Here is a 64,087-nt window from a genome sequence, read left to right as displayed (position 1 = left end):
CCCTCTAGAATAGGTATGATGATAATTAGACAATACCAAATGTCATCAAGAACACAGAGAAACTGGAACCCTCGTACACAGCATGTGAAATGGTACAACCACTCTGGAAAAGTTTGGTAGTTTTTAAAAAAATAAACACTAACTTCCGATATGACCCAACAATTCCATCTAAGACTCTACCCAAGAAAAATGAAAGTCATGTTCACATGAAGACTGGAGAGTGAATATTCGCAGCAGCCCTGCAGTTCACAAGAGCCGAAATGTGGAAGAAAATGGAATGTCCACCAACGAGGCGTGTAAAAGCAAAATGTGGGATAGCCATACAGTAGGACGTTACCTGAAAATAAAAAGGAATGGGACTCTGACACAGGCCACCACTTGGGCAAACCTCAAAAACGTGAAAAGTATTGACGAAAGAACCTGATACACAAGTCTATAGGCGGACGCCCTCGACTCACAGCGGGCGGCTCCTGACAGACCCAGCCTAAGAGGATCCTATGGTAAGCTGCAAGTACATTTAACATAACTGACCTGCCAAAAGCATAGCTTAGCCTAGCCTAACATGCACGTGCTCAGAACAAGTACGGAGCAAAATCATCTAACAGAGAGTCTATGCTATAAGTAAGTGTTGAGTGTTGGCTTGGCGCCTGTAGCTCAAACAGCTAAGGCTCAAGCAGCTAAGGCGCCAGCCACATACACCTGAGCTGGCAGGTTCAAATCCAGCCAGGGCCACCAAACAACAAAGAGGGCTGCAACCAAAAAATAGCAGGGCGTTGTGGCAGGCGCCTGTAGTCCCAGCTACGTGGGAGGCAGAGGCAGGAGAATTGCTTGAGCCCAGGAGTTGGAGGTTGCTATGAGCTATGATGCTACGGCACTCTACCCAGGGCAACAGCTTGAGGCTCTGTCTCAAAAAAAAAGTGTTGAGTGTCTTGTAATTTATTGAATACTGCACTGGGGAAAAACCGTGGTTGTTTGGCTACTTAAACTGAAGGCACATCATTTTTTGGACCATCAAAGTCAAAAACTACTAAGTCCAACCAGCATTAAGTTGGGGACAGTCTGTATTGATATGAAGTTTCCAGGAAAGGCAATTAATAGGGACAGGAAGCTGATTGGCCACTGCCTGGGGCTGAGGGTGGGAGCAGAGATTAACTTCAGGCCCATGTCAGCCCTCACGCTCATACTTCCCACGTGAATTTTACTGTATGATAATTACATCTCAAGACAGGTGCACTTAGAACTGCCTTTAGATTATTAAAAAAATAAAAAGGCAGCTGGGTGCAGTGGCTCACACCTGTAATCCCAGAACTCTGGGAGGCCAAGATAGGCAGATTGCTTGAGCTCAGGAGTTTGAGACCAGCCTAAGCAAGAGTGAGACCCCATCTCTACTAAAAATAGAAGAATTAGCCGGGTGCTGTGGCAGGTGCCAGTATTCCCAGCTACTTGGGAGGCTAAGGCAGGAAGATTGCTCAAACCCAGGAGTCTGAGGTTGCTAAGAGCTATGATGATGCCACTGCACTCTAACTTGGGCAACAGAGTGAGACAAGAAGAAAGGACAGAAGGAAAGAGAGAAAGAAAAAAAAGGAAAAGAAAAGACCATTGGCAGTCAGGGCAGGGGAGACAGGGGTCAGCTGTGGCTCTGTGCAGAAGGGAAGCTTCGCTGTCGGAAAAGGTGAACAGCCCAAAACGGAGAAGTGAGAGGTCAAAACAATTCACAAACTGGACAGTACGTCCTGGGATAGTTCAGACCCAGCCACATATCTGCCCACTTCACTTTTTCCTGCACGCAAGTTAAGTTTCCAGACCAAATAAGGCCGCAGCTTTTGCCATGCTCCTGGCAAAGAACCCAATTCCTTTTGAAGTGCCAAGGTTGTAACGTAAGCCTAAAACCACCCACAGCAGCGTGTGCCCACCCTGGTGATCCCCAGGGCCCTGCTCCAGGGTAGCGCTCTGTCCAAAGCGGCTGAAGTAAATATGCAGCAGTCGCTGTCCTGGGTGCATCCGGCAGGGGGCAGGGGCGAGCTTGTGAGGAGTTGAGCTCACCCACGCTGGGGAGCACCAACGTCCCGGCAGGTGACTGGCTCAGGGTCCCAAGGCCCTGGGCACTCTCACCCCTGTCTAGAGCAAGAAGGGCCTCCACTGCAGGCTATGCTTGCCCTTCACAGAAGCTTTGCAAGATGATGATGATGATGACAGCAGTGAGGTGGCAGGCACTGTTCCCACGGCCTCTTCACACGACCCTGTGAGAGAGGGGCCTGTCAGTTCCCCATTTTACAGAGGAGAAAACTGAGGCACAAAGCCAACAGCACATCAGCAGTAAGCCCAGGAACAAACGCCAGGGCTGACGGGGCTTCGGCTGCACTGTGCTGCCACTGCCGCCCACCACGGAAAGGTACCTCGAGCAGGGCTTCCCCCATGGCACCTCCAGAGTCCAGCAAGCAGTTCCCCCTGAAAGGGAATACTCACCTTCTGGCTATTCCAGCTTCTGGAAGGGCCACGGACCGCAGCCACCCCAGTAAGACTGTCCTTACTTGCTGGCAAGGGAAACACTGGCTTGGGATATGTTTTTCCTTTTTTGGAACTATGCTTCCTGGGTAACAGAAGGACATTTTTCAAGCAACCAGCTACAAACATTTTCCTAACAAGGCCTCCCTGGGAGGAGAAATGAAAACTTATGTTGCAAACTTCCACTCTGACATTTTAATGAGGCTTTGAGCAAAGCTTGAGCAAGATCATCAGTGAAAGGGAGAATGCTCCATGAGGGGCCGGGGCCAGGGGTGGCAGCCCGAGACAGACGCTGCCAGGCACGGCTGTGGAGACCTCTAACCCAGACCCAGGCCTTGCGAGGGCATGATGCTCACACTATCCCTTTCCACAGCGTCTCAGCACAGCTGGCATGGTGGTGACTGTCCACATCCTGCTTTACAGATGAGCACACAGGCTCAGAGGCGTGTGGCTTCTACACATGGTGCTGGCATTGAGATGCAGGTTCCTCTGATCCTGGAGGCTTCCCACCATTCCTGCCACTTCCAGCTCTTCCTGGTGGGATGGCCCACAGGAGCTGCACCTGGGTGAAGATACAGGGCTTGGATTCCAGCCCTGCTCTTCTCCTCTAATGGGGGGAGGACACTGATTCCGCACCGCCCCTGCTGGGAGTGGGTACACCCCGTATGGTAGGCAGACGTAGGCAAGACTGATCAGCAAGGATCCTTTGGCAGCAAGTGGCTAAAATCTGAGCAGTCTTTCTTCAGCTAAAGAAGGGGGCTTACTACTTCAAGATGGTGGGAAGAGTGGGGTGGGGTCAGATGTGGCTAGATCCAGGTGCTCAGACAATGTCATCAGGCCAGTCCCCCACCACCTGATTGGACATTTCTTTTTAGCACACTCTTCTGCAGACAGGCTTCCCCTAGGAGCCAGAAAAGTGACTGCAGGCCCCCCCCAGTGGAAGAGCCAAATTCTTTCTTTCAGCGTTTGTGTCAACTCCAGGACAGAACTCCGAACCTGCTTGGATTCTGCTCCCTCCCTGAACCTGGCTTGCTGTGGCCAGAAGGGTGAAATCCTCTGACCCAGTGGAGGGCACAGCTCCCACATGGCCAGGGGACTGAAGCTTATAATTGAGTGGTCAGGGAGATGAAGCCCAGGTGCTTGGCCGACAACACTCTTCCCACCGCACCATGTTGCCTGCAGAACAGCCATTCTGCTTCTCTCTAGCCACAAGGTCCCAAAGGGCATGAAACTGCAGCCGCCCATCAGCGTGACGCTCAGTGCCACTCTGCATGGCAGCACTGTCTGTGCTCACAGAAGTAACTGGATGAACTCTGTGTAGCACTTAACTATGAACTGCAGCGTCAGACCTGCCCCTGCCCCAACACTGTCCCAAAGCCACTTGATGGGAGAGAGAGGGAAAGGGGGGGCCTGGTGGCCCAGCGTGGGGTGTCAGACCAGGCAGGGAGGGGGCGAGGGTGGCCCAGCACTGGGAAGGGCAGAGTGGACAAGGCGTGTGGGCCTAGCATTTTGTGCAGGTGTGTCCTGCAGGACCCTCTCAATACAGATGTGATAAATGGCATCAGGGGACAGCCCCCTGGGTGCAGGTCAGGGAGGCTGCTTGCACTCTGAAGGCCGCCACGTCCATAACATCCATAAATGTCAATAAATGGGGCATAAGTGGGATTTAGGGAGAGTGGGCAACAGTCTGTGCCAGGAATGTCTGCCATGGGGAGGGGCGGGACACTCTGGAATGTTCACTTGAAACACACAGCAAACATACTGTGGACAGTGTGCATACATTTTTATTTAATTTTTATTTTTTTATTTCTTTTTTTGAGACAGAGCCTTAAGCTGTCGCCCCTGGGTAGAGTGCTGTAGCATCACAGCTCACAGCAACCTCCAATTCCTGGGCTTAAGCGATTCTCTTGCCTCAGCTTCCCAAGTAACTGGGACTACAGGCGCCCGCCACAACGCCCGGCTATTTTTTGGTTGTAGTTGTCCTTGTTGTTTGGCAGGCCTGGGCTGGATTTGAACCTGCCAGCTCTGGTGTATGTGGCTGGCACCTTTTAGCCACTTGAGCTACAGGCGCCAAGCCTTTATTTAATTTTTAAATAATTTATATCCCTTTGGCAGAAAACAAAAACCTGGGGCAAAAATATATCCATCTGAAGTTCTCTTAAACAGAACGGCTGGCAGAGAGCCCTAGACAAGTTTCGAGGGCTGTGGGGCAGCTCTTTCCCAGGACGGTCACTTGGTCCCCAAACTGAGCACGGAGGAAGAGCTAGCAGAGGGCAGGGGCCCCTAGACTCAGGAGAAGCAGAACAATGAGAGCTGCACGTGCCACCCTGGCCAGGGTGGGTGTCACTGCAGGCACCTGGGAACAGAAGGAAAAGGGCCTCGGGCAGCTGGAGACACTCACTTCTCACGGCTCGGGACCCATCTCCGAGCCCACGTTACCAGGGCCTGAGTTCCCTGGTTTGTATGGCACCCTTGTCGTAAGGGGCTGAAAGCTGGCCAGCACGTGTCCAAGGAAGCAGAACCTTCGCCAGGGCCCAGAAGCTGGCGGTGAAGGGAGGGGCTGGGAAGCAGAGCCTGGTGGGAGTGGGAGGACTGTCTCCTGCACGCACCCACCCACAAAGCGGGACAGCCACTGGGCAGTGCACCACTGCCCCAGGGCCTCTCTACCCGCTGTGGGCCTCCGGAGGCAGAGTGTGGGCTTGGTGCAGCCCGGCCTCTCCCCAAGCTATGCTCACTCTAGGGTCCTGTGCGAGGACAAGAACAGGCGCTCAGGTTCCCTTCTCCTTCCTCTTGCTCGCCCTCTGGCTGCTGAGATCACCCAGCTTCTTATCCAGTCTTCTCTGGAGCTGGGCCCTCTTGGCTGGGTCCAGGGACCTGTCCTTGGTCCCACTGCCAGCGTGGAGGACCCCTTCCCGGCTGATTCTCTGTCGGGCATGGATGTGAGCCCTCTCACCACAGCCGTGGATCTGGGGAGGACACATGAGTCAGTGCTGGGCTGCACAGGGCAGGGAGAGACCCTGCAGTTCTGCCCATCAGAGAGCTAGAGAGCTCAGCAACCCAGCGTGAGACCATGGAGAGGACCCCACCGTGCTCCTTCCCCCTGCAGGCTGCTGGGTGGGTGTGGGACTCTGTTCCCTGGCAGGGCTGGTGGCTGGGGCACCCAGAGCGTGTACACAGGAAATGGCACCACCCTGACTAACCACACAGTCCCTGGGCCACTATGCACTGCCTCCTGGCCTCCACCTCCTCCATGCTGCAGCTACGTTGGGAGACATCACAGCCCTTCTGACCCCAGGGCCCCTGCCCCCTCCAGGTCAGGTCTGACTCTTCTGGGCAGCTCCCAGGGCCCAGCTTTGACTCTCCCATCCTTTGCACACCCTCCCTTTGTGGGCCTGTGGTCACGTCCACCCCCTGCTTAGATCCCCCCCTCCATCCAGCCCCAGTGTTTCTTCCTCCAGGAAGCCCACTCTGACTGCTACATCTGGTGGGTGCCCCAGAGGCCACCTTGGCCCCTGAGTTTCTTTCCTGGGAGCACTGTGAGCTGGTTCCCTACCCAGGCCCAGCAGGGCAGAGACAAGGCCTGCTGCAGCCCCAGCACCACACAGATACCCACGCTTAGCCTAGAGGACTGTCATCCCCACGTGCTGTAGGAAGGGACAACAAAACAGCCCCAGTCTGAACAGACCCAGTGAGCCCAAGGACACGGCAGAATCCCACCAACATGGCGTAATTCAGCAGATATGACATTTTACTTACTCTTGCTCAGCAAATCACAAGTTATTGTCTATCTGTTTTTTTTTTTTATGGAACCACCCTCAAAACATTCAGAGGTGTCTAGAGCAAGTCTGCCCAGGACCCACCCCTGGAGACAAAGCTCCTGCCACCCTTCCCTATTGTCCGATCCCCAGGAGAGAAGCAGTTGTACCTCGGGCAGGTGGTGGCTGAAGCAGTAGCGGCGACCACAGAGCTGGCAGAACTGGCCGAGGGTCGCAACACTGGCTGTGCACTTCGCAAAGCCACAGGTGTTATCAGCCTTCATGGCAGCAGAAATCAGGGCATCAAAGTCCTCTGTGGGCAGATCTGTGGCTGTGTGTCCTAAGAGAAGAGCAGTGTCACTCAAGCACATACAAAAAGCACAGTGACTAGGAGCTGGGCACCCCTACAGGGTGCGGGGGACACAGCGGCAGCAGCCCCCTTTCACCCACCACCTCCTGTGTCCTCTCAGTTAGATTTGGTGTCCGTCCAGGCTGTGAGAGGTCCCCTTGGGCTTCCCCTTGTTTTTCACTGAGCTAGTAACCTGAAAACATCTCCCTAAAGACAACCCTATGGTCACTGGTGGGAGGTGTGGGAACAAAAACTCCACAGAGAGGCTAACAGTGTACACAGAATGTCTGAAAAGTTCACCCTCTGTAATCTACAAAAACAGTCAAGTACGAGGTGTTCCTTATGACGTCAACTATAAAAACAAAACCCCAAACAAAATAAAAGTCCAACACCAGAGAAACAGTCTACACATTGGGAGACCCTTAGCATTTTTAATCAGATGCACGAAATACTTTTTAGTTAGAAGAAAATGCTCATAGGTGGAACAGAGACAAAGTTATACATGGTGGTAATTATGTAAAATACACGTGATAGAAACATGCAAATATTACTTGGGAGGCTGAGGCAAGAGAATCGCCTATGCTCAAGAGCTGGAGGTTGCTGTGAGCTGTGACACTACAGCACTCTACTGAGGGCAACAAAGTGAGACTCTATCTCTAAAAAAATAATAATAAAAGAAAATAAAAGAAATGAAACATGCAAATACAAACATAAAATTGCACAGAAAGCAAAGGGAAGGAACGTGGGCAGCTGGTGTCAGGGTACTCTGGGGTATGGGGCGCAGGGAACCTGCTTCTGTCCCAGTTTCCCTGTGTGGCTCTTTGCACTGGACATGCCACAGAAGCCAGATGCTCTGTGGTCAGAGTGGTCAGCCTCAGAGGTGGGGAGCAAGGAGAAGGCCACAGTGCCAGCCTAGTGTCTGCCAGGAGCCCTGCCTCATAGGTAGGCGCTGTGGCTATCATAGCTCTGCAAACATGGGGTGCACCCTCTGCCCACGTCCCCTCAGGCAGGGCTGCCTGCAGGGTCAGCTCCACATAAGACCCAGAGGCCACTGGGGTCAGGCAGGGAGAAAGGCACTGGGGCTACACAGCCAGAAGCACCACCAAGAACCCTGAAGAAGGCCAAGCCGACCATGGCACCCCGCACTCTCAGCCTCCTCCATGGAACAAGAGTCCTTAGAAAATGGACGAGACCTGGAGATCAGGCAGAGCGTGTGCAAACTCCAGTGGGGAGCAAGGAGAAGACGTCGAAAACACAAGGGCAGCCTGTCCCCATCACTATACCCAACACCTCGGCCTCCAGCAAGAGGCTCACCTGACCCTGCCACGCTACTGCTGTGTCTACAGGCAGCCACACCACCCAGAGCAGGCCCTGTGCACATGCCCACCCCACTGTTGGTCCCTGCTTCTCAGCTGCCAACTAGGACACTGGCACAGAGGTTGTAACCAGCAAGACAGATCACATTCAGAGCTGGAATGGCAAACAGACTCTGAAGGCGGCTGCCTAAAAGAGCACTTCAAATGTGGTGCCAGGATCCTGGGACTGGGTGAGACTGTCCCAGGACACTCAGTTCTAAAGTGACCACAAGGCACAGCCAGCACACACTGCTCCTTCCAGGGGAGGCCAGGCCCCGCAGTCACACAGGTGACCCTCCCCTTCAGTGCATCATTATATTCTCAAAAGCAGATGTGTCTCCCTCTGCCTCGCTGTCCAGGCCGGGGGGAGAGTTGGTAGCAGACCTGTTCTCCCGCCCAAGCCTGGCACACAGCAGCTTCTCGGTTAATATCTGAGCGATGTCTGTACCAGGGGCCTCAGGTACTGAAGGCTAGTTTCAAAAACCTCAAATTAAGCTCGTGCAGCTCTGCCTGCAGTAATTAAATGGATAAACAGAGTGACCACTCCTCTGTGCTCTTACGAAGAGGGAAACGGCCATCGTGGAACTCACAGCCCATCTGCAAGAGTGGCTTTGCACTCGGGGTGCCCCCGCTCAGAGCACTCCATCCTAGGCAGCTTCCTATCAGAGCCCTATTGCTGCACAAGAGCATGGCCCTCCAGAGCCGCCTGCAGCGCAGGAGCCCGTGATCACACTCATCCACAGATGCGCTCCAGCAAGCCACCCACACCTGCTCTTCTAGGCCCTTCTACCCAGTAAGCATACTTTGAGCGCCTCCTTTGTGCCAGCCCTGCACACGGCTCAGGGACAAGGTGACCATAACCCAATCACTGCCCTAGAACAAGCCAGGAGACACAAGTCACAAGACAAAAAGTAAAGTGCAAAATGACACAGGCAGAGGAAGTCCTCGATTATTTTCCAGGGTGGTAGGTGGGTTTCAAGTGGGGCCGAGGCAGTGAGAGACCACCACACCTATGCTCTCACATGATTTACCTTTTACTTCTCTTTTCTTTTTCTTTTCTGGAAGCTTCTGTGGCCCCGAGCTTGTGGCCTGCTGTCCCTTCCTGGCTGGCTGTCCCTGACCAGCCTGCTCCCTCTGCAGCCTTTCCAGGTGTAGCGCCTTCAGGTCTAGCTGGCCCTGGCCCTGCTGCCCCCTGGGGGGGCTCTGTGTCTGCACAGGGCTGGAGGGCACTGGCTGGAGAGGAGCTTGGCCACTGGCCCCTGCAGCGGGTGGTGAGGGAACTGTGGAAGCCGGGAGAGCTGAGGGAGCTGCGGAAGCCGAGAGAGCCAGAGGAGCTGTGGAAGCTGTGGGAGCCGGGGAAGCCAGGGGAGCCAGGGGAGCAGGGGGAGCTGGGGCCCTCTTGCTCACGGTGATGAATCTCTGTTTCCCTTCTCCGGCACTGTCATGCTTCAGCCCGTACTCCTCAGCTATCTGGTGGACCCGGAGCCTGTCATGGGAATTCAGGGAAGCAGGAAACTCCAATTGCATCTTCTCACTGGCCAGGAACTCCACTATCATGGCCCTGAAGTGGTCCACACTGCCCCTGTTCTCTGCTCTCTCTAAGCTGCCCTTGTTGAGGCTGGGTTGCGAATGGGCTTCTGAGCCTGAAGGCTTCCCACATGGCTTCTTCCGGTCATGCCGAGCAGCTTCTCTGGCCTCCCAGGCTCCCTCCTGTCGCTGGCTTCCAGGAGGGCTCTTCGCAGATGCAGCAGGAAGCTGGGACCTCATAGCAGCCTGGCTGTGGCCCTGGGAACGCTTGTGGGAGTAGTTTTCAGGGACGATGTCATCAAGATACTCAAAGGCTGTGCGCACTTCCCCATGCTGTGAGAAATACTCCACTAGTGTCTTCAAAAACGTGTGGTTGCTGACGGTGTGGGAATCGCAGATGACTGCCACGTGGCGCCGGGCACGGGTAACAGCCACGTTGATCCTCCGGTCCTCAGCAAGAAAACCAACTTCACCTAAAAAAGGGCCAGAGGGAAGGAAGGACCCAACCTAAGAGTAAGAAACAGAAGCCATCCCACTGCACCACAACTGGCCCTGTGCATGGCCGGCTGGACGCCACACCTGCCCCAGCTCCTGGTTTACCTCGCTGGCCACATGGTGCTTGGTTTGGGTTTCGACGGCTCGCAGACTCTTGTTCATCTCCAAGTCAGAACCAACTCCCCACTAAGCCCAGGCCAAGAGGGCTGCCTGGGGACGTGGCTACGGCTGACGCTCCAGGGAAACCAGAAGGGACCTCCCAGTGCCTGACTTTCTTTTTCCAACCACAGCCCGTCCCACTTCCTTATCTGCTGTCACCCTCCCCCTGAAACAATGCACAAAACCCGTTAACTGCACTGCATGTCTGGGCACCAATTTCTTACTGGACAGGGTACCCAGAAAACAGAAAAACCACACACTGAGGCCCAGGACACAGAGGCTGAAAGACACACTCTGCGCTGGAAGGGGTCCACCTCCTCGGAGTCCAGGCCATTTCTGCTCCTGCCCACCAATTGCCTGCCCCTCGCTGTGCCTCAGCCTGTCAGCCTCCGTGACCCGCTCCCTCTAAAACCCTCCCACACTTGCCAAGCTCCCTCATGTATCACCTCCCAGGACCACCTGCTGCCCCCAGCCCCCAACCCCGGCTGGGCTGGACTCCTGTCCTACTAAAACCCTCATTGCACCATAGCCAATGGTCTCTCTGCTGGGCAGTGATGTGCGCCATGGCCCCATGGCCAGCCACCAGCTTGGCACCTAGCAGACATGCGGTGTGACCTCAGAATCAACACGCACACCCTGTGCTGTCCCCAGGGGCTCAGACGAGGACTGTGTACCTTTCCTGTTGGACCTGACGAAGGACAGTATCACTGCCTCCTTCTCTCGACCTTGGAAGCCATCAACAGACTTAATTTCCAGCTGGGGGTGCCGACACGCAAGGCTCTGCCTGAGCAGGTCCACCTAAAACATGCAAAGAGAGCTGTGGCCTCAGCCACCGCCAAGCCAGGGCGGCTCTGAGACCCCATGCTTCTCACAGGCACGCAAATGAACAGCTGGACAGCACATCAAAGAGGACACGTCCATCACTGGCATTCTGTCATTTCCTTCAGCTTATGTGTCTCAGACAGCCCTGTGATGATGCCTGTGCCCCAGGAAAGACAACCACCTCCACGGACCCACAAAACCCAGGCAGGTATGTTCTGCTATACAAGACAGGCTTGAGGACATGACCTGAGCCAGACCAGTAAGACTAAAGGCTGAGACTCTTCTGGGAAATACCATTAGAAGACAGGCGGTTCCACAGGGCTTCCAAGAGGGGACAGTGTCAGCCTGAGGTTGTCGGAGCCACCAGGGAAAGCTGGCCTGAACACCAGGCCAACACTGGAGGAGCAGGCTGAGAGACAAGGATAGGGCAGGGGCGTGGCAGGTAAGATTGGGGGGACAGACAGAGGAGCTCTTGCCCTTATCATTTGGGCCATGGATCCAGTTATGATGAGGTCAACCTACCCTTTGACTTATGGGTCACATGGCTAATACATTATCCTTTCTCTTTGGGCCTCTAGGTAGGTTGAGTCCCAACTGATGTGTAGAGAGACAAAATAGAGGTCCCTCCACACCTGAAGGTTGTACGGCGTGATGACAGCGATGTCACTTGCTTGGACACCAGCATCCACCAGAGCCCGGACGTGCAAAGTAACGAGACGGACTTCACCTGGAGAGGAATTAAGATGGGTTTTCAGTGCCAGGGGCACACTGAGCTGACACCCACATTTGTACTCTTTTCTGTCAGTGGTGGCTAATCCTGCACGTGCCTGTGGAGGTAGCATGGAGGCAGCCAGGGCCGGCAGCGCCCGGCTAACTGGGCCTGCACACAGTGGGTACCTTCTCAGTGTCTGCGGCACGGAGGTAGCCAGGGCCACAGTGCCCGGCTAACTGGGCCTGCACACAGTGGGCACCTTCTCGGTGTCTGCGGCACGGAGGCAGCCAGGGCCGGCAGCGCCCGGCTAACTGGGCCTGCACACAGTGGGCACCTTCTCAATGTCTGCGGCACAGGAGGCAGCCAGGGCCGGCAGCGCCCGGCTAATTGGGCCTGCACACAGTGGGCACCTTCTCAGTGTCTGCGGCACGGAGGCAGCCAGGGCCCACAGTGGGCACCTTCTCGGTGTCTGCGGCACGGAGGCAGCCAGGGCCGGCAGCGCCCAGCCAACTGGGCCTGCACACAGTGGGCACCTTCTCGGTGTCTGCAGCACGGGAGGCAGCCAGGGCTGGCAGCGCCCGGCTAACTGGGCCTGCACACAGTGGGCACCTTCTCAGTGTCTGCGGCACGGGAGGCAGCCAGGGCCGGCAGCGCCCGGCTAACTGAGCTTGCACACAGTGGGCACCTTCTCAATGTCTGCAGCACGGGACACAGCCAGGGCCAGCAGCACCCGGCTAACTGGGCCTGCACACAGTGGGCACCGTCTCGGTGTCTGTGGCATGGAGGCAGCCAGGGCCAGCAGCGCCCGGCTAACTGAGCCTGCACATGGTGGGCACCTTCTCAATGTCTGCAGCACGGAAGGCAGCCAGGGCCAGCAGCGCCCAGCTAACTGAGCCTGCACACAGTGGGCACCTTCTCGGTGTCTGCGGCATGGAGGCAGCCAGGGCCGGCAGTGCCTAGCTAACTGAGCCTGCAGACACAGTGGGCATCTTCTTGGTGTCTGCATGGCCTGCAGCCTGTGCAACTGGGGACCAGGGAGGCAGAGGTGTGGCTGAGCATGGATTCTCTCGGCAAGACCAAGCAGGCCACGCTAGGCCGCCATGTTTCAATAAAGACCATGGTGCTGCCTGGCCGTCACATCCTGAAGGTCAATGTTGCCTAACTTTTGGAGGGTCTAGCTTCAGACCTTTTATACCTCATCAATAACTTGCTTTTACCTGTAAATCAGCCCCTGCCTAAATTAGGCAATTTAAAGTAACTTTTGTTTTGGGCGGCGCCTGTGGCTCAAAGGGGTAGGACGCTGGTCCCATATGCTGGAGGTGGCGGGTTCAATCCCAGCCCTGGCCATAAAAAAAAAAAAAAAAAAAGTAACTTTTGTTTTTAAAAAGTGGACCCATCCCCAGCAGGCTCACCAGGGTTGCCCCTCGACTGGTCGTCCTCCTCTTCCAGCTCGAACAGCCCGCAGCCAGCAGTGTCCACCAGGAGCAGAGGCATGCTTGTCTCCTCTGTGGCTGCCACGCCTGGGAGGTCCCTGGCACACAGGCAGAGAGGGAGCACATTAAGGCCTGGCCAGACATTAACCCTGAAACCTCTACCATAGAACTGGCCCTTCCCTTCCAGGGGGACTGTCCCAGGGAGCAGGACAGGCTCAGACAACACAGACTGGAACAACCAGGCCCAGCTCCCCAGGGCAAGACCATGCTGCCTTCCAGAATCAGTCTCGGGGTTGACTTCTTAACAGAACATGCCAGGCAAGGTGGCTCAACCTGTAATCCTAGCACTCTGGGACGCTGAGGCAGGTAGATTGCTTGAGCTCTCAAGTTTGAGACCCAGCCTGAGCCAGAGCAAGACCCTGTCTCTACTAAAAATACAAAAAACTGAGGCAACAGGATTGTTTGAGCCCAGGAGTTGGAGGTTGCTGTGAGTTATGATTTCACTATGGCATTCTACCCAGGGCAACAGCTTGGGACTCTGTCTCAAAAAAATAAAGAAAAAAAAATTTAACAGAACACACCTTAACACGCCTCACTTGAGCTTGCTTAGAAATAGATGACACTGGACTCGGTGCCCATAGCTCCGTGGGTAGGGCGCTGGTCACATACACCAAGGCTAGCAGGTTTGAACCTGGCCTGGGCCTCCTAAACAACAATGACAACTACAACAAAAAAAATAGCCGGGCGTTGTGGCAGGTGCCTGTAGTCCCAGCTACTTGGGAGGCTGAGGTAAGAAAATCGCTTAAGCCCAAGAGTTTGAGATTGCTGTGAGCTGTGATGCCACAGCACTCTACCGAGGGTGACATAGTAAAACTCTGTCTCAAAAAAAAAAAAAAAAGAAAAGAAATAGGTGAGAAGCAGAAGGATAAGGGGCAAGTGGGGCAGGTCCAGGCCACTCACCTCAGGAGGTGCTCTGCCACAGAGGGGTGGGCCATGAGCTGCCCGTGGTACATGGCCTCAGAGGCCCAGCGCATGATGGCCTGGTGCATGCGGTACTGCACGGTTAGCATCCGCACCACACTTGCGCCATGCTCCTCAGCCAGGCGCTCCATGAGGCTGCGGGACAGCCCTGCCAGCGCAGCCCTGGAAGGAGAGGGAGGACAGCGCAGATGGGTCTGAGTCCCATGTGAGCCCACAGGGAGCCAGGAAAGCAGTCCTCAAACTTCAAGACACAACTTGCCCAACCTACAAGTAACCGCAGGGATGGAGTTGGCTGCAGTGCAGCCCCAAAGACACCCACAGCCTAGTCACCAGGAGTATGTCCTTCCATGACAGCAAGGACTTTGCAGATGGGATGTGGAGCAGGCCCTGGATGTCCAGATGACGACAAGGGCCTTACAAGAGGCAGGCGGAGGGTCAACGTGAGAGCAGCCATGCGGCCAAAGGTGTGATGATGCCGCACTGCTGGCTTCAAAGACAGAAGAAAAGGCCAGTCAAGTTTAGCTGGCCTCGAGAGGCTGGGAAAAGCACAGAAACTGGTTCTCCCTGGAGTCCCTGGGAGAACCGACCCCACTGATACCTGGACTATCAGCCTGACCAAAATCACTGAGACCAACTCTGGACACCTCAAGTCCAGAACTACAAGATCTGAAATCTGTATTGTTTTAAGCCACTAGGACTGTGGCAATTTGTTATAGCAATAATAGGAAACTAACACATATAAGTGTTAAAAAGAATTATCTCATGCTGTAGCCACCAGCAGTTTACCACTACTAGTAAAAGGTCATATTTGCTGAGCACTTCCAGGTGCCAGGCACTGTGTGTAACATACAATAATGAGTTAACTCCCTTACGAGGCAGTCACTGTTACGATTCCCACCTTACCTATAAGGACAGTGAGACAAGGAGAGGTCAAGTTACCAGCCCGGGCCCCCCCGGTCAGCCTGGCCCCAGAGCCACCCTGGGTAGCAGAATGGTACTGTGTCCCTCTCCAAGTTGACAGCCACCAAAACTATAGGAAAAGTACCCAATTCCACTTCAGAGATCCTTCCTCAGGAGTGTACAAGACCCCTGCAATTAACCTATTTTCACCAACAATCTCTACGAAAAAGAACCAACACCAAAACAGCGAGGGTGTGAGTGACTCTCAGTGCCAAGTGCAGACCCACACACATGCCATGCGGTCCACCCCGTGTCCCCAAACTGCTCTGCTTTGTCCAAGGGCACGGCGGGATCCCCACAGAGGCTTTCTGGAGGATACGGCCCTCTTTTAAGGACACCTTCAGAACCTCTCCCTAGGAGCCAGACGGAAGTACACCCTACTGACACTCTCCTTCCCTGGGGAGTTTCTAGTCCAGATCCTGCACTTCTTCTACTAGGACTCCCTTTCAAAATGCATTTTCCCCAGCACCCCCATTCATGCTACCCCTAACATCTTCCCCGCACATCCTCACTCTGAAGTGCCCTTTGTGACGCCCCCCTCCCCAAGCTGAACAGCACTGGTGTCCTGGGCCATCCACGCCCCTCCCTGATGCTCAGAAAACAAAAGGAGCTCCAAGTTCAGTGGTGACCTGTCCAGACCTGTGGGGAGGCAGAGCACTGTCCAACAGCAAGAGAACTCGGAAGGGAAGTGACAGGGGCCACGTGGCAGGTGTCCTGCAACCTCACTCCCCATGGACTTGGTCAGAGACATGCTAAGTGATGGGCACTGTTCACAGGCCTCTGTAACCCACATGCTGGTGGGAAGAGCAGCAAATGAACGGAGGCAATATGAGCAAAGAACAACAGAGGGAGCCACAGTAAGGGCTCGAGGTGACGGGGACCCTGTCCAGACAAGGCACCCACAAGAGGATCCATCTGAAGGGAGGTGTGACTACCCAGCATCCAGGAAGTACTAGTCAGGCAGAGGGACGTGAGGCCCTTGAGGCCAGAGCAGTGAGGGAGGGGCCATGTGTGGAAGAGGCGAGGCAGGGACTGGGAGGCCGACTTCTTCCCGCCAAGACGGTCTGTGCTAGGCCCTGGTGCTAGGAAACACCACATCTCTGTCCAGTGTGCTCCACCTGGGGACAGGCCTGCAGATTGAGGACTAAAGGGTCCACATCGGGCTGGGAGCTAATCCACCAGAGGCTGTCAGCCCAGCCCATGGAGCCCCTCTCACCAACAACAGCACCACCAAACGGCTTGACTCAATGGAGTTATTCAACTTGACAGACACTGACTGGGTGCTGGAAAATGCCAGGTCCTGCACCTGGTTCTAGGGCTACCAGGTTCTGGATACAAGCCGGCCCTGAAGAAGCGTGTGGCCAGATGGCCAGATGTCTGGGCAAGTAGGTACCATAAGCTGGGCACTGTAGCTGGGACACACACCAGGGAGCAGGACTTCTGCCTGCATCAGGAAGGACAGCATAAAGGGGTGCGGGCGAGCAGCAGGGAAGGCGCCTCCGGAAGGACAGCATAAAGGGGTGCCGGGCGAGCAGCAGGGAAGGCGCCTCGGGAAGGACAGCATAAAGGGGTGCCGGGCGAGCAGCAGGGAAGGCGCCTCCGGAAGGACAGCATAAAGGGGTGCCGGGCGAGCAGCAGGGAAGGCGCCTCCGGAAGGACAGCATAAAGGGGTGCGGGCGAGCAGCAGGGAAGGCGCCTCCGGAAGGACAGCATAAAGGGGTGCGGGCGAGCAGCAGGGAAGGCGCCTCCGGAAGGACAGCATAAAGGGGTGCGGGCGAGCAGCAGGGAAGGCGCCTCCGGAAGGACAGCATAAAGGGGTGCGGGCGAGCAGCAGGGAAGGCGCCTCCAGAAGGACAGCATAAAGGGGTGCGGGCGAGCAGCAGGGAAGGCGCCTCCGGAAGGACAGCATAAAGGGGTGCGGGCGAGCAGAAGGGAAGGCGCCTCCGGAAGGACAGCATAAAGGGGTGCGGGCGAGCAGAAGGGAAGGCGCCTCCGGAAGGACAGCATAAAGGGGTGCGGGCGAGCAGAAGGGAAGGCGCCTCCGGAAGGACAGCATAAAGGGGTGCGGGCGAGCAGCAGGGAAGGCGCCTCGGGAAGGACAGCATAAAGGGGTGCGGGCGAGCAGCAGGGAAGGCGCCTCCGGAAGGACAGCATAAAGGGGTGTGGGCGAGCAGAAGGGAAGGCGCCTCCGGAAGGACAGCATAAAGGGGTGCGGGCGAGCAGCAGGGAAGGCGCCTCCGGAAGGACAGCATAAAGGGGTGCGGGCGAGCAGCAGGGAAGGCGCCTCCGGAAGGACAGCATAAAGGGGTGCGGGTGAGCAGCAGGGAAGGCGCCTCCGGAAGGACAGCATAAAGGGGTGCGGGCGAGCAGCAGGGAAGGCACCTTGGCAAAGGGGTCTTACTTGTGCGAGATGGTGGTGGGGGGCAGCTGCTGGTGGTCTCCAGCCAGGATGCACTTTCTGGCCTTCAGCAGAGGGATCCAGCAGCTCGCCTCAAGGGCCTGGGCACACTCGTCGATAACCACCACATCGAAGTAGCTCTCAGGCAGCAGCTTCAGAGGGCCGTCGGAAGATGCACCTGATCAAACAGGGAGCTGTGAGTCTCTACGGGCATCTGCTGCCTCTTAGCAACTGCAGTCACATCAGAAGAGACACAACGGGCTTGGGTCTGTATTTCCATAATCAAGTCTTGTGTTAAAACTGTATAGGGTAAATCAGCTCTTAGAATAAAAGCTTGGGAAAAACGTTAGAAAACTCATGGGTCCAACTCACCCACATTAAAGTACAAGGCAAAGCAAAGTAAAGGTGGCTTCTGGCCCCACCTCTAATCACCAAAATTAATCATGGGGCTGCGACCACAAGCCCACAGAATGTTGCCTTACTTCTAAAGATTATATCTCTACTGTTTGCTTTTCTTTTCTTTCTTTTTTTTTTTTTTTCCTGAAACAGAGCCTCACCCTGTTGCCCCAGGCTAGAATACATTGATGTCACAGCTCACAGCAACCTGGGACCCTGGGCTCAAGTGATTCTCTTGCTTCAGCCTCCGGAGTAACTGGAAGTACAGGTGCCCACCACAATGCCCAGCTATTTTTTCTATCTTTAGTAGAGATGGGATCTCATTTTGTCCTGAGCTCAAACAATCCACCTGCCTCCCAGAGGGCTGGAATTATAACCTTGAGCCACAGTGCCTGGCCACATCTCTATCATTTTCTGAATTTAGAATTTAATTAACTCTCCTCCAAGGTTTTTTTTCTTGGACATACAGAATTATTAATTGCTGAGGATTCATCCAGGAAAAAACTTCCATGTATTTGACAGCACCGAACCATACACCCATTTCTCCTGCCTGGAATTCAGAGCAGCACAGAAGAAAGAGTTCAGCTGTGAGCAAGACCTGGGGCCCCACACTGACTCCAGCAAACAGCTGGGGCCTCGAGCAAACCTCCTTCCCCCAAGTCTGTTTCCTCAACTACAAACCCAACCAACACCCGCATCTCATGCAACTGTCTGGAGGACACCTCAGCAATCGCATATGTAAAGTGCCTGGCCCAAGAAGGTAGATTCTAATTAAGTGCTATAAACATCAGTTCTACCATTTTGGCCTCACCTGAGTGATCTATGCTAAAAGTATACACATACATTATGTTCTGATGAAGCTATATACCTTAAGAAATTCCAGACATGCCTGGGGACATACCCAAGGAGACAGAACTTGGACTGGGCTTTGGATAATTAAAAGACACATTTAGGGGTGGCGCCTGTGGCTCAGTTGGTGGGGCGCCGGCCCCATATACGGAGGGTGGCGGGTTCAAACCCGGCCCTGGCTGAACTGCAACCAAAAAATAGCTGGGTGTTGTGGCGGGCACCTGTAGTCCCAGCTACTTGGGAGGCTGAGGCAAGAGAATTGCTTAAGCCCAGGAGTTGGAAGTTGCTGTGAGCTGTGTGATGCCACAGCACTCTACCGAGGGCCATAAAGTGAGACTCTGTCTCTACAAAAAAAAAAAAAAAGACGCATTTAGATCATGGATGTGACTTCATGTGACTGCACAGAGCAGAAAGAAAGCAGACTTCATAACAGGGCAGCACTCCCAGGAGCTTATTCTCACTTTCAACCAACCAGGAGGGACCAAAAAGCCCACAAGCTGACCTTGTGAAGGGTCTTTCGATTTGCAGTGAGTGGGACATTTAAAGTCAGAGAAGATGTCACAAAGACAGCAGTGTGGTGACCTTTGAAAATTCTCTCCTCCACGGAATCAAGCACACTGGCTACATGGGCAGAATAGTCAGAATCAACTTTCCAGAACTCTAGAACACCCAGGCTTTCAGCAACCCAGGCAGTTTGTATTCAAGAAAAACAGCTCCATCTCTGTATCACCGTGAGCTCTGATAACCCACCTCTTCTCAGTCCTCCCTCTCCCATTCTAGGGTAGCCATGAAGCCAGTGAAAACCAGCGGCCAGCAGTGCCTGAACAGAATGTGCTTGGTGCTCCTACGAAGCCTATTCCCAGAGACCATGAGGATCTACTCTGGCCAGTAGCTCTCCAAAGGACCTCACTCCAAGTCTGTCTGTACTTGACCTGACACAGAGCAAATGGCCTTCTCCCTGGTGGTGTTTGTCGAAGACAATCGCAGGCCACCGTGGAACATCACAACTCTCTGAGGCAGAGGTGAACACTGGAGCAAGCGACAGGATAACCACAGAGCTAAAAAGAAAAGCTCGGGAATGAGATGTCCACGGGGCTCTGAGACACTCTGCCATATCCCTGGAAGTGCAGACCGCTGCCACGTGCACAGGGCTGTGCACTTCCCCGGGGGCCCTAAGCTCTCGCCTCTGGCTCACTGTGAGATGCTGCACTGATGGAAAGTGAAGGGCCAGCCTGGTGAACAGCCCAGAGGGGCACTCACTGGCCCCAGGAGTCCAAAGGAAAAAGTCCAATCAGTAGCTGGCTGCTAAGTTGTACTAGAGACTTCAGTGGCCACAGAAGACAAAAAAATACAGACTTTATAGACTTAGTCTGAAAAGTCACAAGACTAACAAGTCACAGCAGCAACACACTCTGGGGAGGGAAGAGAATCTGATTTCCAGGGTTGCCACATTACATTATTTAAATGTTCTGTTTTTTTTTGGCTCGGCGCCCGTAGCAGAGTGATTACAGCGCCAGCCGCATACACTGAGGCTGATAGGTTCGATCCCAGCCTGGACCAGCTAAACAACGACGACAACTACAACAAAAAAATACCTGGGTGCTGCTGGTGAGCACCTGTAGTCTCAGCTACTTGGGAGGCTGAGGCAAGAGGATAGCTTGAGCCCAAGAGTTTGAGGTTTCTGTGCGCCGTGATCCCACAACACTCTAGCCTGGGGCCACAGAGTGAGATTCTATCTCAAAAAAAAGACAAGAAGTATCTTGACAAGGTTAGCAAAACTGAGCTATATTCAAAATACTTGAATTGAACAAACCAATATTTTTAACACATGTGCAGAAGTCCCATTCAAGATAATTTTGCTCAGGCAGTGCCTGTGGTTCGGTGAATAGGGCACCGGCCCCATATACCGAGGGTGGAGGGTTCAAACCTGGCCCCGGCCAAACTGCAATAAAAAAATAGTCAAGAGTTGTGGTGGGCACCTGTAGTCCCAGCTACTTGGGAGGCTGAGGCAAGAGAGGGCAACAAAGTGACACTGTCTCTTTAAAAAAAAAAAGAAAGAAAAATAATTTTGCTCTTCTCAAGCTAATAGAGGAATTAATTAAAAACAAATAAAGGGCTCGGGGCCCATAGCTCAGCAGTTAGGGCGCTGGCCATATACACCAAGGCTGGCACGTTCAAACCCAGCTCGGGCCTGCTAAATAATAATAACAACTAAAAAAAAAACCAGCAGCAGGCGTTGTGGCAGGCACCTGTAGTCCCAGCTACTTGGGAGGCTGAGGCAAGAGAATTGCTTGAGCCCAAGAATTTGAGGTTGCTGTGAGCTGTGATGCCCAAGGGTGACAAAGTAAGACTCTGTCTCAAATAAGTAAATGAATAAATAAATAGATAAGTAAATAAATAAATATAAAAAAATTCACCTGGCATGGTGGCGTACACCTATAGTCTCAGCTACTCAGGAGCCAACACAGGAGGATCAGTTGAGCCCAAGAGTTCAAAGTTACAGTGAGATAGGATTACACCACTGTACTTCAGCTTGGGGGACAGAGTAAGACTCTTGTCTCTATATTTTATTTATTTATGTTTTGTTTTGTTTTTGAGACACAGTCTCACTTTGCTATACTTAGTAGAATGCCATGGCATCATAGTTCACAGCAACCTCAAACTCCTGGGCTTAAGCAATTCTCTACAGTAGCTGGGACTACAGGTGACCGCCACAACACCCAGCTATTTTTAGAGACAAGGTCTCGCTCTGGCTCAGGCTGGTCTTGAACCTGTGAGCTCAAATAATCCACCCGCCTCGGCCTCCCAAGCCCTGGGATTATAGGCATGAGCCACCTCCCACAGTGACTCTTGTCTCTTAGAAAAAAAATAAAAAAGACAAGACAACCTGCACAGCCCTGTATCTATTACAAAAATTGAATCTTCAATTAAAGAAACTGAATTTCTGGGGCAGCACCTGTGGCTCAGTGGGTAGGGCGCCAGCCCCATGTACCGAGGTTGGCGGGTTCCAAGCCAGCACTGACCACACTGCAACAAAAAATAGCCAGGCCTGGGTGGCGCCTGTGGCTCAGTGAGCAGGGCGCCGGCCCCATATGCTGAAGGAGGTGGGTTCAAACCCAGCCCCAGCCAAACTGCAACAAAAAAATAGCCGGGCGTTGTGGTGGGCACCTGTAGTCCCAGCTGCTCGGGAGGCTGAGGCAAGAGAATCGCGTAAGCCCAAGAGTTAGAGGGTGCTGTGAGCTGTGTGACGCCACGGCACTCTACTGAGGGCGGTACAGTGAGACTCTGTCTCTACAACAACAACAACAACAAAAAAAAATAGCCAGGCCTATGGTTCCAGCTACTCAGGAGGCTGAAGCAAGAGAATTGCCTAAGCTCAGGAGTTGGAGGTCGCCATGGCACTCTACCGAGGGCGACTTACTCAAGCAGCTATGCTCAAGCGGCTAAGGTATGCTGAGCTGGCGGGTTTGAATCCAGCCCAGGCCCGCCAAACCACAATGACGGCTGCAACCAAAAAATAGCCTGGCATTGTGGCAGGCACCTATAATCCCAGCTACTTGGGAGGTGGAGGCAGGAGAATCGCTTGAGCCCAGGAGTTGGAGGCTGCTGTGAGCTGTGATGCTATGGCACTCTACCCAGGGTGACAGCTTGAGGCTCTGTCTCAAAAATAAAAAAATAAAAAAACTTAATTTGCTTAAAAATCTAAAGAAGAAAACATCCAAGTCCAGAAGGCTTCACTGGTAAACTCTACCCAACATTTAAGGGGGAAATAGTATCAATCCTATATCAAGTCTTCCAGAAATCTGAAGCAGGAATAACCCCCACTCCCTCCAGGCCACCCAGCAGGAAGGAGACGCCATGCTCACCGGTGTTTGTCGCAAGGACCACCTTTGCTGACACGAGGCTTTCCAGCATTGCTGCTTCTTCCCTCTCCTTCAGTTCTTTTCTTAATAGCTTAATTTCATCTCGAAAATTACCTTTTTCTCTCTTATCCTGGGTCTTTTTGTTTTTCACCTACAAAGAAAAGTAAAAAATATATAATTATTCTGACGTGACTTTGCACATCTTTAACTTTATAAAGTGCTTTCCTTTACAACCAGTTGGTCCAGTTCAAAAGCTCCTTAAAAATTACTCAAAAGCCGGGGCGGCGCCTGTGGCTCAAGGAGTAGGGCGCTGGTCCCATATGCCGGAGGTGGCAGGTTCAAACCCAGCCCCGGCCAAAAACCACACAAAAAAAAAATTACTCAAAAGCCAAAAATCTGTCCTGAAGGAGTCACAGGTATACATAGTGACTAAGCACCTTATAACACCTTCCAGCATCTGGGCAGGGAGAGCTAGAAAGGAAACATTTTAAGTCTTGGAAGAGGACGGTGTTAGCTGCAAATTCAGATGAGGCCACAGAGTGGACCAGCCCTGCCCTGCACAGAGTCATCCGGCATGTTCTAGGAAAGAAAAAGCTCCTGCTTGTCTCAGGTTTGGGCTATAGGTACTGAAAACGGAAAGGCTGAGCTTCATAACTATTGCTCATTTTTCAAGAGATTAAAAAATGTGTTTCAAGCCATAAAATGCTACTGACACCCCAATTTACTTTAATACCTCCAAGAGATAAAGCACCTTCCTCATTTGTGATTTCCGCTTTGAAGGATGGAGTTTTGACAGGGATAATAAGGGTGTTTATTGTGCAGAGAAAGAAAATCCCAAGAAGCACAGATTTAACCAGAAATAAGAAAATGATGGGCGGCGCCTGTGGCTCAGTGAGTAGGGCGCCCATATGCCGAGGGTGGCGGGTTCAAACCCAGCCCCGGCCAAACTGCAACCAAAAAATAGTCGGGCGTTGTGGCGGGCGCCTGTAGTCCCAGCTGCTTGGGAGGCTGAGGCAAGAGAATCGCGTTAGCCCAAGAGTTAGAGGTTGCTGTGAGCCGTGTGACACCATGGCACTCTACCCGAGGGCGGTACAGTGAGACTCTGTCTCTACAAAAAAAAAAGAAAGAAAATGAAATCATCCACCTCTATACATCCTTCGGCCGCCATTAACCAGTGTCTACCCTTGTTCCACCTCCCGAGCAGGCTGCACACCTCTGTGCCAGAAGCAACAGACCCCACACTCACGACACTCCCTGCATGCTGCCATCAGCCTTCAGAAGCCAGGACACCAAGGAGTACAAATGCTGCAAGTGAGGCAATGCAGGATGGGGCGCGTGAGTCAGGACGTCAGAGGAGACACACATACTGGAGAGGCAAAGGGCTCAAAAGGGTGGGCTGAGAGAAGAATGGCATCTCAGACTGGACCTGCACCTGCCTAGTTCCCCAGGTGACTGTGTCCTCCATCACGGGGTAAAATGGACAGGAAGGGTTTGGGAGGATGCCTAATTTTTGAATTTTTATTTTCAGACTGCTTTTTTCTTTCCCTGGCCACTCTTAGCTAGACAACATGACCAAATGTAGGGAGACACTTAAAGAAAATGTTTTCTGGGCAGCACCTGTGGCTCAGTCAGTAGGGCGCCGGCCCCATATACCGAGGGTGGCGGGTTCAGACCCGGCCCCAGCTGAACTGCAACCAAAAAACAGCCAGGCGTTGTGGCGGGCGCCTGTAGTCCCAGCTACTGGGGAGGCTGAGGCAAGAGAATCGCTTAAGCCCAAGAGTTGGAGGTTGCTTGCTGTGAGCTGTATGGCACTCTACCAAGGGCCATAAAGTGAAACTCTGTCTCTACAAAAAAAAAAAAAGAAAATGTTTTCTTTGGGCAGTGCCTGTGGCTCAGTGAGTAGGATGCCGCCCCATATACCAAGAGTGGTGAGTTCAAACCTGGCCCCAGCCAAACTGCAACAAAAAAATAGCCGGGTGTTGTGGTGGGCAACGGTAGTTCCAGCTACTTGGGAGGCTGAGGCAAGAGAATCGCTTAAGCCCAAGAGTTGAGGTCGATGTGAGCTGTGAAGCCATGGCACTCTACTAAGGGCAATATAGTGAGACTCTGTCTCAAAAAAAAAAAGTTAGCTGGACCTGGTGTTGGGCCCCTTTAATTCCAGCTATTTGGGAGGCTGAGGCAGAAGATCACTTCAGCCCAGGAGTTTGAGGTTGCTATGAGCTAGGCTAACACCAAGACACTCAGCCTGGAACAACTGAGCAAGACTTTGGGGAAAAAAAGCAAAGTTCAATTTTTTAAATTATTAAATAGAGACAAGAACAGAAGAGTAATGCAGACAGATCCAATTCACTCCTCTAAAAGACTGCAGATCAGAAAACTGCGCGCCAAATGGCCAGAGGCCAAGACACATACAAAGACCTGATCGATGTCCTTCCTGATCTCTGCGACAATCTGGGCGCTGTCACTCCGTGCTAAAACTGCATCCAGGGAATACTGCTGAATGGACTCCAGGATCCGGGAGGGGTGCCCAAGGCGTAGAATCCGCTGCTTACACTGAGCCAGGCGCTCGACCAAGTTGTCCACTGCGATGTTAGAGGGAGCGCAGCACAGGACCTGGGTAACACCGGGCTCACATGAGGGCTGCTCATTTCTTTTTTAATCAGGCCACTTAAGTTTACACTAAAATAATAGGAAGCTTAAACGTAAAGAAAGGGGGCTACAGCGTACGCATGTCACAGGTTCAGCCAAGAGGCACTCATGTGGATGGGCACGGCCTAAAGGACACTGCCACTGCAAGCTGATGCTCTCTGGACAACTAGAGCCTACAAATGGCCCTCAAAGTGTATTAGCCACCAAAGCATGTTACATGACTTTCAACTGAAAGGAAAAAGACTCAAAACATTAAAGTGTGCCCTGAAATAATCAGGGCCTGCGCATCCATCTCATCGCCAACCAAACCCCTTTGTCAGCTGACAAAGTCAAACAGGGAGACGCTCTCTGAATGGGCCACTCTTGCTTCTGGAACTACAGTTTCATTATGAGAAGTACATGGCAGCTGGCAGAAGGGACAGAGGGGAAAGTCCCTATATATACCTCCATCCCCAAGACCAAACGGAGTCTAGGAAGGAGGCCTCAGACCACCCCCCACCCCCTGCCAAATGCCTGCTACCACTGCCCCCCAACCACTGACAGGTCCAAAAAGCACATCAGGGCTTGGCACCTGTAGCCCAGTGGTTACAGCACCAGCCACATACACAGAGGCTGGCAAGTTTGAACTCAGCCCAGGCCAGCTAAACAAAAAGCAATCTGCATACAAGTGTCAACACAGGTGCATCCCATATCATGCCATTTACTAAGACAGAAGGTACCCAATTAAAAACACTAATATGCTTCCTGCCAGTAAGTCATCCTTTCTTTTTTTTTTTTTTTTGAGACAGAGCCTCAAGCTGTTGCCCTGGGTAGAGTTCTGTGGCATCACAGCTCACAGCAACCTCCAACTCCTGGGCTTAAGCGATTCTCTTGCCTCAGCCTCCCAAGTAGCTGGGACTACAGGCACCCGCCACAATGCCCGGCTATTTTTTGGTTGCAGTCATCATTGCTGTTTGGCGGGCCCGGGCTGGATTCGAAGCTGCCAACGTTGGTGTATGTGGCTGGTGCCTTAGGCGCTTGCACTACAAGCGCTGAACCTAAGTCATCTTTTCTTATCAGTTTTAAAACATCTACAAATAAATTCATTTGTAGAAAACCAATGTTTTTAGCTGAGTAACAGGTCCCTGCCCTCTGAACAGAAGCAGCTCTGCCCAAGTTCCATCCCTGGCTCTTCTGCTCTCTGCTGAGTGCTGGGCCCTCGACTTTCTCAGTTTCCTTGTTTACAAACTGGGGTCACCAGCCAACCTCAGAACACAGGGTTTCTATAGGATTCAATAAGCAAATACATGAAAGGTCCTTAGAAAGGTGCTTGGCTCATCAGCAGTACCCAGTCAATGTTGACCTACAAACCCTGACCATCATTATTACAATTCTCATCAAGAATTTTTTTTCATTTGAGACACAGTCTTATTTTGTCACCCTCGGTAGAGTGCCCTGGCATCATAGCTCAGAGAAACCTCCAACTCCTGGGCTCAAGTGATCCTCTTGCCTCAGCCTCCTAAGTAGCTGGGACTACAGGCACCTGCCATAACGCCTGGCTAGTTTCTTTTTTTTTGTTGTTTGTTTGTTTAAGAGACAAGGTCTCACTCTTGCTCAGGCTGGTCTCAAACTCCTGACCTCCAGCAATCCATCCATCTCTGCCTCCCAGAGCGCTAGAATTACAGGCATGAGCCACAGTGCCTGGCCCCCCATCAAGATTTTTTAAAAAGCTTTCCATGTGCTCAGATCTGTAAGACTCAAGCTGATACAGATAAAGATAAAAGACCCTTTCTCACCCATTAAAAATGTAAGTGAGGCCAAGTATGGTGGCTCATGCCTGTAATCCTAACACTCTGGGAGGCCTAATGGGAGGACTGATTGAGCTCAGGAGTTTGAGACCAGCCTGAGCAAAAGTGAGACTCCATCTCTACTGAAAATAGGAAAATTAGTAGGGTGTTGTGGTGGGCACCTGTAGTCCCAGCTACTCTGGAAGCTGAGGCAGGAGGATCACTTGAACCTAGGAGTTTGGGGTTGCAGTAAGCTTTAGTGATGCCACTATACTCCAACTGGGGTGACAGAGACACTGTCTCAAAAACAACAACAACAACAAAGGTGAATAACAATGTGAAGTATTATACTCTTCATCAGAAAAGCAGTGATCTGCGCAGCACATGAGTGTCATAGCAATTAACCAGGCCACCTGATTAACCATAATACCACCGTCTCCTTCTACCAGATGCTGGGCTCCTGAAAGGCACAGACCGGGTGGGCCCTGGTCAACTCCATGTCCCCAGCATGGGCCCGAGCACAGACCACAAGCACACAGAAAGTGTGACGATCTACAAAAGCTGAGACCGTGTTCGGCTCAACAAAGAAGGCTTTGGCAATCTCGAGGGCCTCCAGGAGCTGTCCCCTGTAATATAGGCGGCCATTCCTGTGCACACTCCCTAGGTCTCATGGGGCTGGCAGAAATCAGAAAGGGCCCAGCCCAGTGCTCAACCAACAACTGCTCAGTGGTATTCCCAATCAACCCCATAACTGAGGCTGGGCCCCGATGAGTCCCTACTAAGTGTGACACACCAGCAGGGAAGTAGCATCCACACCCACCTTTAAGCCTTGCTTCACAGTTTGAAGAATTATTTCCACCACCGTTGTGGTTTTCCCAGTGCCAGGAGGCCCATGGATGATGGCAAGTTCCTTCTGGGACAGTGCAAAAGAAACTGCTTCTTTCTGGGAGGCGTCTAGGGAGGCGTTACAGAACGTTACTGGGCCTGCAGACAAAACAGCAGCATCAGTTGTCAGAACTCTGCCATCTGGGTCCTCCTAAGAATGTGCCCCAACAACAGCACTGCAGGGAGGGGTACACTCAGACTCCACAGGGTCCGTCCAAGCAACTCAAAGCTAGCCTGCTTTTTTTTTGGAGACAGAGCCTCAAGCTGTTGCCCTGGTAGGGTGCCGTGGCATCACAGCTCACAGCAACCTCCAACTCCTGGGCTCACGCAATTCTCCTGCCTCCATCTCCCAAGTAGCTGGGACTACAGGCGCCTGCCACAACGCCCAGCTATTTTTTTTTTTTGGTTGCAGCCATCATTGTTGTTTGGTGGGCCCAGGCTGGATTTGAACCCGCCAGCTCAGGTGTATGTGGCTGGCACCTTAGCCACTTGAGCCACAGGCGCCGAGCCTAACCTGCATTATTTGCAAAAAGACTTCTCCTAGAACAGCGGTTCTCAACCTGTGGATTGGGACCCCTTTATAACAATGAAAATACATCCTGCATAGCAGATATTTACATTATGATTCATAACAGTAGCAAAATTATAGTTATGAAGTGGCAATTAAAATAATTTATGGTCGGGGGTCACCACAACATGAGGAACTGTATTAAAGGGTCATGGCATTAGGAGGCATTAGGAAGGTTGAGAACCACTGCCTAGAACAAGAACCTGCAAGCTGCAGACCACCTCCCGCTGCTGCCCGTTTCCATAAGTTCTCCTGGAACAGAGTGGCCCTGCCCACTCAGTCAAGTCCATCTCCGGGTGCTACACCATGGCTCCAAAATCTAAACATCTGGCCCCCTTTCTTCTTCTTTTTTTTAATTATTAGTTTTATTATTATTTTTTAAGACAGAGTCTCATTTTGTCACCCTGGGAAGAGTGCCTTGGCATCACAGCAACCTGCAGCTCTTGGGCTTAGGTGATTCTGTTGCCTCAGCCTCCTAAGTAGCTGGGACTAAAGGCGCCCGCCACAACGCCCGGCTTTTTGTTGTTGTTCCAGTTTGGCCAGGGCCAGGTTTGAACCTTCCACCCTCGGTATATGGGGCCAGCGCCCTGCTCACTGAGGCATAGGCGCCGCCCCCTTTTTTCTTCTTTGTTGAGACAGATTCTCACTGTGTCACCTTTGGTAGAGTGCCATCACGTCACAGTTCACAGCAACCTCAAACTCTTGGGGCTCAAAGCAATTCTCTTGCCTCAACCTCCCTGGTAGCTGTGACTAAAGGTGCTTGCCATAACGCCCGTCTATAAACATCTGTCCCTTTACAGAAAGTTTGCCAACTTATGCTCAAGAATAACAGAAAGTAAACGTAACAGAAGGAAATGTTTCTTGGAACATATTAGTTTCTGCCATACTATCCCTCTTTTAAGTGCCCATAAAAAAACTAAGACAAATAAACACAAAACTACTAACTACTAGCAAATTCTAGGACTAAGTTTCTGTTTTGAAGCTCCTATGACCAAGACTAATCACCTATGTCTTATGCTGTGTGCTCTTAAGAGTAAGGACCACTGTGTTCAGACCTGTGGCCTCCGTGTTCACCACACAGGGCCTGCTACAGCGGAGGCCTAACAGATGGGGCGTTTAGGGCAAAGTGCGGGTCTAGACGTGTCAGACTGAAGAGTAGAACGTGAGATCAGGAATGGACCATCAAATCCAAAGATCCTGTCACATTCCACATTATCTCCTTTTCCTTAAATCGCTAAAATGACAATAAATAAATTTCTAATTTAGTTTCTAGCACACAACAGCCCCTCAATAAATGTTTGGCAAAAATAAAATATCATTGAAATGTGAGTGTCCCGGGCGGCGCCTGTGGCTTAGTCGGTAAGGCACCGGCCCCATATACCGAGGGTGGCGGGTTCAAGCCCAGCCCCGCCAAACTGCAACCAAAAAATAGCCGGGCGTTGTGGCGGGCGCCTGTAGTCCCAGCTACTGGGGAGGCTGAGGCAAGAGAATCGCTTAAGCCCAGGAGTTGGAGGTTGCTGTGAGCTGTGTAAGGCCATGGCACTCTACCCAGGACCATAAAGTGAGACTCTGTCTCTACAAAAAAAAAAAAAGAAATGTGAGTGTCTTTAGAATTTCCAAAGGGAAATGGAAAAACAAGATGAGTATTTATGAAACAATCCATAGGAAAGACTACAAACGACAAGCGTGTTATAGGCCAGGTGCAGGGGCTCAGGCCCACAATGCCAGCATTCTGGGAGGCCGAGGTGGGTGAATGGTTTGAGCTCATGAGTTTGACCCCAGCCTAAGCAAAGTAAGACCCTGTCTCTGAGGAAAAAAAAAAAAAAAAAGCCAGGGTTTGTAGTGGGCGCCTGCAGTCCCAGCTACTTGGGAGGCTGAGGCAAGAGAATCACTTGAGCCCAAGAGTTTGAGGTTGCTGTGAGCTGTGACGCCATGGCACTCTACCAGGAGCAAGAAAGTGAGATTCTGTCAATAATAATAATAATAATAAATTAATTAAATTAAATTGAAATAAATATGCTATAGTGTAGCCCCAGGTCTTTAGAGCTAACACCACACCAGCTGTAAGGCAACCACTACATTAGATCTGACTGAAGCTGTTGCTTTAAAGATTGGCAAAATCTGTATCTAGAGCATTATTAAATTACAGGCAGCTACTTGATAAGATAATAAACTACTCTGAAAATGAGGTTTTCTAAGAATATTAAAAAACATGAACAGGGGGTGGCTCCTGTGGCTCAAGGAGTAGGGCGCCGGTCCCATATGCCGGAGGTGGCGGGTTCAAACCCAGCCCCGGCCAAAAAAAAAAAAAAAAAAACATGAACAGGGCCAGGTGCAGTGGCTCACACCTGTAATCCCAGCACTTGGGAGGCCAAGGTGAGTGGATTGCCTGAGCTTATAGGTTCGAGACCAGCCTGAGCCAGAGTGAGACCTCGTCTCTAAAAATAGCCAGGGTTTGGGGCGGCGCCTGTGGCTCAACGGGTAGGGCGCCGGTCCCATATGCCGGAGGTGGCGGGTTCAAGCCCAGCCCCGGCCAAAAATAAAAAAGAAAAAATAGCCAGGGTTTGTAGCAGGCACCTGTAGTCCAGCTACCTGGGAGGCTGAGGCAAGAGAATCGCTTAAGCTCAGGAGTTGGAGGTTGCTGTGAGCTATGAAGCCAGGGCACTCTGTCTCAAAAAAAAAAACAGAAACATGAAAAGTGCACAGGAGTAAGCAAAAGGAGATGGGGTGTGCAGATAGTAGACACACTGCTCTGCACAAATGAGGAGAAAGGAGAATACATGGAAATACAAGCAGTGCGGCGAACTCTAAATGGCTGGGCTTGCAGTGTATATTTACGTACTTCCTTATTTCCAAGTTTGTTCTAATGACCACATGTTATTCTTTTAATTTTTTTAGAGACAGAGTCTCATTTTGAGGCCCTCGGAAGAGTGCTGTAGGCATCACAGCTCACAGCAACTTCCAGCTCCTGGGCTTAGGTGATTCTCTTGCCTCAGCCTCCCGAGCAGCTGGGACTACAGGCGCCCGCCACAACGCCCGGCTATTTTTTGGTTGCAGTTTGGCCGGGGCCGGGTTTGAACCCACCACCCTCGGTGTATGGGGCAGGCACCTTAACCACAGGCACTGCCCAACCACATATTACTCTTATAATCAGAAATAAATTACCTACAATTTGAAGGCTGCTGAGAAAATAATCAAATATTTTTAGAATTGAGATTTTCAGACTAGAAAGTGCTATCATGCATAAAGCATGACCAGTTGTCTTTTATTTTCACACTGAGCTAGAAGAACCAACCTTACATTTTGAAATAAAAGATTTAAATACATTAGAAAGAGTATTTTTTAGAAACTCAATGGTTGATCTGGTTAGACAGATGGTGAAAAATAAAAATTAATAAAAAACACCTCAGGGCTGGGCGCAGTGGCTCACTGCCTGTAATCCTAGCATTCTAGGAGGCAGAGGCGAGTGGATTGCCTGAGCTCATGAGTTCAAGACCAGCCTGAGCAAAAGCAAGACCCTGTCTCTATTAAAATAGAAAACTGAGAGCGGTGCCTGTGGCTCAAGGAGTAGGGCTCTGGTCCCATATGCCAGAGGTGGCGGGTTCAAACCCAGCCCCGGCCAAAAACCACAAAAAAAAAAAAAAAATAGAAAACTGAGGCAAGAGTATCACTTAAGCCCAAGAGTTTGAGGTTGCTGTGAGCTATGACACCACAGCATTCTACCAAGAGCAACACACTGACGCTCTTTCTCAAAAAAAAAAAAAAAAGAAAAGAAAAGAAAAATTTCTGCAAAGATGTTAAGGTTAAATTTTTCTGGTTGAACTTCGCAAATTCTTGCTAAAACAGCCCAAAATCAGTGTGATTTCAACCAAAACGAAACCCAAAAGTGCTTACCTATTTCACTAGCAGGACTGGGGGCCGAAGCGCCGAAGAGGACCTCTATGAGCAGGGACGCAGGGCCAGAATGATACTTCTTTAGTGCAATCAGGGCTCTGCCAAGAGAGAAAACTAAAATTCTGGGGCCAGGCGCACAGGTTCATCCCTGTAATCCTGGCACTCTGGGAGGCCAAGGCAGGTGGATCACCTGAGCTGAGTTGGAGACCAGTCTGAGCAAGAGCATGACCCTGTCCTTACTAAAAACTGAAAAACTAGTCAGGCATAGTGGCTCATGCCTATAGTCCCAGCTACTCAGGAGGCTAAGGCAAGATGAAGTCTTGGGCCTGAGAGTTTAAGGCTGCTATGAGCTACGATACCATGGCACTCCAACTAGGGTTACAGAGTAAGACTCTGTCTCAGAAAAAAAAAAAAGTGAAAAAAATAACAAATAAAGTAAAATTAGGAGCTCAGTGGAAACCAGTGATTCAGTGCACCAAGTTCCTGCCCCAGTGTTGCTATCATCTCATGGGATGGGCACACAGTGACTCCTTGCTCTTTGCTCAACAAGAGAAATGGGAGATGGCTGTGTTTAAGAAAAAAGGTTACATTGGCAGCGCCTGTGGCTCAGTGAGTAGGGTACTGGCCGCATATACTGAAGGTGGAGGGTTCGAGCCGGCCCCAGCCAAACTGCAACAAAAAAAAATAGCCAGGCATTGTGGTGGACATCTGTAGTCCCAGCTACTCAGGAGGCTGAGGCAAGAGAATCACCTAAGCCCAAGAGCTGGAGGTTGCTGTGAGCTGTGATGCCACAGCACTCTTACCAAGGGTAACAGAGTGAGACTCTTGTCTCTAAAAAAAAAAAAAGGCTCAGTGCCTGTGGCTCAAGCAGCTAAGGCGCCAGCCACATACATCTGAGCTGGCGGGTTCAAATCCAGCCCAGGCCCGCCAAACAACAATGATGGCTGCAACCAAAAAATAGCCGGGCATTGTGGCGGGTGTCTGTAGTCCCAGCTACTTGGGAGGCGGAGGCAGGAGAATCACTTGAGCCCAGGAGTTGGAGGTTGCTGTGAGCTGTGATGCCACGGCACCCTACCAGGGTGACAGCTTGAGGCTGTGTCTTAAAAAAAAAAAAAAAGATTAAAAACTGCAAAACCAAGAAGCATCTGTGGCTCAAAGGAGTAAGGTGCTGGCCCCATATGCTGGAGGTGGCGGGTTCAAACCCAACCCTGGCCAAAAACTACAAAACCAATCTATATCATGTATCAAACTGATTTAAAATAAATTTACATGTTTATTAATCTCTAAAAAAAGAAGAAAAAGGTTATGTGTAGGGCCAGGTGTGGTGGCTCACACCTGTAATCCTAACACTCTGGAAGGCTGAGGTAGGTGGATTGCCTGAGCTCACATGTTCGAGACCAGCTCTTGCAAGACCTCATCTCTAAGAATAGCCTGGTGTTGTGGCAGGCACCTGTAGTCCCAGGTACTGGGGAGACTGAGGCAAGAGAATCACTTGAGCCCAAGAGTTTGAGGTTGCTGTGAGCTGTGACTCTACAGCACTCTACTGTGGGTGACAAAGCAAGTCTGTTTCAAAAAAAAAAAAAAATCATAAAAAAAAATTGTTATGTGTGATTTCCAGCCACAAACACTTACTTTTTCAGTCTCTTATAAGTGACATCATTGGCAAGTTTTAACAGCCTGTAGGAATTCTCTTGGTCCAAGTTCAACTGGAAATCATGGGACTCATCAAAGGCCACCGAGGCCGACTTCTGGGTTATGCGGGTCAGGATGCCAGTGGCCAGCTGACCGCCTTCGCTAGCAGCATCATACAGACCCACTATGTCGCCTGCAAAAACAAAATCTCAGTTACACTGAAAAGAAGTTAAGTATTAGTATTTATATAATAAAATCCAGCATATTTCAAATGTTTTTCTTTGTTACTTTCTTTAGTAAATGACATCAGTTAACAATTTAAAAAAAAAACTGTTTAACCCCTAAATCGTGTATGAAAATTTACTTGAGATGGATGAACTATTGAAAACATGCCTGACAGTAAACTATCTAAAGTGCTTTCCTCTGGACCAAGCACTAGGTACTGTTCTGTGCTATGAACCTGAGGGCCAGTCCCTGCCCTCACATCGGTGGAGGGACAAATATACTGACCTATAAGATGTAGCTGCTAGGGTGGCGCCTGTGGCTCAGTGGGCAGGGCACCAGCCCCATATAGGGAGGTTCAAACCTGACCCCAGCCAAACTGCAAGAAAAAACTAGCCGGGCGTTGTGGTGGGCACCTGTAGTCCCAGCTACTCTGGAGGCTGAGGCAAGGGACTCGCCTAAGCCCAGGAGTTGGAAGTTGCTGTGAGCTGTGTGACGCCATGGCACTCTACTGTGGGCGATAAAGTGAAACTCTGTCTCTACAAAAAAAAAAAAAAAAAAATAGATGTAGCTGCTAAGTGCGCTAAGGAATAAGCACAAGAAGGGGACAGAGAGGGACAAGGACACTATTTTAGAAAGAATGTCTTGCAATCAGTGTAACTGACTTATTGTACCCTCAATGAATCCCCAACAATAAAAAAAAAAAAAAAAAAAAAAGAAAGAATGTCAGAGAGGGTGGCGCCTGTGGCTCAAGGAGTAGGGCGCTGGTCCCATATGCCAGAGGTGGCGGGTTCAAACCCAGCCCTGGCCAAAAACCACAAAAAAAAAAAAAAAAAGAATGAATATCAGGGAAGGACTTCTTTGAGGCATGCAGGGAATCAGGTGGGCACTGAATGAGGCAAGGGCCACAGGCACATCTGGAGAACATTCCAGTCAGAAATGCAACTTGAATACGAAAGGGAACAGTGGCTGTTTACTGTCCAAGAAGCAGGATCTCCCGACGGCCAGGGATACCTGTTCAGTCTCACCTTCCCCAGGTGAGTCTGAGGGGCTTCCCCAGACCCACACCTAAGCCATCTGTGCTTCACCGTGGCCACAGTTACTGGTTCAAGGATAGGCATGTGGCCCAAATCAGAGCTCCTGAAGTGGAATGCAACTTGTGTTTGGGCACCTGACTGGACATGCCCACTCTCTCTACCTCGACCAGAAACCTGAGAGAATGGAGAAGGCAGAACAGCTCTCACAGGTACCTGAGATGGAAACCAATCCCGAGAGGACAGAGCTGAGAGATGAAGAGCTCTGAGCAGTGGAGTTGCCAACAGATTCAATGACCAGGACTGAATGTGTGTACAGCTGGTTTGCAAACCCCAAAACTGCAAAGGTAAGATTATATACCCATTCAGTAAGTCCCAGCATGCTCCTTGGAGTCTTGTAGCCTTCAGGCTACAACAGCCAAAGCGTTCCCTTCTTGTGTTTGCCAGTTTGGCTCAGGTTTTTGTCACTTGGAACACAGGCAATTATGACTGAAACAGAATCCACTCTGATATAAAAGCCAGGGTCACTCAATCTGTTTACACCCCACTTACTTGGTGTCTGAAATCTCGCAGACAAGTTTCATCTGCACCTTCAATCTCATCCCTGTCTCCCCCGACTTTATAACAGCAGGTAGCAACAATGCTCACCAATAAGGCTCCCAGGGACAGAGGTTTAGCTCTGTGCACAGGGACCACCATGGGGCCGAGGACAGAGGATTCCATCCCCCCATGCCACCCACCCCCCGGCAACTTTCTTGTGAGCCACCCTGGATAGGACCCTACATGTCAAGGTTTACATTTATGAGCTACTCAGACTCAATACTGCTCCTCAAAAGATGAACAAATAACCACTTCACCTGAATTTGATCAACAGCTATATCAAAACACCAAAATTTCAGCTTACTACCTCTCTCCATAAATGCCACTTCTTCCGTCTTCTTATTTATCAACTACTCACTAATCTCCTTTAGTCACTCCCTCCACACTTACTGAATGAGTATATAATCTTACCTTTGCAGTTTCAAAGTTGCAAACCACCTGTACACAAATTCAGTCCTGCCCATTTAATCTGATGGCAACTCCACTCACCCCTAGACAGTGAGTGACTAACTCCAGGTCCCACAACAAGACAGCGTAAGATTCAAATTCTGACTCCAAGCAGCAGGTTCCTCCCATCACCCTGGCTCACAAATACCCTCATCTTATCTCCAAATTTGGTCATTATTCATTCCAACAATTGTTGGGGCAAGAATCTATAAAATTCAAAATATGAAATCAAAAAAACTGTTGCCACCAAAAAGGCAGGTAAGACTTTTATAGTGAAAAGTACAGCACCGGGAACATTGTTTTCCATAGGCTTCCAGGACTGAGGTTGTCCAAAACAACCAGCCCAGGTCCATGGTTAAGAAGCTTTTACTCGGGAGGCTGAGGCAAGAGAATCGCCTAAGCCCAGGACCTAGAGGTTGCTGTGAGCTGTGATGCCACAGCACTCTACCAAGGGCAACAAAATAAGACTCTGTCTCTTAAAAAAAAAGCTTCTACTAATTTTTGGGCAGCGCCTGTGGCTCAGTGAGTAGGACGCCGGCTCCATATACCCAGGGTGGCAGGTTCGAGCCCGGCCCCAGCCAAACTGCAACAGAAAATAGCTGGGCGTTGTGGCAGATGCCTGTGGTCCCAGCTACTCAGGAAGATCAGGCAGGAGAATCGCCTATACCCAAGAGCTGGAGGCTGCTATGAGCTGTGACGTCATGGCACCCTACCACAGGCACCGCCCAAGATCCTGTCTTAACAACAACAACAAAAAAAAAAAACCTCCTGGGCTCAAGCAATTCTCCTACCTCAGCCTCCCAAGTAACTGGAGCTACAGGTGTATACCACCATGTCTAACTATTCTTTTTAAAGGCTTTTTGTAGAGATAGGGTCTTACTATGTTGCCCAGGCTGGTCTCAAACTCTTGGCTTCAAGTGACCCTCCCACCAAAGTGCTGGGATTACAAGCACTTTGCCCAGCAATATTAAAAAAATTTTAAACAGGCTTGGTGCCCAAAGCGCGGTGGTTACAGTGCCAGCCACATACACCAAAGGTGGAAGGTTCGAGTCCAGCCTACGCTAGCTAACCAACAATGGCAACTATAACAAAAAAAAGCTGGGCATTATGGCAGGTGTCTGTAGTCCCAGATGTTTGGGAGACTGAGGCAAGAGAATCACTTGAGCCCAAATGTTTGAGGTTGCTGTGAGCTGTGATGTCATAGCACTCTACCTAGGGTGACATGGTGAAACTCTGCCTCGAAAAAAAAAAATTAATTAATTAAAACAGGCTCAGCACCTGTGGCTCAAGCAGCTAAGGCGCCAGCCATATACACCTGAGCTGGCGGGTTTGAATCCAGCCCGGGCCCGCCAAACAACAATGATGGCTGCAACCAAAAAATAGCTGGGTATTGTGGCGGGCGCCTGTAGTTCCAGCTACTTGGGAGGTGGAGGCAGAAGAATCATTTAAGCCCAGGATTTAGAGGTTGCTGTGAGCTGTGATGCCATAGCACTTTACCCAGGGCAAAAGCTTGAGGCTCTGTCTCAAAAAAAAAAAAAAAAAAAAATTAAAAAAAACAGGTAAACTGTTTTTAGTAAGAATATATATTTTATGGGTGGCACCTGTGGCTCAGTGGGTAGGGTATCCACCCCGCCCCATATAGAGAGGGTGGCAGGTTCAAACCCTGCCCCAGACAAACTGCAACAAAAAAAATTAGCCAGGCATTGTGATGGGCACCTATAGTCCTAGCTACTGGGGAGGCTGAGACAAGAGAATTACCTAAGCCCAGGAGTTGGAGGTTGCTGTGAGCTGTGACACCACAGCACTCTACCGAGGGTGTTAAAGTAAAACTCTATCTCTTAAAAAAAAGAATATATTTTATTTAACTCAATATATTGCAACATGAAATCAGTATTCAAATAAATTACTGGTGAGATACTCCAAATCTCAACACCCCCTTTTTTTCCCTTGAGACAGAGTCTCACTCTGCTACCTAGCCTAGAGCACCATGGCCTCAGCCTAGCTCACAGCAGCCTGGAATTCCTGGGCTCAAATGATCACCAGCCTCCTGAGTAGCTGGGACTACAGGCTCCCACGACACCTGCCTAATTTTTCTATCTTTAGTAGATAATTTTTCTATTTAGAGACAGGGTCTTGCTTTTGCTCATGCTGGTCTCAAGCTCCTGAGCTCAAGGAATCCCTCTGCCTCAGCCTCCCAGAGCGCTGGGATTATAGCCATGAGCTATTGTGCTCGGCCAACTGTTGGGTTTCTAATTAAGAGTTCTTCATGGCAATGCTTATCCTCTGCCTGGTCACTGTAATCCAGTCTTTGTAAGCACACAAGTCACAGTTTGCACGTCAGCAATATTTCAATATATGTCCACATCAACACATACACACCAGAAGTAAAACTGTTACTAGGAAGAACTGCTGCAGACCCGCATCTCCTGGGCTCAAAGGTGACCAGCAGCCTTCCATACAGCCCAGTGCTCTGGCTTGACACCTGTAGCTTCAGCAAACACACGCCTCGGCTCTGGAGCTCTTTCAGAGAGATGTTCTCCTGCCAGGACCTGGAAGACACCCAGGACTGATGCTTCACAATTTGTACCTTTTTACTTTTTACCAGTTTCTATTTCATCTCTGCAGAAAAAAGTCAAGGGAAAGGAAAAGAGATAAAGATCTGGGCATAGGCACCAAATACACCCCCAGTGGAACCGCAAACCTGCTATACTCCCAATCCTGCTCCTTCTATATCCCCTAGGACAGTCAATGCCACCTTTGTCCCAGTTACCTGAGACAGAGCCTCCTGTCTAAAGCAGTTTGACTGTGCTCAGGCACCACCTCCTTCCAGAAGCCACCCTGACGCTCCCTGGGGCATAAGTTCTTTCCCTCTCCCCCAGCTCCCACTGCACTTTTGCTACACACAGGCACACGGGCAAGCTGGATGGGATTTTCTGTTTCTGTCCTCCGCCTGACCATGTACCAATGACCAGTCACCTTCACCTTCCCTACTTTACCTTCCATATCTTGATTCCCAGCTATCACTAAGTCCTACTGGGTCCCTCCCACACATACCCTGGCTTAGTCTCTGCCTCTCATCCCAGCTACTACAGCCCTAGTTCAAGCCCACATTACTGCTCACCTGGACTAAACAGAGCTCCCTAACTGCCTTCCCTCTGGCCTCTTTCTGTCCAAGTGCCAACAAGAGCACCTAAGGGATCTTCCCAGAATGCAAGTCTATTCTCCTCCCTCATCTGCTTAACTCACAGTTAGCCATCCCCACACAGAGTACAGGAAACTCCCCAGCAAGGCCCCTCTCAGCCTGGTCCCTGCCTATATGTCTGTCATGGTCAGGAAGAGAATATCACTGGGCTCACTCTGCAAGTGGCTGAGCACTCCATTTACAGTGGGCCATTTCGTTCTCAGGGTAAACCTGTGGGGTAAGGATCATCCCATTTTTACATATGAAGTAAGTCTCAAAAGTCATGCACCCATAAACAAAGGAGATGGGACTCTAATAAGGTCCATATGACTGCAAAAGCTCTTAACCATCATGATCAAAAGCCTCTTAAATAAATCTTTTCCAAGAATGGTTGAGTGCCTGACCTCAAAACCTGACTCCACTGTGTTACTCTGGGTTAAGTCACTTACCCTTCTCTGTCACAGTCTCCTTAGACGGAAAATGACAGTAACAGTAACCTACTTTGTAGGGCTGGCATGAAGTTTAAGAAAATTAGGGAATTGGGCGGCGCCTGTGGCTCAGTGAGTAGGGCACCGGCCCCATATGCCGAGGGTGGCGGGTTCAAACCCAGCCCCGGCCAAACTGCAACAAAAAAAAAAAATAGCCGGGCGTTGTGGCGGGCGCCTGTAGTCCCAGCTGCTCGGGAGGCTGAGGCAAGAGAATCGCGTAAGCCCAAGAGTTAGAGGTTGCTGTGAGCCGTGTGACGCCACGGCACTCTACCCGAGGGCAGTACAGTGAGACTCTGTCTCTACAAAAAAAAAAAAAAAAAAAAAAAGAAAATTAGGGAATTAACGCCTGGAAAGCATACATATGTTGGTTCTTACTGTTTGGGGCAAATAACTTCTCACTCAGAAACAAGCCTGGCTCTCCCTGGGCTCCCCACATCTCTTTCAGGAATGCTCCTCCACCCGCGTACACCAGTTTAACTCTCTCTTTTTCTTCAGACTGTGCTCAGGCACTACCTCCTCCCAGAAGCCACTATCCCCCCTTCCCCAGCTCCCACTGCACTTTCTCTACACACAGGCCACATGGGCAAGCTGGACGGGATGGTCTACGTTTCCGTCTTCTGCACCTGACTGACTGAATCATGGCAGACACTGCATCATCTCACTCCATTTGCACAGGCCTGGCACAGAATAGGCGCAAAAAGTGTTTCTGGAGTGGCTGAAAAAGCAAAGGGGCCGCGAACAGGGCCGTAGCCACTAGTGTTAAGTTCAGCCTTGGGGGTTTAAGGTAGAGACCCTTCGTTAGGGTCTCAAAACGGAGTGAGCTGCTCAGGAGGAGATGATGGGGCTGCCATCTCTGGAGGTGGCAGAGCAGGGGCTGGCGGACACGAGGGGTCGTGGGAGGAAACTCCCGCCCAGCTGCCAAGCCGAGCCGCTCCGAGACTCCGCCCGGGCTCTGGGCGGGGCTGCAGGGAAAGGCCGGACCGACACGCTGGAGCGGCGCCCACGGCCACCCCTACCTGCGTTCCTCCACCTCCGCGTCTCTCTCGAGCTCCAGCAGGTCCAACTGCTTGGTCACAAAGCTCTCCAGAGCCGCCGAGGCCATCGCCGCTGCCGGCCTGAGTGCGGAGCCGCCGGGGCCCCGCTTCCACACCGGACCGGTGTTCTCCTGCGGACCAGTGTTCCCGGCCGGGCGGGTGCAGCCACGCACGGGGTTCGCGCCGCTTCCGCTTCCGGCCAAGAGTGCGGGAAGATGGCGGCGGCCGTGCGGGTATCGGCCTTGACGGTCACCCTTGGGCGGCTGGTGTCCTCGTGTAGCCGCAGCATCCTGAGACCTCCGGGGCCCGGAGCGGGTGAGACCAGGACCGCAGGGTGGAGGGAGGAAGCGGAGGGAGCGGTGCGACCTGCGATCCTGTCACGTGTGTGCCGGTGTTGATCGCGTTCGTCATAAATAATGGCATGAATTTTGCAGTCGGGAGAACCTGGATTCGGATCCTCGTTTTTCAGTTAGTAGTTTAAATAATGACGATAGCCGTTCAGCTTCTGTATGGGCCCTGTGTTATAGGAGAACAAACTCAAAGAAGTTCTGTAACTTGGCCCAAGATAACACAGGGAGGAAACTGGAGAGGAGTGATGCCGAGAACCCTGTCCGCCTCCAGAACCCAGGCCTGAATCTTTGTTCCACGCTCTCCGAGAAAATGTCCTCATCTAAAAAACGATGTTCTTGTCTAATCCGAACTCATTCATTGAAAACGACAGCTGTGGGGGCAGCGCCTGTGGCTCAGTGAGTGGGGCGCCCGCCCCATATGCCGAGGGTGGCGGGTTCAGACCCAGCCCCGGCCAAACTGCAACAAAAAAATAGCCGGGCGTTGTGGCGGGTGCCTGTAGTCCCAGCTACTCGGGAGGCTGAGGCAGGAGAGTCGCGTAGGCCCAGGAGTTGGAGGTTGCTGTGGGCCGTGTGACGCCACGGCGCTCTACCAAGGGCGGTACAGTGAGACTCTGTCTCTACAAAAAAAAAGAAAAAGAAAACGACAGCTGTGTTGTAGGCATTGGCCGGTTAAGAGGCTCAAAAAAAAAATAATAATAATAATCCCTGCTCGAAAATAATTGAGGTGGGCCGGGCGCAGTGGCTCACGCCTGTAATCCCAGCACTCTGGGTGGCCCAGGCAGGTGAACTGCGGGAGCTCAGGGGTTCAAGACCAGCCTGAGCAAAAGCAAGACCGCGTCAATACTAAAAAAAAGAAAATTGAAAAACTGAGGCAAGAGGATCACTTGAGCCCAAGAGTTGGAGGTTGCTGTGAGCTATGAAGCCACAGCACTCTACCCAGGGAAATGGCTTCAGACTTTTGTCTCAAAAAAAAAAAAAAAAACCGGCCCCATATACCGAGGGTGGTGGGTTCAAACCTAGCCCCCGCCAAACTGCAACAAAAAAATAGCCGGGCGTTGTGGCGGGCGCCTGTAGTCCCAGCTACTGGGGAGGCTGAGGCAAGAGAATCACATAAGCCCAAGAGCTGGAAGTTGCTGTGAGCTGTGACGCCACGGCACTCTACCGAGGGCAGTAAAGTGAGACTCTGTCTCTACAAAAAAAAAGGAAAGAAAGAAATTGAGGTGTTTGCATGCCACAGTGTGCCTTAAAATTGGATGTTGTGTGTCACCAGGACCTGAAAAAAAAGATCTAACAGTATATTCGACACTGTCAAAGAACTTTTTTTGTTTGTTTAATGAGGATCATTTTTCATGTTTATCGATGATCATTTTTTAAAAATCATCAGTACTAAAAGTTTTTAAAGAATGAGTCTTTGTCATAAAAATATACTGATATCTTTGCTGATAAAACAGTACATCTGTGTGGGGGCAGCCCCTGTGTCTCAGTGTGTAGGGCACCAACCCCATATGCCGAGGGTGGCGGGTTCAAACCCAGCCTCGGCCAAACTGCAACAAAAAAAAATAAAATAGCCGGGCATTGTGGCGGGCCCCTGTAGTCCCAGCTACTCCGGAGGCTGAGGCAAGAGAATCGCGTAAGCCCAAGAGTTAGAGGTTGCTGTGAGCTGTGTGACACCACGGCACTCTACCGGAGGGTGGTACAGTGAGACTCTGTCTCTACAAAAAAAAAAAAAATAGCTGGGCATTCTAACAGGCACTTGTAGTCCCAGCTACTTGGGAAGCTGAGGCAAGAGAATTACCTAAGCCCAAGAGCTGGAGGTTGCTGTGAGCTGTGTGAGGCCACGGCACTCTACCAAGGGCCATAAAGTAAGACTCTGTCTCTACCAAAAAAAAAAAAAAATTAAAAAAAAAACAACCTGCATATAAGAGTTTATAGCAGCTTTATTAGTAGTCACCAAAGCTTGAAAGCAACTAAGGTATCTTTCTGGTTTTTTATGTATACTGATGATCATTTTTTTTAATATTTATTGATAATCATTTTTTTTTAAATCATTTGTAAAAATCCTCAGTACTAAAAGATCGGGTTTTTTTTTTTTTTTTTTTTTTGTAGAGACAGAGTCTCACCTTATGGCCCTCGGTAGAGTGCCGTGGCCTCACACAGCTCACAGCAACCTCCAACTCATGGGCTTAAGCGATTCTCTTGCCTCAGCCTCCCGAGTAGCTGGGACTACAGGCGCCCGCCACAACGCCCGGCTATTTTTTGGTTTTGCAGTTTGGCCGGGGCCGGGTTTGAACCCACCACCCTCGGTATATGGGGCCGGCGCCCCACCGACTAAGCCACAGGCGCCGCCCTCAAAGATCGTTTTTAAAAAATTATTCTTTGTCATAAAAATATACTGATGAATATATCAGTATTTGTTAAAATTGGATAAATGATACTGGTTAAATGTAAATGGTAGCACATCCATACAATGGGATATTATTCAGCACCAAGGAGAAAGTTGAGTCCTGAAAAGACATGGAGGAAACTTACATTTATATAACTAAGTAAAAGAAACCAATCTGAAAGGCTTCATACTGTATGAGTCCCACTATGCAACATTCTGAAAAAGACAAAACCCTGGAGACACTAAAAAAATAGTAAGATTAAGGATGGGGGAGGGAAGGGAGAAGGATGAATAGGTGGAGCACATAGAATTTTTAGGGCAATGAAACTGTTCTGATATTATAATGATAGATACATATCGTTATAAATTTATCCAAATCCTTAAATTGTATAACGCCGAGAATGAACCGAAGTAAACTATAGACTTTGGATGATAATGATGTCTCAGTGTAAGCTCACTGATTATAAAAATGTACCACTTGGTGGGGGACGTTGATAATTGGGGAGGCTGTGAAAGTGGAACAGGGGATATTTGGGAACTCTGTACATTCTACTCAACTTTGCTGTGAACCTAAAACTGCTCTAAAAATAAAGTCCATTAAAAAAACAATATAGGGCGGCGCCTGTGGCTCAGTGAGTAGGGCGCCGGCCCCATATGCCGAGGGTGGCGGATTCAAACCCAGCCCTGGCCAAACTGCAACAAAAAAATAGCTGGGTGTTGTAGTAGGCCCGGCCTGTAGTCCCAGCTACTGGGGAGACAGAGGCAAGAGAATCGCCTAAGCCCAGGAGTTGGAGGTTGCTGTAAGCTGTGACACACAGTACTCTACCAAGGGCGACAAAGTGAGACTCTGTCTCTAAAAAAATAAAGAATAATAATAATAATTGGCTGTGCACAGTGGCTTGCACCTTAATCCTAGCACTCTGGGAGGCCAAGGTGGGCAGATCGCTTGAACTCAGGAGTTTGAGACCAGACTGAGCAAGAATGAGACCCCCATCTCTACTAAAAATGAAAAGACTGAGGCAAGAGGATCACTTGAGCTCAAGACTTTGAGGTTGCAGGCAGCGCCTGTGGCTCGAAGGGGTAGGGCGCCATCCCCATATGCCAGAGGTGGTGGGTTCAAACCCAGCCCCGGCCAGAAACTGCAAAAAAAAAAATTCAATGAGAACATATCTTTTAAAAAAAGAGTTTGAGTTTGCTGTGAGCTACAATGCCACGGCACTGTACCAAGGCAATAAAGACTGTCTCAAAAAAATAATAATTGCAGAGTTGGGCGAGAAGCAGTGTAGATGACAAGATTGGCCTTGAGATAACTGTTGCACCTAAGGAGGAAGGATTGAAGGTTCAGTATTTTGTGGTCTTTTTTTGTATGTTGACGTTTTCCATAATAAAACCTGGGCTTAATCAGGCAGGAAAGTTTTACAAAAGCAGTGAGACTTAACTCCATTCTACCAACTTAAAACCATCCTTTGAATGCTGTGTTCAAGTTCTGACCCACATTTGAAGAAAGTATACACAGTGAAGCAATTAAGAAAAGGGGGCCTAGCCGGGCGTTGTGGCGGGCGCCTGTAGTCCCAGCTACTCGGGAGGCTGAGGCAAGAGAATCGCTGAAGCCCAGGAGTTGGAGTTTGCTGTGAGCTGTGTGATGCCACGGCACTCTACCGAGGGCTATAAAGTGAGACTCTGTCTCTATGAAAAAAAAGAAAAGAAAAGGGGGCCAAAAAGGTAAGCCAGTGGGGCCTTGAATGCCTGATGAGTGAATAAAGACAAAAAGTAAGACTCAGGGTCCTCAGGATGATCCTATGAAAGAGGAGAGTTTGTTCCCTGTAGATCCAAGGCCAAAGCTAGAAGCAACTTGGGTACAGTAAGATTGCTAACTGAGGTAGGTTGGTTGGTTCTGTCACCCTGGCTGGAGTGCAGTAGCATCATCATAGCTCACTGCATCCTCAAACTCCTGGGCTCAAGTGATCTTCCTACCTTGACCTCCCAGAGTGCTAGGATTACAGGCATGAGCTACTATGCCCAGCCTTCTAACTGACCTTGTAACAGTGGGGTGACTTCCAGGAGAGATGCTGAGCTCCTGGTCACTGGAGTATTGCAATGGAGGCTTAAGTTTGGTAAATTCATCCATTCACTGTTACTGAGCACGTGACCAGTGGTGAGGATACATCCATAATATAAAAAAACAGTGATCCCTGTGTTTAATAAAGCTAACACTGATGGGGGAAGGGATGTACAGAGAGGCAGGCAGTTTTTAAAAAATAAGCAGATTCTAAGCGCCTGTGGCTCAAAGGAGTAGAGTGCCGGTCCCATATGCTGGAGGTGGCGGGTTCAAACCTAGCCCTGGCCAAAACCTGCAAAAAAAAAAAAAATGTCACACAATTGCAAGAGGGACTTTACCTAACGAATGCAATCAGTGTAACCTGGTTTATTGTACCCTCAATCAATCCCCAAGAATAAAAAAAATAAGCAGATTCTGTAGTATGTTAGAAGCCAGTAAGTTTTTTTGTTGTTGTTGTTTTGAGACAGAGTCTCACTGTGTCACCCTTGGTAGAGTGCTGTGGCATTACAGCTCACAGCAACCTCCAGCTCTTGGGCTTAAGTGATTCTCTTGCCTCAACCTCCCAAATAGCTGGGACTACAGGCGCCCACCACAGTGCCCACCTATTGTTGCAGTTGTCGTTGTTTAGCTGTTCCAGGCTAGGTTCGAACCCACCCAGCCTCAGGGCACATGGCCAGCGCTGGGCGCCGAGCCAGAAGCCAGTAAGTCTTAGGAAGAAAAAGAAAGCATGAATTGGGAGGGAAAGATTCCATTTTCAATACAATAGCCAAGAAAAACCTCTCTACTGAGATGGTGTTTTAGTGGAGACTTGAGGGAAGTGAGGGAATTAACTTTGCAGGTACCTAGCAAGGGGGGGAATGTTCCAGGTGAAAAATAACCCAAGCAGGCTCATTCCTGTAATCCCAGCAGTTTGGGAAGCCAAGGTGAGCAGATCACATGATGCCAGGAGTTTGAGACCAGCCTGGGCAATGTAACAAGACCTCATCTCTCCTAAAAAAGGAATAGCCAAGGCACAGTGTCCGAGGCCAGCACAGGCCCGGTGTGGTCCAGGAATACGGAGGAAACAGAGTGGCAAGGGGGAGAGCATGAAGGATAGATTCTGAGAGACAGGAGTGGGTTACATTGTCCCCCTGCCCTTATAGACCATGATAAGAATTTTGGCTCTTGGGCGGCACCTGTGGCTCAGTGAGTAGGGCGCCAGCCCCATATGCCGAGGCAGGTTCAAACCCAGCCCCAGCCAAACTGCAGCAAAAAAATAGCCGGATGTTGTGGCGGGCGCCTGTAGTCCCAGCTACTCGGGAGGCTAAGGCAAGAGAATCGCCTAAGCCCAAGAGTTAGAGGTTGCTGTGAGCCGTGTGACATCATGGCACTCTACTCGAGGGCAGTACAGTGAGACTCTGTCTCTACCAAAAAAAGAATTTTGGCTCTTTCTTTGAATGAAATGGGAAGGTCTTGGAGAGTTTCAGCAAAGTAGTGACATGATCTGACTTAAGTTTTCACAGAATCACTCTCACTGTGGTTGGAGGCAAGGGTGAGAGCAGAGTGATAGTAATAATCTAGGCAGAAAAGGGGGGTGGCTTGGGTGATTCGAGAGGTTAGATTCCAGTCCCCTGAAGAGAGAGTTGCTGATGAGTTGGCTGAGCAGTGTGACAGAGAAGGGTCAAAAGTGACAGAGGTTTGGGGCCTGAGCAACTAGCAGGCTGAGGTTGCCATTGTGTTAGATAGGGAGGAGCATGGCCAAAACAGGCAGGGGAGAGACCAGCTACCTTTGTAGGTCTGATGCCTGTCAGACACACAGTGACCGTGGGACATATGCTGGTGGAGGTATAAGCTTGGCAGTCACCAGCGTATAGAAGATGTTTAAGCCCATGCAGCTAGACGCAGTCCCCAGAGAAATGGGCATAGACAGAAGAAGGGAAGACCCAGCCTGAGCCCAGGCTCCCAGATGGCAGATGGAAGAGGAAGGCCCAGCCAAGGAGATGAGGATGGGAGCCTCTGCTCACGGGTGAATTTTATAATATATGTTATAGTTGAATTTCTTAAAAATTACTAAGAAATCTGTCTGTGCTTTGCACCTGAATACTGTCTTTTTTTTTTTCTGAGCCTCTCCTCAGACTGTGAATGTCTTTGTCCTTCAGTATATTATCTGCTGCAGTTATCTTAAGACTCCCCTGGAGCCACAGGCTCAGTGGCTCATGCCTGTGATCCCAGCACTCTGGGAGGCCAAGATGGGTGGATTGCTTGAGCTCAGGAGTTTGAGACCAGCCTGAGCAAGAGTGAAGCCCTATCTCTACTAAAAACAGAAAAACTAGCCAGGCTTTGTGGTGGGTGCCTATAGTCGCAGTTAGGTGGGAACTGAGGCAGGAGGATTGCTTGAGCCCAAGAGTCTGAGGTTGCTGTGAATTGTGATGACACCACTACACTCTAGCTTCGGGCAACAGAGTAAGACTTGTCTCAACCAAAAAAAACACAAAACAAAACTCCCTGGGGCTGGAGAATCCACTCACAGGCTCACTCCTGTGAGTGCTGGCCAGAGGCCCAGTTCTTTACCCTTCACAGGGCCGCTCCCACAGACAGACTTCAGAGCGAGGAGTGGGCACAGACAGCCACGGGAAGTCGCAGTCTTTGTAACCCATCTCAGGGGGGATGTGCCATCACTCCTGCCACAAGCCATTGGACGCAAAGACAAACCCATGGAGGGACAACACAGGCAAGAACACCAGGAGGCGGGATTCGCCAGGCCACCTGGGAAGCTGCTCCCACACCGGGACACAGAATAGGGTCCGAGCCTAGTGGGCACTTGATGGCCAAGGAATGAGTTGGTGGGTGGGGAGTGATTCTGGACGCCTTGCTTTTAGATGCTGTGGTGAACACACATAATCAATGAATGATGTTTTGTTTTGTTTTATTCTTGCCGTTTCTGGCCAGGGCCAGGCTTAAACCCCCCACCCCCTGTATATGGGGCCGGCGCCCTATTTCTTGAGCCACAGGCGCCACCCAATAAATGGTATTCTTTTAGTTTTGTTCACCTAGATTTTTCTGTAGGCAGGGTGTGATGTGGTTTGAACCAGAGCCAGTACCAGCCACCATAGCGCCGTAAAGGGAGGTCTGCAACTTGCAGTGGTGACTACCTGTATCTCTCTTGTTCCCTCAGCTTCCCTTCGGTCTGCTTCTCCAAGATTCAGTTCGCAGAGCACTTCGTTTCCACAAGGGTAATATCAAATGTGGGTTCTGGTGACTTTTTTTTTTTTCTTCATTTATACAACTGTCTTTCTAAGGTCAAAACTTTTTTTTTTTTTTTTTTTTTTTTTTTTTTTTTTTTTTGTGGTTTTTTGGCCGGGGCTGGGTTTGAACCCGCCACCTCCGGCATATGGGACCGGCGCCCTACTCCTTGAGCCACAGGCGCCACCCAGGTCAAAACTTCTTTAGACAGGCATGGGGGTGTGTACCTGTGATCTCATCTGCTGGGGGGTCTGAGACAGAAGGATGGCTTGGGCCCAGGAGTTCAAGCGGCTGGAGCCACTGCACTCCAGCCTGGGCAACAGAGCAAGACACTGTCTATATGTTAGGGGGGAAAGGGCCAAACTTACTACATTTTATTCTTTGAGAATGTTTTTAAATTTTCTCTTAACTTCTTTGACACTGTTTTTCCTCAGACCCTTAAAATACAGTCAGAATTACCAAAGTGCAAAGAGAAGGATGTGGGCCCTATGCTTTGCCTATTATTACAAAGAATCTTTTTTTTTTTTTTCTTTTAAAGACAGAGTCTCACTTTCTTGCCCCCGGTAAAGTGCCTTGGTGTCATAGCTCACAGCAACCTCAAATTCCTGGGCTCAAGCAACTCTACTGCCTCAGTCTCCCAAGTAGCTATGACTACAGGCACCTCTGCCACAATCACCAGCTGGTTTTTCTATTTTTAGTAGAAAAGGGGTCTCACTCTTGCTCAGGCTGGTAGTACTGCTGAGCTCAGGCAATCCACCTGCCTTGGCCTTCCAGAGTGCGAAGGTTAGAGGCATGAGTTATTACAAAGAATCTTTAATGCCTAATTCAAGATTTCTAATTCAGCATCTCTGACACAATATTTATATTTATAGAATTTATATAATTTGGAAAAGCTTGTTCTGTGTTAAAATTTTATCCTTAGGGCCAGTCGAGGTGGCTCACGCCTGTAATCCTAGCACTCTGGGAGGCTGAGGGGAATGGATTGCCAGAGCTTAAGAGTTAGAGACCAGCCTGAGCAAGAGTGAGACCCTGTCTCAAAAAATAGCCGGGCATTGTGGTGGGCGCCTATAGTCCCAGCTACTCAGGAGGCTAAGGCAAGAGGATCACTAGAGCCCAAGAGTTTCAGGTTGCTGTGAGCCATGACACACGGCCCTCTATCAGGGGCAAAAAAAGTGAGACTCTATCTCAAAAAATAACAAATTTATACTTAGAAGAAATTTTTTTTAAGTGTTACAGAATGCAGAAAGTAAATTTGACACAATCCCACTCCCAGTACAGAGGAACCGTTATTGTAGGAAGCCCCTGGGTGCAGTCCCAGATGGCCCCTCACAGCCTGGGACACTGAGCTTGGCAAGGTAGAAGGAATGTTAGCATCTGTCTCCATGGAGTTTGGTGAGAATTAAGTAAATGTTTATTTTCAAAGAGTGCCAGGCACCCACTAAGCACCCAGAGCAGCAGCTGCTGTTTCTGTGACATCAGGGAGATACAGGAGTCTTTCTTATTTCTCTAAAGAAGTTGAAAAACTGAATCTGAATATAAGAAGAACTCATACGTGAGCATCTGCTGGACTGGCCTAATTTTTTCCTGCGTGTATGCTATACCCTTCCTGCCAACGTCCAAGTTTCACGTTTTTGTTCTGTTCTCCTCACGCTCTTTGAGGAGACCAGACGCCAAGCAGGTCAGAGACTTCTTTTGGAGAGCAGCACCTGCAGCCCTCCTTGAGCCCCTGGTCAGTCCCAGAGCACAGGTCTGTGTTTCCAGGGCCCCAGACAAGCAGGCAGGAAGGCAGCCATTGTCTTCATAGGTGCGTGTGGCTGTGCCCAGCGCCAGGACAGTGGACCTGGTCCTTGGTGTGGAAGTCAGAACGTTTTCCTTATGTTGCAAGTCTTATTTTTCTTCTTGCAACCCAGGAGCAGAAAGACTGAAATTTCTCTTTCTAGTGGCAATAGCAACAAAAGCTTAAAAACGATAGTGAATATCTGGGAGGCCAAGGTGGGAGGACCCCTTGAGCTCAGGAGTACAAGACCAGCCTGAGCAAGAGCAGACCCCGTCTCTACTAAAAATAGAAAACTAGCTGGGTATTGTGGCAGGCGACTGTGTTCAAGCTACTTGGGAAGCTGAGGCAGAAAGATCGCTTGCACCCAGGAGTTCAAGACCAACCTAAGCAACACAGCAAGAGGCTGTCTCTAAAAAGTAGTAATTTTTTTTTTAAAAGAGTGAGTGTTGGTGCTGCCCAGAATCCCTTAGCTTCAAGATAGCAAGCTCACACACTCACACAGGTGCATATATACACAGCCATGGCATCTCCCGACAGCCAGGCCCTTCCTATAAATGGGAGAAAGCAGCTCACTTTTTTTTTGAGACAGAGTCCTACTTTGTCACTATTGGTAGAGTTCTGTGCTGTCATAGCTCACAGCAACCTGCAACTCTGGGACTCAAGCGACTCTCTTATCTCAGCCTCCCAAGGAACTGGGACTACAGGTGCCCGCCACAACACCCAGCTATTTTTTTTTTTAAGGGACGGGGGAGGGTCTTGCTCTTGCTCAGGCTGGTCTCAATCCTGTGAGCTCAGGCAATCCACCCGCCTTGGCCTCCCGGAGTGCTAGGATTACAGGCATGAGCCACCTTGCCTGGCCAGAGCAGCTCACTTTCATGATTCCAGCAAGTGACCTGAGGGTGCAAGCCCTGAGTCAGGGACTGGGGAGGACTTTGTCCTTCCTGACTCTCTGGCACAGCCGTTTCTGAGGGATTTTGAGCTGCCTTTTCACGTGTGTGATGTATATATTAAATATTTCTTTCAGATATGTTCCTAAAACGTCCTTGAGCTCACCCCCTTGGCCAGAAGTTGTCTTGCCCGACCCCACTGAGGAGACCAGACACCACACAGGTAAGGGACTTCCCTGGGAGACAGACCAGATGGCAGTGCTGCTCCCACCCTGGTCACGAACAAGGAGGGCAGCAGGCCTCAGAGCAAGGATCTCCCCTTTCTGGAAGCTCCTCAACACAGCAGTGTGGGTACTTGTGTTCATTTTTGCCAGTTACCACTAAAATTTCACTCTTTGAGCACTTCCATGCTTCAGGCAGGCACATGGGTGAGGGAAGAGGATGCCTGGTCCATCGCTCATGTCCTCCTGTGGTGGAAACGTGGGGTTCGGGGTAGTTCTCCCCAGAGGAGCAGGTGAGCCCAATGACAAACAGATGCTGGTGCCTCCCTGGCTGTTGGAGAAACACGCGAGGCGTTTAGAGTCACTTCAGCATTGTGCTCATGTCCTGAGACAGGACAGCATGGTCAGCCACTGTACCCATAATCTTCCCTCTCCCAAAAAGGTAGAAGTCCACGTTGTTGGGTGGAAGCTCCTTTTTGGAAAGCGTTTGAAAGAACTATTTTACGTACTGTGCAAAGTGAATATTCCCAGACCTCCGCTGCCAGCAGCTGTGGTCTTGGCTCCCATTCTAGGGTAGGAAGTATTTTGTGGCCATTCTGGGTGCCTAGCCCTAGATCAAGCCATGTGGGTTGGTGGTCAGTAAATGCTGTTCAGAGTAAAAGGTGCAGGACAGAGGAGACTGTTACCTGAACCAGGACAGTGACAACAGACAGCGCTCAGAGCCCCATGGTAAGAGGCACACAGGTAGGGTCCGCCCACCCGTGGGGATGTAATTCTGGGTATCTCTTATTGCACAAGGCCTCAGCTTTCCCTTCTCAATTCTCATCCCTCTGTCCACTGGCAACCTACTGATAAGGAATGGGGATAAACAAGGTGGCGTCACAGACACACAGCCAGGCCAGGGCATTCTGTGAAGTCAGGAAAGTTTCCATCTATAAAAGCCCTCTCTGCTGAGGTGCCTGAGCCCCTGGGAACCACAGGTTGACCCTGTGCCTGGTGCCTGTACCTGCAAGGGGGGCAGCAAGGGCTGGTGACTGCTAGTGAGGGGCTCCTACAGGGTGAGCTGTCACGTGAGGGGCTCCTCCAGGGCGAGCTGTCACGTGAGGGGCTCCTCCAGGGCGAGCTGTCACGTGAGGGGCTCCTCCAGGGCGAGCTGTCACGTGAGGGGCTCCTCCAGGGCGAGCTGTCACGTGAGGGGCTCCTCCAGGGCGAGCTGTCACGTGAGGGGCTCCTCCAGGGCGAGCTGTCACGTGAGGGGCTCCTCCAGGGTGAGCTGTCATGTGCACCCCAGGGCCCCTCCACTGGAAGCTCCATGGCACAGGGCAGTGGGGAAGCGGACAAAGGGGCAAGAGAGGGAGCGCGGGAGACTGCCCAGCCGCCTGTCCCCACAGAGGTCGTTGGGAAGGTGAACGAGCTCATCGCCACCGGGCAATACGGCAGGCTCTTTGCTGTGGTGCATTTTGCTGGCCACCAGTGGAAGGTGACCTCCGAAGACCTGATCTTAGTTGAAAATGGGCTAGAAGCTGCATGTGGAGAGAGAATTCGACTAGAGAAGGTGAGACCACCAAGTTGCTTATATACTCAGATACTCGGCCACCAAATGCACTGAGGTTTCTTCCAGTCTGAAGTCGAGGTCAGCGAAGCCAGGCTCAGAAGGGACAGGTGGGAGAGAGTGGGCAGTAGCTGCAGCTGAGCGCGGACCTCCGGGCAATAAAGTGAGACCCTGTCTCCAAATACAAAAAAAAGGTATGTCTTCATTGCTTTGCCTTGCAATCTCGTGAATGTAGAAAAATACTTGATTGCAGATATAATAAAAATTCCAATTAAGCATATGATGAGTTTTCAAGCCAATGTTTAAGAGGAAAATGTGTTAAGTTTCTGCAAAAAAACGCTACTCTGTGATTAGACCTGATGGCTGCTGCTGGTTTAGAGGCATTCCCTTGGGTACCGCACATAATTTTTCTAGGATTATTTAATTATCAATGTAATATAAGATAAATAATTTTCCTTGTTAACTAAAACTCCTTCTCCTTTGTGAATATGAATCTCTGCATATTTGCAGCAAGAAAATGAAGCTCTGTTTCTCAGCCTGACATTGACAGTATAGCTCAGAGCCAAACAAATTAACTTCACAAAACAGGGGCGGCACCTGTGGCTCAGTGGGTAGGGCGCCAGCCCCATATACCAAGGGTGGTGGGTTCAAACCCAGCCCCAGTCAAATTACAACAAAAAAATAGCCAGGCATTGTGGCAGGCACCTGTAGTTCCAGCTACTTGGGACACTGAGGAATGAGAATCGCTTGAACCCAAGAGTTTGAGGTTGCTGTGAGCTGTCAGGCCACGACACTCTACTGAGGGCGACAAAATAAGACTCTATCTCTAAAAATAATAATAGTACAGAACACATTACATGGCTCTGCGCCTGTGGCTCAAGCGGCTAAGGTGCCAGCCACATACACCTGAGCTGGCGGGTTCTAATCCAGCCCAGGCTGCCAAACAACAATGATGGCTGCAACCAAAAAATAGCCAGGTGTTGTGGCAGGTGCCTATAGTCCCAGCTACTGGGGAGGTGGAGGCAGGAGACTCACTTGAGCTCAGGAGTTGGAGGTTGCTGTGAGCTGTGATGTCACAGCACTCTACCCAGGGTGACAGCTTGAGGCTCTGTCTCAAAAAAAAAAAAACAATACAGTTGAACCTAAGTCTCTGGTATTGTAAACTACCTCAAGAGACCCCGTGGTATTTTCTGTCTGTACGTTATGCTTCAATAAAAAGTTTTTTTTTTTTTTGGGTGGCGCCTGTGGCTCAAGGAGTAGGGCACCGGCCCCATATGTTGGAGGTGGCGGGTTCAAATCCCGCCCCGGCCAAAAACCACAAAAAAAAAAGTGTTTTTTAAGTCGCAACATATAATATGTTAATACAGTCACCTCTTATATAATCATGGCATTAAATAATCAAATTTTGAATCTCCTGCCTATGATGGTCGAAGCATTCACATAAAGTCGTGCCTCTGCTGAGTAGCACCCCCACTTTATCAAATTCATGTCACACTGTTTTCATGATCAGGTAACAAATACCCTAAAAACCTCGCCCTCATTTTGTGTTGGGTTTTTGTTCCTACCTGTTCTTAGTAACATTTATTTTACTTATTTATTTAGAGACAGTCTCACTCTGTTGTCCTGGGTAGAGTGCTGTGGTATCATAGGCTCTTAGCAATCTCAAACTCCTGGGCCCAAGTGATCCTCCTGCCTTGGCCTCCCCAGTAGCTGGTACTACAGGTGCTTGCCACAACATCCAGCTAGTTTTTCTATTTTTAGTAGAGATGGGGGTCTCACTCTTGCTCAGGCTAGTCTCAAACTCCTAAGCTTAGGTGATCTACCCGCCTCAGCCTCCCAGAGTGCTAGGATCACAGGCATAAGCCACTGCACCTTATTTACAATAAGGAATTTTTATATTCCTTATTGTAAAAAGCCAATGATTAAATGTGCCTATTCAATTTTTTTCAGGTCCTACTGGTGGGGGCAGAGAACTTCACGCTGCTCGGCAGGCCACTGCTTGGGTAAGGCACCATCAGTACCCAGCTTTGTCTAGGGCCCCAGGGCTGAACGCACATAAGGTAGATACGCACAGTTAGGCCAGGTCACTTCCAATGCTAAGCACAGCGTTTATGCTTATAATTGTGGGTAGGTAGTGTCCCACCGGAAGATCATCCAGAGCAATTCATTAGTCAGTTACTAACTTACTACAGGGTCGTCCTTTTAGGGTTTGCTCACAGACTCCACAGAACCATTCTTAGTTTTGGTGGGGAAGTTGTTTTGAGGGGTTTTTTTGTTTGTTTTTTCTAGAGACAGAGTCTTACTTTGTCTCCCTCGGTAGAGTGCTGTGGCATCACAGCTCACAGCAACCTCCAACTCCTGGGCTTAGGCAGTTCTCTTGCCTCGGCCTCCCGAGTAGCTGGGACTACAGGTGCCCGCCACAACCCCTGGCTATTTTTTTGTTACAGTTTGGCCGGGGCCAGGTTTGAACCCACCACCCTCTCAGTATATGGGGCCAGCGCCCTACCCATTAACCACAGGTGCCACCATGTTTTGAGGTTTTTTTGAGATCAGGTCTTACTTTATCACCCAGGCTAGAGTGCAAGGGTGACATAGCTTACTGCAGCCTCAAACCAACCCCCGGGTTCAGTGATCTTCCTGCCTCAGCCTCCAAGTATCTGGGACTACAGGTGCCTGCCACCACACCCAGTTAAGTTTTTTGATTTTTGTATAGAGATGGGGTCTCACTATGTTGCTTAGGCAGGTCTCAAAATCCTGGGCTCAAGCAATCCTTTCACCTTCATCTCCCAAGTCTGACCTACTGGGATTATAGGTATGAGCCACCACACTCAGCCTGGCATATTACTTTTATTATCACCAAAAAAGAAAGTAAACTTTCATTCTTTAGAAATGCTCGCCTAGGCCGGCATGGTGGCTCACACCTCTAATCCTAGCACTCTGGGAGGCCAAGGCGGGTGGATTGCCTGAGCTCACCAGTTTGAGACCAGCCTAAGCAATAGCAAGACCCCATCTCTACTAAAAATAGAAAAACTGAGGCAAGAGAATCACTTGAGCCCAAGAGTTGGAGGTTGCTATGAGCTATGACACCACAGCACTCTACCCAGGGCAACAGCTTGAGACTGTCTCAAAAAAAAAAAAGGCTCACCTAAGGCTTTTATAAGATTAAAAGATAAGAAGGTGCATCGCTGTTTATTTTCCTTCCTTCTAGAAAGGATCTTGTTCGAGTAGAAGCCACAGTCATTGAAAAGACAGAATCTTGGCCAAAAATCAACATGAAATTTAGGAAAAGAAAAAACTTCAGAAGGAAAAAAAGTAAGTTAGAGGAAGCACAGCTGGAAGTGTGCCCTGGGGTGCAGATGTGCAGGGTACGTCCAGGTCAGAGGGCAGGGCGCCCGTGGGACTGGAGACAGGGAGCCCTAGCAGCGCTCAGTCCTGGCCACTGCCCATGGGGCCTTACTCTCCTTGACTGGCCACACATGACCTGCATTATTTCAACCCATGACACCTGGCACTGCCCCCAAAGCAGCAGGTAATCCACGAGAAGGTCAGGTGCCACCCTTACAGAAGCCTCCACTAAAGACCATCCCGTGATGGGGGCTTCTCAGGCACAGGACCCCACAGGGCCACACACACAAGTGAATGGCTGCAGCCTGCGGGGTCGCAGCACTTGGTTACAGCAGCAGTTGCTGTCATAAACTACCAGTAGTGTGGTGTAATTAAGTACACCTAGAACAGTAGCATTTGCTGTCACCTTAGAATCAGTTTGGTAGGAGAACCTCTCCTGTATCTTCTGACACTTCCAGGTAGCTTCAAAGTAAGACAGGTGGGGTCGTGGGTGGAAGAAAGAAGTCACAGTGGGATCGTGGGTGGAAGAAAGGCCAGATGCCAGTGCAGGGCTCTCCGGGCCACGAGGCCTCTGGGTTCCAGCCTCTATAAGCGCTGATGGAGCAAAGAAAGCGATCGGCACACACCGTGAAACCAACACGGCTGTGTGGGGCATGGGACATAGGCCTGTGCCACCTAGGGATGCCTGGGGCCAAGGCAAAGCCTGCGTGGCAGAGCAGGCAACTTCGGGAGCCCTCACTGTAGCTGTGAGCAGGTTTCAGGCTCTGTGGTCAAGCTGCAGCGGTGTCTTCTCTCTTCCAGTCATTGTGACCCCGCAGACCGTCCTCCGGATAAATGCCATTGAGGTCGCTCCATGTTTGTCATGATCACGTCACTAGTATTTACAGAAGTAGAAAAATAAATGCTTTTTCCAAGGACACTGGGTTTCTGTGTTATGATTTTAAGAGCCATACATGTCTGTTTTAAATTGTTTTAACTTGGGTGGCGCCTGTGGCTCAGTCAGTAAGGCGCCAGCCCCATATACCGAGGGTGGCGGGTTCAAACCCAGCCCCGGCCAAACTGCAACCAAAAAATAGCCGGGTGTTGTGGCGGGCGCCTGTATTCCCAGCTACTCGGGAGGCTGAGACAAGAGAATCATTTAAGCCCAGGAGTTGGAGGTTGCTGTGAGCTGTGTGAGGCCACGGCACTCTACCGAGGGCCATAGAGTGAGACTCTGTCTCCACAAAAAAAATAAATTGTTTTAACTTAAGCCCCAGGTCCTTGAGCAGCTGCGTCCTCAGCCAGAGAAAATAGGAACTTGGGAAGAATGGCAAGCATGGCCCTCCTGGGGCCGGGGCCTGGACGCTCCTGGATGAGACAAACAGTGTTCTTGGCAGCTCCAGCCTGAGAGGCAGCAGGGGGCGGGTGAGGAACAGCGAGCTGTCGAGCTGACATCAGGAGAGGCGCAGCCTAGATTCCACGCATGGACAAAGATGGGAGCAGATTCCACCTCTGCATAATCAGGACATACCTGTTTCTAGCAATTTGCTCTTCTAAAAAGCTGGAATTCAGAACAGGTGGGCTGGGCCCAGCTCCCTGCTCATGTTTTTTTCTACCTGGCTGAGCAGAAAGCAGGGGGACATGGGTGGGGACACCCTAAGAGTAAGCAGCCAGGAGGGGGCAGGGTGGCAGGGGGTGGGCACAGCACATTCTGGGAACTCCACAGGGCAGAGGGCCCAGAAATGCTGAGCCTGACCCTGAAGGCAGCAGTTGGGGTGGGGGTAGGGGCTGCCCACGTCTGTTTGGGCAGGCAGCAGGGGAGGACCCACTGGGAGCTAGGCCGGATAAGAAGGGACAAGGTCCAGAGTGCCCAAGGGAACCAATGGGGAAGAACTTGAGGGCCTGGGCCTGCAGGGACTCAGACACCCCAGGACCTTGGTTTGGTTCATTCAGAGACAGGGCTGCCCTCTAAAAGCAAAGATGGGGCAGCGCCTGTAGCTCAGTGGGTAGGGCGCCGGCCATATACACCAAGGCTGGCAGGTTTGAACTCGGCCAGGACCAGCTAAAATGATGACCAGTGCAACCAAAAATAAAAAAAAAAAAAATAGCCTGGTGTTGTAGTGGGCACCTGTAGTCCCAGCTACTTGGGAGGCTGAGGCAAGAGAATCACTTAAGCCAGGAGTTGGAGGTTGCTGTGAGCTGTGACGCCACAGCACTCTACCAGGGCAACAGCTTGAGACTGTCTCAAAAAAAAAAAAAAAAAAGCAAAGACAGGGCTTTCAGGTAGCAGGACAACTTTAATCAAACAAAGGTAAATAATTTCTTCTACACTTCCCAAAAGTGCCATGGGGTTGGCCCTGAGATCTGGAAATAGACTGCCCCACAGCCAAGGCCCTTTCCCAGGTGCCGGAGGCTCTGATGGCTGCTGGTCCCCTACCGTGTCCTCTATGTGCAGCAGAGGGCACTGGGCCTGCCAGGTCCCCAGCAGTCTGAGCATGAGAGTCAGGCCCCAGGACACCTGTGTGGGTTGCGGCGATGCTAATGTAGAAAGGACGGCAGGACAGCCTGGGAACACGGGGTGCTCACTTCTTCAATGCAGTTGTGATGTGGAAGTTTTAATAAATGTCTCCAGAATCATGGGGCCTGGCACTCTTCCTCGCCTAGCCCTTCTCTCTAGTTCTCCAGCACGCTCTCCTGTGGTCGCTTTCGCTTGCAGGACATGTAAGGTGTGAGGCAGGAATCACCTCTGTATTCTCCGGCGTATACACATCCATGTTTCTTACCATGTTTGAAACCTGGAACAGATCCTGGAAGGCAGCTTGGTTTGTTGTATGTGGGCTCCAGAGACAAACAGACCTGGGGTGAGTCCCAGATCCACCCCTAATGAGCCATGTGTGATTTTTTTTCCCCCCTAGGTAGAGTACCATGGCATTGAGCGATCCTCTTTCCTCAGTTTTTCATTTTTAGTAGAGACAGGGTCTCACTCTTGTTCAGGCCACTCTTAAACTCCTGAGCTCAAGTGATCCTCCTGCCTCGGCCTCCCAGAATGATAGGATTACAGGCTTGAGCCACCCCACCCGGCTCCCCAAGTGTGATCTTGAGCAAGTTACCCAGTCCCTGAGCCTCTGCGTCCTCATCCACCGAACGGGACAATGCTAGTCCCCCCGCCAGATGGCCGTGAGGATGTGGCCCTAGGTCAAAATTCACTATTTGTGTTACCTAGAAAAAGACAGAGCCACTGATGTCTGGAAACATTTGCCATTTGGTGACATCATCTGTGTTGAACTGGTGAAAGTTAACTGGACTAGTTTCCTCAAAATGTTAAGAGCAGGATTACCCTTCGGGGAATGAGCTGGGAATCTCACTCCTGGACATACGCAGAGGAACTGGCGGCAGGGCCTTGAAGAGACATTTGCACGCCCACGTTCATGCGTTATTCACAGTAGCCCAAAGGGGGAAGCAACCCAAGGGTTCCCCAACAGATGAATGGCTGAACAGAATGTGGAGTGTTAGTTAGGATTCGGCCTTAAAAAGGAAGGACACTCTGGCGCATGCTACAACACAGGTGGACCCGGAGGACCCTGTGCAGAGTGAAAGTGTTAATGCTCCAACTCCGTCTTGCTGGGGGCTTTCAACACTCTCCTTTAAGACCGAAAGCTCAGCTGAAAGAGTCTAGTAATAACTGCAAAACTCCAGCTTCCCCCTGTAAGGACTCCGCTTACCAGCTGTTGGCACTTGTCAAATTCAGCTTGCCTTAAGGACTCCCCACCCCTACCAAAAGCCCCTTATAAAAGGTTTCCACCCCTGCTTCTAGGGGTTGGGAGACTTTGAGCCCGCTCTCTGCCCAGGCGATCAATAAAGGACCCCTGCTTAACTTGGACTCAGTGTGCTGGTGTTTCTCTATTCCACTCGCTTCGGGTATAACAAAAGCCCGTCTCAAAAACACAAGTATCGCCAGGCGAGGTGGCTCACACCTGTAATCCCAGCACTTCGGAGGCCAAGGCGGGTGGATTGCCCTGAGCACACAAGTTCGAGACCAGCCTGAGCAAGAGCAAGACTCTGTCTCAAAAGAATAGCGGAGCTGGTGGCGCCTGTGGCTCAGGGGGTAGGGCACCAGCCCCATACACCGAGGGTGGCGGGTTCAAACCCAGCCTCAGCCAAACTGCAACCAAAAAAATATATATATATATATCCGGGCATTGTGGTGGGTGCCTGTAGTCTCAGCTGCTCCGGAGGCTGAGACAAGAGAATCGCGTAAGCCCAAAGGCTGGAGGTTGCTATGAGCCGTGTGACGCCACGGCACTCTACCCCAGGGCGCTACAGTGAGACTCTGTCTCTACAAAAAAAAAAAAATAACGGAGCAGTGTGGCGGGCACCTGTAGTCCCAGCTACTTGGGAGGCTGAGGCAAGAGGATCACTTGAACCCAAGAGTTTGAGGTTGCCGTGAGCTAAGATATCACGCACTCTACCAAGGGGACAAAGTGAGACTCTGTTTAAAAAAAAAAAAAAAGACGGGCGGCGCCTGTGGCTCAGTGAGTAGGGCGCCGGCCCCATATGCCGAGGGTGGTGGGTTCAAACCCAGCGCCAGCCAAACTGCAACAATAAAATAGCCGGGCGTTGTGGCGGGCGCCTGTAGTCCCAGCTACTTGGGAGGCTGAGGCAGGAGAATTGCCTAAGCCCAGAAGCTGGAGGTTGCTGTGAGCTGTGTGACGCCATAGCACTCTAGTGAGGACGATAAAGTGAGACTCTATCTCTAAAAAAAAAAAAAAAACAGGGGCGGCGCCTGTGGCTCAGTGAGTAGGGCGCCGGCCTCATATGCCGAGGGTGGCGGGTTCAAACCCGGCCCCGGCCAAACTGCAACAAAAAAATAGCCGGGCGTTGTGGCGGGCGCCTGTAGTCCCAGCTGCTCGGGAGGCTGAGGCAAGAGAATCGCGTAAGCCCAAGAGTTAGAGGTTGCTGTGAGCCGTGTGACGCCACAGCACTCTACCCGAGGACGGTACAGTGAGACTCTGTCTCTACAAAAAAAAAAAAAAAAAAGACACAGGGCGGCACCTGTGGCTCAAGGAGTAGGGCACCGGTCCCATATGCCGGAGGTGGCGGGTTCAAACCTAGCCCCGGCCAAAAAAAAAAAAGACACAGCTTGGTGCCTGTGGCTCAAGAGGCTAAGGCACCAGCCACATACACCTGAGCTGGCAGATTCAAATCCAGCCCGAGCCTGCCAAACAACAATGATGACTGCAACCCAAAAAAAAACAGCCGGGCGTTGTGGTGGGTGCCTGTGGTCCCAGCTACTTGGGAGGCGGAGGCATAAGACTCACTTGAGACGGGAGTTGGAGGTTGCTGTGAGCTTTGATGCCACAGCACTCTACCCAAGGCGACAGCTTGAGGCTCTGTCTCAAAAAAAAAAGAAAAGGTGGCCACTGTGACTCAGTGAGTAGGGCGCCGACCCCTATACCAAGGGTGGCGGGTTCAAACCCAGCCCCGGCCAAACTACAACAAAAAAATATAGCCAGGGGTTGTGGCAGGCACCTGTAGTCCCAGCTACTCGAGAGGCTGAGGCAAGAGAATCGCCTAAGTCCAGGAGTTGGAGGTTGCTGTGAGCTGTGACGCCATAGCACTCTACCATGGGCAATAAAGTGAGACTCTGTTTAAAAAAAAAAAAAAAAAAAAGGCTTGGCGCCTGCAGCTCAAGTGGCTAGGGCTCCAGCCACATACACCGGAGCTGGCAGGTTCGAATCCAGCCTGGGCCTGCCAAACAACAATGACAAACTTACAACCAAAAAATTGCCAGGCATTGTGGAGGGCACCTGTAGTCCCAGCTACTTGGGAAGCCGAGGCAAGAGAATCTCTTAACCCCAAGAGTTGGAGGTTGCTGTGAGCTGTGACGCCACCCAGGTCAACAGCTTGAGACTGTCTAAAAAAAAAACAAAACAAAAACAAAACACAAAGTATTTCTTTCTTTCTTTTTTTTTTTTTTTGAGACAGAGTCTCACTATGTCACACTGGGTAGAGTGCTGTGGCGTCACAGCTCATAGGAACCTCAAACTCTCGGGCTCAAGGGATTCTCTTGCCTCAGCCTCCTGAGTAGCTGGGACCACAGGCAACTGCCACAATGCCTGGCAGTTTTTGGTTGCATTTGTCATTGTTGCTTAGCAGGCCAGGGCCAGGCTCGAACCTACCACCTTTAGTGTATGTGGCTGGTGCCCTACTCACTAAGCTATAGGCGCTGAGCCAAAAAAAAGAACAAAAACACGTATTTCTATGATTTCACGTATATGAGGTCCCCAGGGTAGTTCATACAGCCAAAAAGTAAAAAGGTGCTAGGGCCTGGAGGAGGTGGACTAGGGAGTTAGTGTATAAAGGGGACAGAGTTTCACTTTTGTAAGATGAAAAAAGTTCTGAAGGTGGGCGGCGCCTGTGGCTCAAAGGGGTAGGGCGCTGGTCCCATATGCCGGAGGTGGCGGGTTCACACCCCGCCCCCGTCAAAAACCAAAAAAAAAAAAAAAAAAGAGTTCTGAAGGTGGATGGTGGCAATGGTTGCACAACCATGTAATTAACAGCACCGAACTGTACACTTAAAATGGTTAAGGCACAGTGGCTCATGCCTGTAATCCTAGTTCCTTGGGAGGCCAAGGCAAGAATATCGCTTAAACCCAGGAGTTCAAGACCAGCCTAGGCAACATAGTGGGACCCTGTCTCTACAAAAAATAAGAAAAATCAGCTGTGCATCATGGCAGGTGCCTATAGTCCCAGGTACTTTAGCGACTGAGGCAGGAGAATACTTCATCCCAGGAGTTTGAGGCTGCGGTGAGCTATGATAGCACCACTACACTCCAGCCTGAGCAACTGAACGTGACCCTGTCTCAAAAAATAATAATAAAGAGGGACTCTACCTAACAAATGCAAACATTGTAACCTAATCATTGTACCCTCAAATTAACCTGAAACAATAATAGAAAGAATGATGGGGGGGGAAGAAACTGCAATTACATCCACGTTCTAATTTATCCTATAGAACAAGAATAAAACAACTGTTTGGTTTAAAAAATAATCAAGTAAAATAGGTAAAATGTTTGTGTATTTTACTACAATGTTTTTAAGTGGACAATGTTAACAAGTTGTATTACTTGACTGAAAGAAAAGCAGAAGAGTCCATATCACTGCAGAGCATAAATGTCCCCTCCCAGACTGCACACGTGGTCAGACCTGTCACACCTGCATGGGGCACTGCTCAGGGGAGGCGAGAGGCCCCAGCCACCCCATGTGTCTGCGTCCTGGCTGGCTAGTGGCTCTGTGCTCCCTTTCTTGCAGGACCACTTTGCTGCTCAGTTAGGGGCTAACGGCTTCACCTAG

General features: G+C 50.6%; 2 protein-coding genes across 3 annotated transcripts; one reads left to right on the top strand and one right to left on the bottom strand.

Annotated features, from left to right (window-relative positions):
• Positions 1-3,820: 3,820 nt before the first annotated feature.
• Positions 3,821-41,081, bottom strand: IGHMBP2 (immunoglobulin mu DNA binding protein 2). Of its 2 annotated transcripts, none has more exons than XM_053562477.1 (17): positions 40,942-41,081; positions 38,636-38,805; positions 33,954-34,146; positions 32,322-32,419; positions 27,795-27,958; positions 24,972-25,172; positions 22,563-22,710; positions 19,629-19,754; positions 17,455-17,629; positions 14,073-14,255; positions 13,092-13,210; positions 11,600-11,694; positions 10,820-10,943; positions 8,996-9,964; positions 6,431-6,591; positions 5,324-5,471; positions 3,821-4,861 (listed from the first exon to the last, which is right to left on the bottom strand). In XM_053562477.1, exons 1-17 carry the CDS (start codon positions 41,025-41,027, stop codon positions 4,584-4,586), a joined length of 3,438 nt encoding a protein of 1,145 aa, XP_053418452.1. In that variant the 5' UTR covers positions 41,028-41,081; the 3' UTR covers positions 3,821-4,583. The 2 variants fall into 2 exon arrangements, with proteins under 2 accessions (XP_053418452.1, XP_053418453.1); XM_053562478.1 differs by having other exon boundaries at positions 4,722-4,861; positions 5,241-5,471; positions 6,431-6,600.
• A 76-nt stretch (positions 41,082-41,157) lies between these two features.
• MRPL21 (mitochondrial ribosomal protein L21) lies at positions 41,158-57,691 on the top strand. The gene is made up of 7 exons (XM_053562487.1): positions 41,158-41,274; positions 48,906-48,963; positions 51,775-51,860; positions 53,250-53,413; positions 55,361-55,413; positions 56,619-56,722; positions 57,557-57,691. Exons 1-7 carry the CDS (start codon positions 41,175-41,177, stop codon positions 57,619-57,621), a joined length of 630 nt encoding a protein of 209 aa, XP_053418462.1. The 5' UTR covers positions 41,158-41,174; the 3' UTR covers positions 57,622-57,691.
• Positions 57,692-64,087: the final 6,396 nt, after the last annotated feature.

This window comes from Nycticebus coucang, chromosome 14 (genome assembly GCF_027406575.1).
Source record: "Nycticebus coucang isolate mNycCou1 chromosome 14, mNycCou1.pri, whole genome shotgun sequence".
Taxonomy (NCBI): domain Eukaryota; kingdom Metazoa; phylum Chordata; class Mammalia; order Primates; family Lorisidae; genus Nycticebus; species Nycticebus coucang.
This window is presented reverse-complemented; position numbering and strand designations above follow the sequence as displayed.

What these genes read in the sequence shown, in the direction of transcription:
- MRPL21 (XM_053562487.1), top strand. Translation starts at nt 41,175, where the DNA reads ATGGCGGCGGCCGTGCGGGTATCGGCCTTGACGGTCACCCTTGGGCGG. An exon ending in ACCTCCGGGGCCCGGAGCGG is followed by an intron (nt 41,275 to 48,905) that starts GTGAGACCAGGA and finishes TTGTTCCCTCAG; the next exon opens with CTTCCCTTCGGTCTGCTTCT. An exon ending in GGAGACCAGACACCACACAG is followed by an intron (nt 51,861 to 53,249) that starts GTAAGGGACTTC and finishes CTGTCCCCACAG; the next exon opens with AGGTCGTTGGGAAGGTGAAC.
- IGHMBP2 (XM_053562477.1), bottom strand. Translation starts at nt 41,027, where the DNA reads ATGGCCTCGGCGGCTCTGGAGAGCTTTGTGACCAAGCAGTTGGACCTG. An exon ending in CAGTCCTGCTAGTGAAATAG is followed by an intron (nt 27,959 to 32,321) that starts GTAAGCACTTTT and finishes TTTTGTCTGCAG; the next exon opens with GCCCAGTAACGTTCTGTAAC. An exon ending in GTGGCAGAGCACCTCCTGAG is followed by an intron (nt 13,211 to 14,072) that starts GTGAGTGGCCTG and finishes CCTGTGTGCCAG; the next exon opens with GGACCTCCCAGGCGTGGCAG.